This window comes from Lotus japonicus, chromosome 5, assembly GCF_012489685.1.
Source record: "Lotus japonicus ecotype B-129 chromosome 5, LjGifu_v1.2".
NCBI classification, from domain to species: Eukaryota; Viridiplantae; Streptophyta; class Magnoliopsida; order Fabales; family Fabaceae; genus Lotus; species Lotus japonicus.
Window position 1 is genome coordinate 54162802 of NC_080045.1, and position 72089 is coordinate 54234890.

A 72089-nucleotide genomic window follows, 5' to 3' on the forward strand; every position below is an offset into this window, starting at 1 on the left:
CTCTACCCTTAGGTACTATACCTTTCCTCAATGTTCATTCCCAGAACACTTAGTAATTGGGCTGATCAAAGCAATGTAATTAATGGGTCGGGCAACCCATGGTTCGATCGGACCAAAACCCAAGTTATAAATAATAGGCACCATCCAAGCGATGGGGGACCTATCATTTCACGCATTTTACTCATTTTGTTTGCTTTCGCTTGCTCTCTAAATTGGTTAGCCTTCGTCTGTGGTTCCATACCGGAACACTATCACTATGTTTGGTTGTGAAGAGAGAGATAGAGAAGAGAGAGTAGAGAAGAGAGAAGTTGAGTAGAGAGAAATAGGTGAGAGATAGAGTGGATTTATAAGTTGTTTGGTATGGTAGAGATAAAGAAGAGAGAGGTGAGAAATAATGAGGTGGAAGAGAGAGAAAAAACAACTTTTTGATTAAAATAATATTTTTTAAAACGAAAAAGTAAAGACTGAAAATGGGTCGGTTCTAAACCGCCACTAAATGCAAAGAAAAGAACAAAACAAGATAATAGCAGCGGTTCTAACCGCCACTAACTGCACACGAATCAGAAAAAAAAAAAAAAAAAAAGCTGCTGCACCTGAATCTCTTCGCAAAACGCGAAGAGATGAAAAAGTGGAATTTTCCCACTCTCTATCTCTCTCTCATCTACAGTAAATTACAACCAAACACACATACATACTCCATCTCTCTCCTATCTCTCTCCCTTCCCTCAATCTCTTCTCTATCTCATTGCAACCAAACATAGTGTATGTGTTGGAAGTCTTACGGCAAAAAACGCAGTGGAAAACGAATTTCCATTGTTCTTGCGTGATTTATGTTTCAAAGTTCATAAACTAATTCATAGAATTAATCAAAACCTTTTCAGTTGTGAGGGCAAGATGTAGTTTTAGCCTCGTATGCAGAAACTCACGTGATCGCTCCCAGCCTGTTGAAATTCGAGAGTTTATAAGTTATGGTGGAGGCAAGAATGTGCAAGTGTGTGGCTCCTTGTGCTATTTATAAAAAATATTACACAATCACACAGGGTATGTTTGTTTGTTGTTTTCAAAACAGTTTACAGACCAAAAAACTGTAATCAAACCGGCCCACATTCTCTCTCTCTCATGATTTACATTTCTATCATTCTCTCTCTTATTCTCTCACGCACCACACACATGTTGCACTAGATATGATACAATATTATGATATCACCCAATACCCGCGTCCACCCGAATTCCACCGTGTAAGCATAGGTCCCGTAACAGTTGAGTCAGTGACACACTATGGGGGAGCAAGAGACATCATTTGGGCGGTTGGAGAAAGAAGTTAATATGAACTCATATTTGAATAAACAACTAGGGCTCTCCTTCAGAGTCTATGTAACGATGAACCATAGGTGCATCACAACTATGAAGGTTAAACACTCATTTGAGTCCTCTCAGCGTGTTGTGAAGCTTAAATCCTTGGTTCCACCACCTAAAGTACAATGCGCCACGGTCGCTGGTCTGTCCCACTACGATACCGCCAACGTTGAAAATGAATCACCTTACTTATTTTTAATCGCGGGTCAAAAGAGTCAATGTCATCCCCCCATGTTCGTTGCCCTAACAACGAAGTGAGACACAATGCAAATGTAGGATTCATTGCATCATCAAAACCCATCGTCTTCTTCACGATATAAGTATCTCGTAGACCTGACGCTGATATTACTGTTACTTGATGAATGTCTTCTTGCGACACCATCCTCGTATTCTCCCAACAACGAAGGTTTTCCCAAGCAAAGGTGAGCTTCATTGATCATCAACAACCTCCACCTTATATGATATATAAGTTTGGATGAACCTATAATATTTGTATCACTCTAGTATTATTCTTTTGGATTAATGTTTCTTCAGCTCATTTTGCGATCATAGAGGAATTGCATTTGGAGTCTATGCAGATGGAGCAAAATAGTTAGAGGGTCAATCACTTCTTCTGGAAAAGGCACCAAATTACTGAAATTGTTTGCAGGAAAATATTTTGAAAACAATCTTTGGATACATATATTCCCTGACAAAAACAAAGCACTCATTGGAATGATGCATTTACTTTCGGGATAAAACAAGTCATTACCCCTGCAATAGTGATAATTTTATATTTTTTTAATTAACATGTAATGTATTTTTGTTAAAATTTATTTTACATGTTGTTAATTAATAATTTAAAATTTTAATTAAAACTAAAAGCTTTATCTCTCCTAAACCCAAACCCAAATATTCATCTTCGTCTTCATCTCCTCTCCTTCATCCCTCAAAATCCATTATCAAACCTAACCTTTAAAAAAATAAAAACTCATATAAAAATTCATCCTTCCTCAAAATAAGAAAACGCAGAAACCCCTATATCAAACTCCCCCCTCTCAAAATTTAAGCATGGTATCTCATAATCTTTGGCTGAGAATATAAGAAAGACGAAACTTTTTGATAGCTTTTATTTATATACACTTGCAAACTGTAATTATATCTCCAATTATAATTTAATTATAAAGGATATGCCTATAAACAATTTTACTGAAGAGAAAAACCATGTTTTTTAACGCTAAACATAATTATAATGTAAACAATATAAAAACCGAAGTAACTAATTAAAAAAATTAATAATTAAGTATAGTGATCTTCAAATCAAATTTCCTCCATTTTCTTCTCAACTAAATCATTGATAATATTGTAGTCTTCAAAATTCAGATCTTCTGGAAGAGTTTTATCTTTCATATAGTTGACTAGTTGAGCATATCCATGGTTAGCTCCTCCTTAATATTCCTTTGAAGTTGCTTGTTTAGAAGGTCTTGGGCTTTCGATATGGTTTGCATCAGGAAGCCAACATGGTTCAAGTTTTTACTTTCATCTATTGCTTTTGATACTTCTCAACCACATGCATAGCTTCTTGTGTATTTGGCCAAACCTCGGGTTGGAACTTGAAAAGACTAGGACTAGATATTATTGCACAAGCTCGTATTCCGCAAAGAATTGTGAGCTCAATTAACTTCCTTATGATACTCTTTTTTCTTTTATTGTATGTTGTTTTCCTTGTTGAATCATAAGAGATATAAGCAAGTTCCACCTTGTTCCTTGTCATAGCTGCAATGACAAAGAAAGTAATGTGAAATTGGAATAATTTATGCATTTTATTTATCCACGTTATCTCATTGTTATAAAGATCTATCACAAGTGCCTCAATTGAAATTAACCATAATCCTTATTTGGAAAAACATATTTTCATAAAACCAAATAGAAAATATATAGATGCATATATTATTCCTTATCTGACAATGTCTACATTTGAGTATATATTATTATAAAATACAATTAAAGTCGTATATAGTAAGTTTTTAAATTAGTGCATTGTCATTAATAGATATTTTTTGAAACAATGAACTTCAATATTAGTGTTATAAAATAATAAATATATATGGTGAGGACATTAATGATAGTTTACTAATCTAATTGTAATTTTATTATATTTTATTTATGATTTGGCACAAATACACTAAGTATATAGTTTACATATTTTTTTCCGAAAGCAAAATGATCTATTAGTATTGATAGAAAAATAAGAGAACAGCCCCTTCAAGAAAGAGGGGAAAACAGCCCACCCTAGCCTCATGAAAAACCGCAGAAGGAAGAAGAAAGCCCACAAGCCTTCCCACAAATAAAAGAGCCTCCATCTCTACCAAAAAAGAATACACAACACCTGACCAAACTGAAGGTATGAAAAACGGTAGAAAGGGGGGGTTTGAATAACGTTTTCAGTATAAAACTTCCACCTTAAAGATTTTGACAAATCTTTCGCGAACTTAAGTGCTAAAGATAGGAGATAGAAAAGCACACAAGGATTTTATCCTGGTTCACTTGATAAATCACTCAAGCTACTCCAGTCCACCCGTTAAGGTGATTTCTTCCTTCTTAGAATGAAGGCAATCCACTAATCAGGTAAGAGTTACAACTGCACTTGAAACCTACAAGTGACTAACAATTACACTGACTTAGCTCACACTAAGATTCACTCTCTTAGTCTTCTCTAGGATCCGATCAACCTTGATCTCCTAAAGGAACTAAACAAACTGTTTATCAAAGAATTGTTTACAAGAGATTTGCTTCTAAAAAGCTAATAGTAAACTCAATGAATTTCAGATGAAAGAAAGCTTAGAAGAATTTAAGTTTGTCTTGCGCGTATGTGAATGCTTCTAGCCGCTTCTTTCAGTCTTCAGCCTCTTTATATACTCCAAGGATTAGGGTTGAGCGTTGCATGGGAAATGCTACCGTTGGAGGGCAGTTCTGGAAAATCCAGCTTCTGCTGTGTCTGAGACTGTTAGGTAGGTCGTCAGGAAGGTACAGTTGCTTTTGTACTTGGATAGCGACTTGACCTTTAAACCTAGGAGACTTCTGATCAGGGGAATGCTTCATATTGGAACTTGTGAAGCCGGTTGATCAGAGTCAGAGGGAAAGCCCAGATCCTCTGACCATTGTTTCTTCTGATTCTGAACTCAGAGGGAAGAACATGGTCTTCAGAGTATCTTGCTTCTGGACATCAGAGTTTCCACTATTCAGCTTCTGGATCTTCAGAGTCTTCTACACCATCAGAATATCTGAGCCTTCAGTGTTTCTTGGTTATCAGACTTTCTGGATCTTCAGAGCTTCTAGTGACTGAGTCCACATCAGAGTTTGTATACCTTCAGAACTTCTGAAGCTTTTCCACTGTTCATACTGAACATGGTGAATGCGAAAGCGTTGCTTGGGTTGCTCTTTATACACAGTGCTTCTGATTTGTGTGAGATTGAGTTGAGGTCAGAGCCTGTAAATAGCACACTCAGAAAAACACGTTAGAGTACCACAATTGTTCATATCAAAAGGTTAACTTGTAATCATCAAAACATAGAGTTGTACTACTAGATCAAAACTTGATCTTACAATCTCCCCCTTTTTGATGATGACAAAACTAAGATTTTTGATGAACAATTCTTAAACATTAAACTGAATTCACTCAGAGTTTAGAGATATAGAATAAGACTTATCCTGATGTGAATAGTTTATCTTGCTCATTCTGAATTCAAGTCACTACTTGATTCTGAGCTTAGCTCCCCCTGAATCTAATACTTGATGAAAACGTTAGTAAAGTCTAGATTCTGAGCTAAATGATATAAGAGTTCAGAGTGAAAAATTTATGACATAGATGAAAATCGAGTAATCAGAGCGCATAAGTAATCAGAGTCACGGACAAGGTATCAGAGTCTTGGGTATCAGAGTCAACTAGAATCACTTCAGAAGAAGTGAAATGTATTCCTTGTATTTGCCCAGTGACACATCTATGGTCATGAAGGTGGAACTCTTAAATTCTCCAAAAGAAAAAAATAAATCACACTAACACATCTTACACATCAAAAACTGGGTTTACTCCCCCTTTTTGTCATAAGCAAAAAGCTTGGGGTGTGAAAAACTTAGCTTGAAGTACAAGGTACTCCCCCTTAGAGAAGGTCTAAGTTTAAAGAAAATGAAAATTATGCAAGAAACAGAGTTAGGCGAAATAAATAGAAGAGTTAATGCAAGAGAAGAACGTTTATCACCGGTCAAGGGAGTAAAGAGAAGGGTCAGTTACCAAGAACTTAACCTCGAGAAACCGTAGGAGCATTAACTTCCAGAGAGAAAGTGAAGCCTATATAAAGCGTTGGAGAGAAAGGTAAGCTTCACACCTCGAACAATTTGCAGTAAGAAAAAAATGGCATCATACATCGTAGCACTAGAAGAGCTGAGGAAGAAGGCCTTCGAGGAGGACTTGTTCCTGAACATCAGGCATCCAGAGGGTACAACGACCATCTCGGAGCTAACACGGACACTGCTGGAGGAGGACCTGCGTCCAGAGTTGGAGAGAGACCTGAGGGAATTTCTTGCCTTCGTTGAGGAGGTGCAAGAACTCAGCCGGCTTGAACTCAAGCTGCTGGAAGAAAAAGAGAGTTTGGAAGAGAAGCTCAAGACTTCAGAAGAGATTCTGGAGAGGGATGAGCTAAAGAACAGGCTCAGCAACATCCAGCATGCACTGGAGCGTCTGGAGAAGGATAGGTCAGAGCAGCGCCAGGAGTGCAGAAGAATGAGGAGAGATCCTCCATTCTAGACTTTAGGGAAAGAATGTATGATGTAAATATAAAGATATTATGAATAAAAAGATTTTTGCAAACATATGTGACACAAATATATATAGATATGCATAGATAATCACAAACGAACAAAGTAGAATAAATAAATAAAAAGAAACAGAAGTTAACAAAAATAAAACAACGTTAAAGAAAAAAAATGAAGAGATCCTAAAACTAAGGTTTATCAGTTCGACGCAGAAGTTCCATCATCATGTGCTTCATTTCAATTAGCATGGATTCATGAATGTCAAGACGCTGTTCCATGATGTCGAGTCTGGATGAGCTTGACTGAGTAGAACCGGAAGGAACATTCTGAGCAGCTTGAGGATCTGGAATGGAAGCAGAAGCAGCAGGAGTAAACACTACTGGTGCAAGTGCTTGGCATCTAAGGGCTTCAGCCTCAGCTTCAAGTCGTTCTGCCTCTAGTCTGGCTTGTTCAGCTTGAGCTGCTGCTTGACGTGCAGCTTCTTCTGCTTGAGCTTTCTTTCTCTTGGCTTCTTCAATAGCTTCAAGAAGCTTATTTCTCTGTTCTTGTTCATGAAGAGTCACCCTTCGAGCAAACCTTTGCTTGGCAGCCTCAATCCTCTGACTTCCCTCTGCATGCAGGAGCTGCATCATAATTGGAACTTGAGCCACTAGCCAAGTGCCCAGAGTGTTCCACTCATCAGCCACACGTTCAGCATTCTCACTTAGGTCAGTCTGACCGTGCACATTGCGTAGCCTCAAGGAGGCTTCATGATAGAAAATATTGATGCACTCAGAGAGAGATGTGGGTCGGAGGGGAGTATAAGGAATTATGGAGAGGTTGGTTTCAGGAGAGGCTGGGTGATTGCTGCTGTGAGCTTCAGAGGCACCTTGTGGAGAGCCAATGTTAAACATTTGAGCATTGGGTTCAGATGTTCCAAGGTGAGGTTCTGAAGTTTCAACCAGAGGATGAGGTGATCTAACCGAGGATTGGTTAGACACAGATTGTTCTGGTTCAGGTTCTGGTTGAATAGGCTCTTGTTGGTCAGGGGCAGGGTGAGCTTGTTGAGCCAAAGGGTCTGCCTCTTGTAAAGGATTGGTCAAGATAGGTTCATCTGGGTCAACTAGACGGTCAGGTCTAGGGCCAGGATATCTCCTAGGGCTTGGACAAGTGAGATAATACTCTTCTAAGGTAGACACCTTTTCTTTTCTGACCTCCATGAATTTTCTAATGGATTCAGAGTTATTGGAGGGAGAAGAGTCAGCAACATTGGTTGGGAAGGATACAGGTGTATAGGTTGTGGAAGAGTCTGTATCTGTAGTTCTGGGAGCCAGACGTTCTGATGCTCTTGGGACAGAGTGATCAGAGGTTCTGGGTCCAGGTTCTGTTTGGGTAGGCTCTGGTTGGTCATGAATGATGGGTTCAGAAGTCAATGGGTTGTATGGAATGGTAATGGGAGAGGTTGGTTCTTCTGACCTAGAGGGTTGGTTCTGGAGCAAATTCCAGAGAGGTGCTTCAGTAGGGGAAGGTTGAAAGAATGAAGACCTTGGGGAATGTGGTGGAGAGGTGGTTTGTGCAGCTGGTTGGGATTCAGGAATAGGAGTGAGGGGATTTGAAGAGTGTTTGAGCATGGCAGATATGGGGAGTGCATCAAATAAGTTCAAATCATCATCAGAAGCAATTGCAGACTTACTTGAAAGTGCTGATGATCTTGTCACTCTGGCAGGAGGTTCAGTCCTTCTGATCACTTCAGCAGCTGGTTCCACCCGAGTAGGCTTCACCACGATTCTGACCTGCTTCTTCTTCTTCTTAGGAGGACCATCCTCATTATCACCATCATCACCATCATCACCATCATCAGGCTTGCTGGTTTCATCTTGCTTTCTCTTGAGTTGACCAGCTTTCTTCTTTTTGATCAGAGGGACATCTGATTCCTCAGAGGATTCTTCTAGGACCATCTTCCTCTGAACTTTCTTCTTGGGAGGAGAAGGAAACTCTGGAGCTGGCGGCAGTCTGCTGAAGAAGTCGTCAGGATCAATTTCGAATCCTTGAGCCCTTAGGTCTTCAACATAGCACCTAATGGCGTCAGGATTGTCTGCCTGAGTCCACAGAGGGTAGTCATTCAGAGGCATCCTTCTGCTTCTGATCTCAGAAGATGTGTCTTCATGGGCAGGAGCAATCTTCTTCTTGATTAGGCCCATCTTCTTTAGAGAGTTTGCCGTGAAGACATCACTGACAATGGTGGTCAGATCCTCTGTGCATCCAGCATTTATCAGATCTTGAACGAGGCCACTCTCAATGAAGAGATCAGACAAGAGTCTCCCGAAGGGAATATACTTGATCGCTGACTTGATGGAGGCAGTGGTACGAGACTTCCGGATACATTCCTTCAAGTAGGAGAACAGGAAGTAGGGAAGGCAGATCTTCTTCTGGTCTTGGATGAAGAACAACATCACCTTCTGGTTGAAGTTGATGTAGTCTGGAGAACTGCCCTTTGGTCTCTGGTTTATGCAGTGGAGCAAAATTTTGTGCCAGATCCTGAGCTTGGGATGAAGGTCCATCACCTTGTAATTCGTCTTGCCCGGTTTGTAAGTGGTGTACAGGGCCTGGTTGATTGTATCCTTGGTGCTGGGTTTCAGCTTCGATTCCGTGAGTTGGAAACGATACCCAAAAGCAGTGTCTGCACCCAGCAAGTTTACGAAGGACTTCTCTGTGATGATGATCTTTCTTCCAAGAATGTAAGATACCACCTGAGTATCATCGCAGTCGGCGTGCTTCCAGAATTCCTTGATCAGTTTATCATACACCGGTCCTCGAAGTCTGTTGAAGTAATTTCCCCAACCTTGAACTTGGACTTCAGGACGAAGATCATACCCATTTGCAGCCAGGTTATCGAGGTCGAATCTCCATTCTGCCAGGACTTGAAGTTCCTCAGGAGCATATACGCAGTGAACGGCACAGCCCCGTTCTGCAATTGGAAGAATATGCTCTTGAGCTTGACCTTGATCTTGTGTCGGATTCTCAGGACCCCTTTGACCCGTTGCTAGACCAACTACCATGTGAGGGAACTGGGTTGCATATGCAGTAGTTCTTCTGGTTTGACTCACCATTTTTGAAGCGGTTGAAGGTTTAAGGTAGAAGACGAAGGTTGAAAGATGAAGAGAGATCGAGAGAGAAATCGAGGATAAGCGGTTTTGAAAATCAGAGAGAGAGTAAAAACCGGAAGTGAACGAGATCGTGTGTGTATAGTGGGTTTTAACAAATAACCGTTGTTGATTCAAAAAGCACTTTAAGATCAACGGTTGAAAATTAAAGATAGATAGTAACAGTAAGTACACAAATCACACACAGGAGAGAAGCACATCTACACGCAATCATAACAGACTGTCACACGGGCACAAGGAACTATGCATCAGAAATACTGACACACGTGTTGCTGTCTCAGCTTCAGAGTCAGTACCAGTGGGTACACACACTCTGATTGAGTTACCTTCTGGACTAGACATCTTCTGATCAAGAAGTATCATAGTCAGAGGTTCTGATCCATCTTCACTCTGGACAAAAGTCCATGTTTAGATTTTTCAGAATAAAATTAAATATATCCTCTGCTAAGGGCTTTGTAAAGATATCTGCCCATTGATGGTCAGTATCAACAAACTTCAGAAGAAGTACGCCCTTCTGTACATAATCTCTAATAAAGTGATACTTTACCTCAATGTGCTTTGCCCTTGAATGCAAGATAGGATTCTTACTCAATGAGATTGCAGCAGTGTTATCACAATAGAATGGGATATTGCTCTCAAGGATCTGATAATCCTCCAGCTGATGTTTCATCCAGAGCATCTGAGTGCTGCATATTGCTGCTGAGATATATTCTGCCTCTGCAGTTGATAGTGCAATGGTTGATTGCCTCTTGCTTGTCCATGAGACTAGATTGCTTCCCAGAAATTGACAATTTCCAGAAGTACTTTTTCTCTCTGTTCTATCTCCAGCATAATCAGCATCACAGTAACCTGAAAGCTTATACTCTGATGTTTTCTTATACATCAAGCCAAGGTTAGTGGTGCCTTTCAGATACCTTAGGATCCTCTTAACAGCAGTTAAGTGGGTTTCCCTTGGATCTGATTGGAAACGAGCACATAAATGAACACTAAATAGTATGTCTGGCCTAGATGCAGTTAATGAAGGTATGAAAAACGGTAGAAAGGGGGGGTTTGAATAACGTTTTCAGTATAAAACTTCCACCTTAAAGATTTTGACAAATCTTTCGAGAACTTAAGTGCTAAAGATAAGAGATAGAAAAGCACACAAGGATTTTATCCTGGTTCACTTGATAAATCACTCAAGCTACTCCAGTCCACCCGTTAAGGTGATTTCTTCCTTCTTAGAATGAAGGCAATCCACTAATCAGGTAAGAGTTACAACTGCACTTGAAACCTACAAGTGACTAACAATTACACTGACTTAGCTCACACTAAGATTCACTCTCTTAGTCTTCTCTAGGATCCGATCAACCTTGATCTCCTAAAGGAACTAAACAAACTGTTTATCAAAGAATTGTTTACAAGAGATTTGCTTCTAAAAAGCTAATAGTAAACTCAATGAATTTCAGATGAAAGAAAAGTTAGAAGATTTTGAATATGTCTTGCATGTGTGAATGCTTCTAGCCGTTTCTTTCAGTCTTCAGCCTCTTTATATACTCCAAGGATTAGGGTTGAGCGATGCATGGGAAATGCTACCGTTGGAGGGCAGTTCTGGAAAATCCAACTTCTGCTGTGGCTGAGAACGTGTAGGTCGTCAGGAAGATACAGTTGCTTTTGTACTTGGATAGCGACGCGACCTTTAAACCTAGGAGACTTCTGATCAGGGGAATGCTTCATTATGGAACTTGTGAAGCCGGTTGATCAGAGTCAGAGGGAAAGCCCAAATCCTCTGACCATTGTTTCTTCTGATTCTGAACTCAGAGGGAAGAACATGGTCTTCAGAGTATCTTGCTTCTGGACATCAGAGTTTCCACTATTCAGCTTCTGGATCTTCAGAGTCTTCTACACCATCAGAATGTCTGAGCCTTCAGTGTTTCTTGGTTATCAGACTTTCTGGATCTTCAGAGCTTCTAGTGACTGAGTCCTCATCAGAGTTTGTATAGCTTCAGAACTTCTGAAGCTTTTCCACTGTTCATACTGAACATGGTGAATGCGAAAGCGTTGCTTGGGTCACTCTTTATACACAGTGCTTCTGATTTGTGTGAGATTGAGTTGAGGTCAGAGCCTGTAAATAGCACACTCAGAAAAACACGTTAGAGTACCACAATTGTTCATATCAAAAGGTTAACTTGTAATCATCAAAACATAGAGTTGCACTACTAGATCAAAACTTGATCTTACAATCTCCCCCTTTTTGATGATGACAAAACTAAGATTTTTGATGAACAATTCTTAAACATTAAACTGAATTCACTCAGAGTTTAGAGATATAGAATAAGACTTATCCTGATGTGAATAGTTTATCTTGCTCATTCTAAATTCAAGTCACTGCTTGATTCTGAGCTTAGCTCCCCCTGAATCTAATACTTGATGAAAACGTTAGTAAAGTCTAGATTCTGAGCTAAATGATATAAGAGTTCAGAGTGAAAAACTTATGACATAGATGAGAATCGAATAATCAGAGCGCATAAGTAATCAGAGTCACGGACAAGGTATCAGAGTCTTGGGTATCAGAGTCAACTTAGAATCACTTCAGAAGAAGTGAAATGTATTCCTTGTATTTGCCCAGTGACACATCTATGGTCATGAAGGTGGAACTCTTAAATTCTCCAAAAGAAAAAATAAATCACACTAACACATCTTACACATCAAAAACTGGGTTTACTCCCCCTTTTTGTCATAAGAAAAAAGCTTGGGGTGTGAAAAACTTAGCTTGAAGTACAAGGTACTCCCCCTTAGAGAAGGTCTAAGTTTAAAGAAATAGAAAATTATGCAAGAATCAGAGTTAGGCGAAATAAATAGAAGAGTTAATGCAAGAGAAGAACATTTATCACCGGTCAAGGGAGTAAAGAGAAGGGTCAGTTACCAAGAACTTAACCTCGAGAAACTGTAGGAGCATTAACTTTCAGAGAGAAGGTGAAGCCTATATAAAGTGTTGGAGAGAAAGGTAAGCTTCACACTTCGAACAATTGTCAGTAAAGAAAATGGCATCATACATCGTAGCACTAGAAGAGCTGAGGAAGAAGGCCTTCGAGGAGGACTTGTTCCTGAACATCAGGCATCCAGAGGGTACGACGACCATCTCGGAGCTAACACGGACACTGCTGGAGGAGGACCTGCGTCCAGAGGTGAAGAGAGACCTGAGGGAATTTCTTGCCTTCGTGGAGGAGGTGCAAGAACTCAGCCGGCTTGAACTCAAGCTGCTGGAAGAAAAAGAGAGTTTGGAAGAGAAGCTCAAGACCGCAGAAGAGATTCTGGAGAGGGATGAGCTAAAGGACAGGCTCAGCAACATCCAGCATGCACTGGAGCGTCTGGAGAAGGATAGGTTAGAGCAGCGCCAGGAGTGCAGAAGAATGAGGAGAGATCCTCCATTCTAGACTTTAGGGAAAGAATGTATGATGTAAACATAAAGATATTATGAATAAAAAGATTTTGGCAAACATATGTGACACAAGTATATATAGATATGCATAGATAATCACAAACGAACAAAGTAGAATAAGTAAGTAAAAAGAAACAGAGTTTAACAAAAAATAAAACAACGTTAAAGAAAAAGAAAAACCAAGAGATCCTAAAAACTAAGGTTTATCAGTTCGTCGCAGAAGTTCCATCATCATGTGCTTCATCTCAATCAGCATGGATTCATGAATGTCAAGACGCTGTTCCATGATGTCGAGTCTGGATGAGCTTGACTGAGTAGAACTGGAAGGAACATTCTGAGCAGCTTGAGGATCTGGAATGGAAGCAGAAGCAGCAGGAGTAAACACTACTGGTGCAAGTGCTTGGCATCTAAGGGCTTCAGCCTCAGCTTCAAGTCGTTCTGCCTCTAGTCTGGCTTGTTCAGCTTGAGCTGCTGCTTGACGTGCAGCTTCTTCTGCTTGAGCTTTCTTTCTCTTGGCTTCTTCAATAGCTTCAAGAAGCTTATTTCTCTGTTCTTGTTCATGAAGAGCCACCCTTCGAGCAAACCTTTGCTTTGCAGCCTCAATGCTCTGACTTCCCTCTGCATGCAGGAGCTGCATCATAATTGGAACTTGAGCCACTAGCCAAGTGCCCAGAGTATTCCACTCATCAGCCACACGTTCAGCATTCTCACTGAGGTCAGTCTGACCGTGCACATTGCGTAGCCTCAAAGAGGCTTCATGATAGAAAATATTGATGCACTCAGAGAGAGATGTGGGTTGGAGGTGAGTATAGGGAATTATGGAGAGGTTGGTTTCAGGAGAGGCTGGGTGATTGCTGCTGTGGGCTTCAGAGGCACCTTGTGGAGAGCCAATGTTAAACATTTGAGCATTGGGTTCAGAGGTTCCAAGGTGAGGTTCTGAAGTTTCAACCAGAGGATGAGGGGATCTAACCGAGGATTGGTTAGACACAGATTGGTCTGGTTCAGGTTCTGGTTGAATAGGCTCTTGTTGGTCAGGGGCAGGGTGAGCTTGTTGAGCCAAAGGCTCTGCCTCTTGTAAAGGATTGGCCAAGATAGGTTCATCTGGGTCAACTAGACGTTCAGGTCTAGGGCCAGGATATCTCCTAGGGCTTGGACAAGTGAGGTAATACTCTTCTAAGGTAGACACCTTTTCTTTTCTGACCTCCATGAATTTTCTAATGGATTCAGAGTTATTGGAGGGAGAAGAATCAGCAACATGGGTTGGGAAGGATACAGGTGTATAGGCTGTGGAAGAGTCTGTATCAGTAGTTCTGGGAGCCAGACGTTCTGATGCTCTTGGGACAGAGTGATCAGAGGTTCTGGGTCCAGGTTGTGTGTGGGTAGGCTCTGGTTGTTCAAGTGGGTTGTATGGAATGGTAATGGGAGAGGTAGGTTCTTCTGACCTAGAGGGTTGGTTCTGAAGCAAATTCCAGAGAGGTGCTTCAGTAGGGGAAGGTTGAAAGAATGAAGATCTTGGGGAATGTGGTGGAGAGGTGGTTTGTGCAGCTGGTTGGGATTCAGGAATAGGAGTGAGGGGATTTGAAGAGTGTTTGAGCATGGCAGAAATGGGGAGTGCATCAAATAAATTCAAATCATCATCAGAAGCAAGTGCAGACTTACTTGAATGTGCTGATGATCTAGTCACTCTGGCAGGAGGTTCAGTCCTTCTGATTACTTCAGCAGCTGGTTCCACCCGAGTAGGCTTTACCACGATTCTGACCTGCTTCTTCTTCTTCTTGGGAGGACCATTCTCATTATCACTATCATCACCATCATCAGGCTTTCTCTTCTTCTTTTTGACCAGAGGGACATCTGATTCCTCAGAGGATTCTTCTAGGACCATCTTCCTCTGAACTTTCTTCTTGGGAGGAGAAGGAAACTCTGGAGCTGGCGGCAGTCTGCTGAAGAAGTCGTCAGGATCAATTTCGAATCCTTGAGCCCTTAGGTCTTCAACATAGCACCTAATGGCGTCAGGATTGTCTGCCTGAGTCCACAGAGGGTAGTCATTCAGAGGCATCCTTCTGCTTCTGATCTCAGAAGATGTGTCTTCATGGGCAGGAGCAATCTTCTTCTTGATGAGGCCCATCTTCTTTAGAGAGTTTGCCGTGAAGACATCACTGACAATGGTGCTCAGATCCTCTGTGCATCCAGCATTTATCAGATCTTGAACGAGGCCACTCTCAATGAAGAGATCAGACAAGAGTCTCCCGAAGGGAATATATTTGATCGCTGACTTGATGGAGGCAGTGGTACGAGACTTCCGGATACATTCCTTCAAGTAGGAGAACAGGAAGTAGGGAAGGCAGATCTTCTTCTGGTCTTGGATGAAGAACAACATCACCTTCTGGTTGAAGTTGATGTAGTCTGGAGAACTGCCCTTTGGTCTCTGGTTTATGCAGTGGAGCAGGATTTTGTGCCAGATCCTGTGCTTGGGATGAAGGTCCATCACCTTGTAATTCGTCTTGCCCGGTTTGTAATTTGTGTACAGGGCCTGGTTGATTGTATCTTTGGTGCTGGGTTTCAGCTTCGATTCCGTGAGTTGGAAACGATACCCATAAGCAGTGTCTGCACCCAGCAAGTTCACGAAGGACTTCTCCGTGATGATGATCTTTCTTCCAAGAATATGAGATACCACCTGAGTATCATCGCAGTCGGCGTGCTTCCAGAATTCCTTTATCAGTTTCTCATACACCGGTCCTCGAAGTCTGTTGAAGTAATTTCCCCAACCTTGAACTTGGACTTCAGGACGAAGATCATACCCATTTGTAGCCAGGTTGTCGAGGTCGAATCTCCATTCTGCCAGGACTTGAAGTTCCTCAGGAGCAAATACGCAGTGAACGGCACAGCCCCGTTCTGCAATTGGAAGAATCTGCTCTTGAGCTTGACCTTGATCTGGTGTCGGATTCTCAGGGCCCCTTTGACCCGTTGCTAGACCAACTACCATGTGAGGGAACTGGGTTGCATCTGCAGTAGTTCTTCTGGTTTGACTCACCATTTTTGAAGCGGTTGAAGGTTTGAGGTAGAAGATGAAGGTTGAAAGATGAAGAGAGATCGAGAGAGAAATCGAGAATAAGCGGTTTTGAAATTACAGAGAGAGAGAGAGTAAAAACCGGAAGTGAACGAGATCGTGTGTGTATAGTGGGTTTTAACAAATAACCGTTGTTGATTCAAAAAGCACTTTAAGATCAATGGTTGAAAATTAAAGATAGATAGTAACAATAAATACACAAATCACACACAGGAGAGAAGCACATCTACACGCAATCATAACAGACTGTCACACGGGCACAAGGAACTATGCATCAGAAATACTGACACACGTGTTGTTGTCTCAGCTTCAGAGTCAGTACCAGTGGGTACATACACTCTGATTGAGTTACCTTCTGGACTAGACATCTTCTGATCAAGAAGTATCGTAGTCAGAGGTTCTGATCCATCTTCACTCTGGACAAAAGTCCATGTTTAGATTTTTCAGAATAAAATTAAATCTATCCTCTGCTAAGGGCTTTGTAAAGATATCTGCCCATTGATGGTCAGTATCAACAAACTTCAGAAGAAGTACGCCCTTCTGTACATAATCTCTAATAAAGTGTTACTTTACCTCAATGTGCTTTGCCCTTGAATGCAAGATAGGATTCTTACTCAATGAGATTGCAGCAGTGTTATCACAATAGATTGGGATATTGCTCTCAAGGATCTGATAATCCTCCAGCTGATGTTTCATCCAGAGCATCTGAGTGCTGCATATTGCTGCTGAGATATATTCTGCCTCTGCAGTTGATAGTGCAATGGTTGATTGCCTCTTGCTTGCCCATGAGACTAGATTGCTTCCCAGAAATTGACAATTTCCAGAAGTACTTTTTCTCTCTGTTCTATCTCCAGCATAATCAGCATCACAATAACCTGAAAGCTTATACTCTGATGTTTTCTTATACATCAAGCCAAGGTTAGTGGTGCCTTTCAGATACCTTAGGATCCTCTTAACAGCAGTTAAGTGGGTTTCCCTTGGATCTGATTGGAAACGAGCACATAAATGAACACTAAATAGTATGTCTGGCCTAGATGCAGTTAAGTATAGAAGTGAACCTATCATGCCACGATAGAGCTTCTGACATACTTTACCACTTTTATCTTCTTTCTCCAGAATGCATGTAGGATGCATTGGAGTCTTGGCCACTGTAGATTCCAGCATATTGAACTTCTTCAGAAGTTCTTTAGTGTACTTGCTCTGATGGATATATGTTCCTTCTGGTGTTTAATCAACTTGGATTCCCAGAAAGTACTTTAATTCTCCCATCATACTCATCTCAAATTCAGCCTGCATCATCTCAGAAAATTCTTTGCATAGAGATTGATTAGCAGAACCAAATATAATATCATCAACATAAATTTGCACAATTAAGATATCATCTTTATAAGTCTTGCAAAAAAGAGTTGTATCTACTTTACCCCTTACAAACTCATTCTCCAGAAGGAATGAGCTAAGTCTCTCATACCATGCTCTGGGAGCTTGCTTCAGACCGTAGAGTGATTTCTTCAATTTGAACACATGGTCTGGTTTCTTCTCATCTTCAAAACCTGGGGGTTGATGAACATAGACTTCCTCTGAGATATAACCATTTAGGAAGGCACTCTTTACGTCCATCTGATGTAGAACTATGTTGTGATTTACTGAGAAAGAGATCAACAGTCTGATTGCCTCCAGTCTTGCTACTGGAGCAAATGTTTCAGTGTAGTCTATTCCTTCCTGCTGGCTGTAGCCTTGAGCAACTAGCCTTGCCTTGTTTCTGACTACATCTCCTTTCTCATTCAGCTTGTTTCTGAATACCCATTTCGTTCCAATAACATGGACACTCTCAGGCTTCTTCACTAAGCTCCAAACATCGTTCTTGGAGAATTGATTCAATTCTTCTTCCATGGCCAGAATCCAATCCTTGTCCTGAAGAGCTTCATCTATGGACTTGGGTTCAATTAAAGACACCAATCCTTTCAGACCGAGCAAGGTCTCTTCAGAGGGTCTGAAGGCAGATCTGGTTCTGACTGGTTCGTCTTTGTTGCCCAGAATCAATTCCCTAGGGTGAGCTGCAGTGATTCTGCTCTTCTTCAGAGTTTGTGAGTTAGAGGGACCAGCTTCTTCCTCTGGTTCATCTTCCTCTGGCTCAACTTCCTCTGGAGCTTTGCCTTTGTCAGAAACATTAATGCTTAAATCTGCAAACTTTTCAACTAGCTTTGACTGGTCAGAGTGTAAGGCCCAAGTTTTTTTAAGTTCATACTAAGTGAATAAACTTCTTATTCACGATTAGGGTTGATGTAATGTGAAGGGAAACCTGAACGAAAGTTTATTAAATGAAATATATTTATGAAGGAGGAAGTTCAGGAAAAGTTCAAGGATTGCATTATGATCGATAAAAGTTATAGCACGAACGTTTTACGCTTAAACCTAGGTCAGAAACCCTAGTATATAGCTAATTTTCACTTTTAGGCACGATGGCAGTTAATTCCAAAAATCTTCAGAGAAATGTTAGAACTTCTCTTTTTCCATATATCACCATCATTTCGAGGCGAAACTCTAGGATCTTTGAACGTCCGATTCCAATCATCGGAAGTTTGCCGAAACCGAATCCCTGGTATTTCAAAACCCTAGAATTTCTCGACAATGAAGACTTTATCTATTCAGAGCTTCAAATGAATATTCTACACGCGTACACCCATTTCTCTTGATGATTTCAATCTTTCTTCAGAAGGAAGTTTTCCATTCCGACATTCGAGGCAAAAAGCAACTTATCGGGTAAAATAGTTTTACACCGACTTTGCACCGACTTTGCATTAGTTGCCAAAAATACAAGGAGACATCTTCTTAGCTTAGGAATTCCTTTGCCAAAACCTATCTTAGAATTCATGGAGAATGACGCCGGAAAAATCGGATTCGCGAAACTTTCATTTTCCCGCGAATTTCCACCTTCTATATATAGCAAATAAAGGAAGAAAAAACACAATTTTCCTCCATTTTCTCTCCTCTAAACCGCGGCCAAGAACAAGGAAGAAGGAAGAAGAGTTTTTCTTCATCGTTTGCTTGATCGTTGATCCGTTAGTTGCTACTTCAAGGCTTCGAGGTATAGTCGCTAATCCTTACCTCTGATCGCTTTTTCCATAGCTTTTCTGTAGAGTTTTCTGAGTGGATAGTTTATGGGTTTTTGCAAAACTATCCTGAATCTTTCATTTCTGATTCTAAACCTCTTCTATGTATGCCCAAGATCACTTCTGCCGGATTAGATTTTCCGTTATGTCGCCGGAATTCCGCCGGAATCAATTTGAACCTAAAATACCCATTTTATGTAGTTTTTGAGTAAAGTTCCAACCTTTAGGCTGAAAACTATCGCCTTAGCTTAGTGCTAGTAGGATTAGTTGTCATAAACGTCGTTGGTGACGTCCCTGCAAAATTTTATTTTTGGGATTTCAGTTTTGAAAATCCTAAGTTAAAAATCATGACCAAAATACCCCTGCGACAGTTTTTGATCCGATAATTTTTCCGAGTTCAGAATACCCTTAGTTACGGCTTATGAAAGCATAGGAACCAAGTTTGATCGAAGAAAAATCGAACCCTACAATTACCTATAGTGGCCGAGAGCTATAAGGGGGGAGGAAGAAATTTCCTTTTTCCGAAAACTTGTCTTTCGCGCTAGATTATCGTACCTTAGAGTATAGATTACTTCGAGTAACCTTAGTAAGTATCGATAGCTTAGTTTTCGATAGATTCTTATAGTATTCTGTGATTTTGTTGTAAAGGTGCTTTTGAGGATTTCTCGGAGGACCAACACTTTGAGTGCGAGGAAGCACTAGTTGATCGTTCTGGAGAACTTTCAGGTGAGGGCTTCTCACTGAATCTCTAGTTAATGCTTAGGGTCGATGTTTCGACATTGTTTACTGTTTATGCACTGGGATTGTGTGTGATTGAAAATGTTTTCTGAGGCTTCGGCTGACAATGTAGATGATTCATCTACTGAATGTTTTTGAAGATTGACTTACATGCTATGTGCTATGTGGGTAATCTAGGATGTGTGGTGCATGCTTTATATGCTAAGTGCTAAGTGTTTATGATGCGATTTATTGATATATGACATGTTGTTGATTGTGATGATTTAAATATGCTTTACACTGAAAATCTGAGATTCTGAATGGTGAGAATAGCGGGCAGGTCATGCCGATTTTATTTTGAGAGTTTTGAGAAAGTTTGATAGGACGAACGAGGTTCGGGCCTTGTATAGGGTTTATGGATCGAGACATTCTCTAGAGTCATTTGGGGATTCGAAGATCCCGAGAACTTATAGGAATTGCGATAAGACTAAAAAGGATATTATTTTGAAAAGAAAATTCATAAGACATTAAACAACCTCTAAATCTTTAAGTAAGGGTAATAATCTCGAAAGGAGGCTTTGGATGAAAATCATAGTTTGGAAAACGAGAAGTGTCGTCGGATCCAAGTGTTGAGTCTGTTGTTGTTGTGCTGTTGGAGCAGCGTTGGTTGTTGTGCTGTTGGAGCAGCGATGTTGTTGGGCTATCCTGGGGATAAGTCCGGGGAACCGTTAGTTCCCGAGTATGTGATACTCTGGTGCTGTTGGAGCAGCGATGTGTGTTGTGAAGTGTGTCTTTTGTCGCAGAATCGACTTTGCCTTAGGGTAAGATTTTAGAGACTTTAACTTCCCTAGAACACGTGGCGACGTGTCGAGTGAGGTCGGAGACGTTGTTTTGACTAATCATTTTGCATACATGCAACATTAATGAGGTATTAACACAGGACGTACTCTGGACCTCGTCGGTTTCCAAAATGGTCATAAGACCCGGAATGCCGTGAAAGAGCGTTTGTAGACGTCTCTTGTAGCAGACCGAAATGGCAGGCCTACGGGTTTACTGCTGATCTGACTACCCAGTGGGAGTAAGAGACATCACGGGCCGAAATGGCACCACCGTGGCTGGTGAAGGGCTGATCCGATGATGTCCATCCGTTTCCGGATTGCATATTGGTTGACTGGGTTAACCTGCATACATATCACGCAACATGCATACTGACTTAGTTGATGAGTGTGGTTGCTATTTGATAAACTTACTTGGAACATGCTAATTGTTATTATTGTCATTATGATTCTGTGGAACATGCAACCCTAGGAATGATATCTCTAGTTATAAGCCTAAGTGGCTATCTATTATTTGTACCTATTGGGTTTATTATCTACATAGTTCTTTAGAGTTGACCCTCGCATCTTCTGTGTGTGTTTTGGCGGACAACGCCTTTTGTCAGATGAATATTGCGGACTGGTACACCATGGTCCACCCTTCGGGGGGGATTAGGTATGAGATGATAGATCAGGACGACCCCGGGTCGTGGGTGGTTGACCCCGCGAGCCACCGAGCGACGTATTCGGGGCGTATCATGGAGGATCACGTGGACAGTGGAGGACTCTTGAGGTCAGGAGTGTTGAGGCGATGCTCTGTCAGCTTCAACTTGCCACCGGGCGTTCACTGCGGACCAGGATTCGGAGGAGCACCGCCGCCACCGTCATCTTCAGAGGAGGAGGATCCCTCAGAGGAGATTCCAGTGGGAGTGCCTTCGGCAGGGTCTAGTGCACCCTCCGTTGCGATCATTGATGATCAGGGTTCGGGCCCTAAGCCCGTGAGTCCAGCATCGGAGCGCACTGCGGTTGCGAGGGGAGGACGGATAGGGTTAGTAGACTTGGTCGTTCTGGATTCTGATTCAGACGACGATCATGCTAGCACATAGTTTTGAGTGTTGGTATGAACTCCTCGAGTTAGGATTAGTGTAGGAGTAGAGTTTTAGCTCTGACAGTCTTACTTCATTTGTACTTAGGGGACAGGGTAGATCCGCCTATAGCTTTTGTGTGGTTTCCTTACGGGAATCACAGAGAGTTGGTTGGACTTAGGAGGTCTCATTTTCAGGCCATTGGGTCAGCTGATTCTCAGTTTTGAGGGATGGTGTTGCGGGCACTTCACCCTTTTCATTTGGTTTGTATATATTGCCTACGGGCGTTGTACTTTTCTTTCCGTCACTGGAGGTTACTCGTGACGAGGTTGTTACTTACAGCGGGGGCTGTTTATATATTGTATTTTAGTTCTATTGCTTTTCGCTTTTGGGTTTTATTTAATTCAGTCTTGTCTTAGTTATTATCGGAAAAAAAAATAATTCACGTTTTTCCGCATTAAGTTTATTTTGGTTACTAAAGTGACGCCACCGAAATCGGGGTGTTACACAGAGTCAAGCTTATCGTCAAATCTAACATGAATAGATTCTTCAATAGTCTTAGCATCAGTATTATAAAATCTAAAACCTTTAGATCTCTCAGAGTAACCGAGTAATAGACACTTAGAAGACTTAGCATCAAATTTATGCAATCTATCCTTAGTATTGAGAACATAACAAACACAGCCAAAAGGATGAAAATAAGAAATGTTGGGCTTTATGTTCTTCCACAATTCATAAGGAGTCTTATTCAGAATTGGTCTCACAGAGATTCTGTTCTGAATGTAACATGTTGTATTTACTGCCTCTGCCCAAAAGTGCTTAGCCATGCCAGTTTCTTGGAGCATGGTTCTAGCCATCTCCTGAAGAGTTCTGTTCTTCCTCTCAACAACACCATTTTGTTGAGGAGTTCTGGGACAAGAGAAATCATGTGCAATTCCATAGGAATCAAACAGACTCTCAAACTTGTCATTCTCAAACTCTCCACCATGGTCACTTCTGACACGCACAATCCTACAAGCCTTCTCGTTTTGCACTTGAGCAATGAAGGTAGAGAACACAGCATGAGACTCATCCTTGCGGGTTAGAAACTTTACCCATGTCCAGCGGCTATAGTCATCAACGATAACCATCCCATATCTCTTGCCACCTATAGACTCAGTTTTCACTGGTCCAAAAAGGTCGATATGCAGAAGTTCCAACGGCCTTGAGGTTGAGACAACATTCTTTGCCTTGAAAGGGACTTTTGTGAATTTTCCTTTCTGACATGCTTCACAAAGAGCGTCTGAAGCGAACTTCAGATTGGGTAAGCCCCTGACAAGGTTTAGCTTGCTCAGTTGATAAATCTTTCTCATACTGGCATGCCCTAACCGTCTATGCCATACCCACTGCTCTTCATTAACAGACAGAAGGCACTTCACATTCTCAGCCTCCAACTCAGATAATCTGATCTTATAAATGTTGTTCTTCCTCTTGCTGTTAAACAGAACAGAGCCATAGATTTGACTTACAGCCCGGCAGGACTTTTGATTGAATATAACATCATAACCCTTGTCAGCTAATTGACTTATAGACAATAAGTTATGTGTTAAGCCGTCTACCAATAACACATTATCAATGCATGGACTACTATCTACACAAATAGTACTAGTACCAACAATTTTACCCTTTTCATTTCCTCCAAAGCCAACTTCGCCTCCAGGCTTAAGTTTCAGCTCTCGGAACATACGCCTTTCTCCCGTCATGTGACGCGAGCATCCACTGTCCAGATACCATGATTGGTGTTTCAGTGGAGCTATCAAGGATATCTGCAACATAGATAATCTTGTCCTTAGGTACCCACTTTCTGGGTCCTCTCTTGTTAGTTACCCCAGAGGTTCTGATCACCTTGGGTGTCTCAACATGATATTTTAAAGGAATATTTGCATGATATTTAGTCATAGAGAAGGATCCCTTTTTAAGAGGGTTTTTATCAACTTTAGCAGGTACAGGATCAGGCAATATGGTACCAGAGGGAACAAAGCATTCATACAAGGATTTAGCTTTAGACACAGAGGGCTCATTTCTAATTGGTTTAGAATAGCCAATGCCATGCATTCCATTTCTGCTTACGCCATAGATCATTGAAGCCATTAAGCTTCTATCCACGCTTTTAGCTAGGAATCTTTGAAAAGACTTTTCATACTTAGATTCATTTCTACAATCAGAGGCATCACAGGCAACAATTTCTTCTAACTTAGCAATCTGGTTCTTAAGCACAGAGTTAGAATTTATCAAGGCATGATTATCATTTTTCAAATCAGAAATAATTTTCTCATGTTCAGAAGGAGTCTTGGAAACAGCAGATAAGTTCTTTTTAAGCTTCTTATGCTTAGACAATAAGGAGTTATACTTATCCATAATATCAGACAATGCATGTTTCAGTTCAGAGGTAGAGAAAGAAGCGAATACCTCATTTTCATCGTCTGAGTTAGGATTTCCTTCTGATTCTGAGTCAGAGTCAACAACTCCCTTTGACTCTGCTTCCTTGTCCTTGACAATAGCCATGAGTCCTTGGACTTCACCATCAGAGTCAACATCCTCTGACTCTGATTCATCAAATGTCACCATCAGACTCTTCTTTGTCTTGAAGTGCTTCTTTGGCTTCTTGTCCTTCTTCAATTTTGGACAGTCACTTTTGTAGTGCCCTGATTCTTTGCACTCAAAGCATGTGACTTCCTTAAGTGAGGACTTCTTCTGACCTGAGGATTCAGACTTTCCTCTTGCCTTTCCAGAGCCTTTGTATTTGCTCTGCCTGTGCTTCCAGATGCGATTGAGTCTCTTGGAGATCAGAGTCAGCTCATCTTCATCAGAATCTTCTGATGCTTCTTCAGATTCCTCTTCTTCAGCTTGAAGAGCTTTTGACTTCTCAACCTTAGCCTTTTCAGATTTAGATTTCAAGGCTATGGACTTTTTCCTTAGATCTTGCATCTCTGAGCGCTTCAGCTCATGGTATTTCAAAACGCTGATGAGTTCTTCTAAACTCATATTCTCAACATCTCTCGTGAGCTCTATTGAAGTCACCAAAGGCATCCAACTTTCAGGAAGACACCTGATGACCCTTATGACATGATCTTTTGTTGTGTAGCTCTTGTTGAGAGGTCGTATGCCAGCTACAAGCAACTGAAATCTGGAGAACATTTCTTCAATGGACTCATTTGGCTCCATGATGAAGGATTCATACTTTTGGATCAAAGACAATGCCTTTGATTCTTTGACTTTCTTGTTTCCTTCATGAGACATCTTCAGAGATTCGAAAATGCCTTTTGCAAACTCACGATCTGTAATCTTCTGGTACTCTTCATAGGAAATAGCACTTAGAAGAATTGCTCTTGCTTTGTGATGTTGTGAGTACAGCTTCTTTTGATCTGAAGTCATCTCTGACCTTGGGATCTTCTTGCCATCTGCATCAACTGGACGCTCGTAGCCATCCACAATAATATCCCAGAGATCTGCATCGAAACCCAGAAAGAAACTTTCCAGTCTATCTTTCCAATATTCGAACCTTTGACCGTCGAACATAGGAGGCTTTGCATTGTAACCATCTCTTTGAGTTTCACTGGTGGTGGCAGCCATTGTTTTTCACACCGGCCCGAATCACTGAACACTGTTAGGTGTGGTAATCAGAACTTGCGCTCTGATACCAATTGAAGGTATGAAAAACGGTAGAAAGGGGGGGTTTGAATAACGTTTTCAGTATAAAACTTCCACCTTAAAGATTTTGACAAATCTTTCGCGAACTTAAGTGCTAAAGATAGGAGATAGAAAAGCACACAAGGATTTTATCCTGGTTCACTTGATAAATCACTCAAGCTACTCCAGTCCACCCGTTAAGGTGATTTCTTCCTTCTTAGAATGAAGGCAATCCACTAATCAGGTAAGAGTTACAACTGCACTTGAAACCTACAAGTGACTAACAATTACACTGACTTAGCTCACACTAAGATTCACTCTCTTAGTCTTCTCTAGGATCCGATCAACCTTGATCTCCTAAAGGAACTAAACAAACTGTTTATCAAAGAATTGTTTACAAGAGATTTGCTTCTAAAAAGCTAATAGTAAACTCAATGAATTTCAGATGAAAGAAAACTTAGAAGATTTTGAATATGTCTTGCGTGTGTGAATGCTTCTAGCCGTTTCTTTCAGTCTTCAGCCTCTTTATATACTCCAAGGATTAGGGTTGAGCGATGCATGGGAAATGCTACCGTTGGAGGGCAGTTCTGGAAAATCCAGCTTCTGCTGTGGCTGAGAACGTTAGGTAGGTCGTCAGGAAGATACAGTTGCTTTTGTACTTGGATAGCGACGCGACCTTTAAACCTAGGAGACTTCTGATCAGGGGAATGCTTCATATTGGAACTTGTGAAGCCGGTTGATCAGAGTCAGAGGGAAAGCCCAGATCCTCTAACCATTGTTTCTTCTGATTCTGAACTCAGAGGGAAGAACATGGTCTTCAGAGTATCTTGCTTCTGGACATCAGAGTTTCCACTATTCAGCTTCTGGATCTTCAGAGTCTTCTACACCATCAGAATGTCTGAGCCTTCAGTGTTTCTTGGTTATCAGACTTTCTGGATCTTCAGAGCTTCTAGTGACTGAGTCCTCATCAGAGTTTGTATAGCTTCAGAACTTCTGAAGCTTTTCCACTGTTCATACTGAACATGGTGAATGCGAAAGCGTTGCTTGGGTCACTCTTTATACACAGTGCTTCTGATTTGTGTGAGATTGAGTTGAGGTCAGAGCCTGTAAATAGCACACTCAGAAAAACACGTTAGAGTACCACAATTGTTCATATCAAAAGGTTAACTTGTAATCATCAAAACATAGAGTTGCACTACTAGATCAAAACTTGATCTTACAGTTAAGTATAGAAGTGAACCTATCATGCCACGATAGAGCTTCTGACATACTTTACCACTTTTATCTTCTTTCTCCAGAATGCATGTAGGATGCATTGGAGTCTTGGCCACTGTAGATTCCAGCATATTGAACTTCTTCAGAAGTTCTTTAGTGTACTTGCTCTGATGGATATATGTTCCTTCTGGTGTTTGATCAACTTGGATTCCCAGAAAGTACTTTAATTCTCCCATCATACTCATCTCAAATTCAGCCTGCATCATCTCAGAAAATTCTTTGCATAGAGATTGATTAGCAGAACCAAATATAATATCATCAACATAAATTTGCACAATTAAGATATCATCTTTATAAGTCTTGCAAAAAAGAGTTGTATCTACTTTACCCCTTACAAACTCATTCTCCAGAAGGAATGAGCTAAGTCTCTCATACCATGCTCTGGGAGCTTGCTTCAGACCGTAGAGTGATTTCTTCAATTTGAACACATGGTCTGGTTTCTTCTCATCTTCAAAACCTGGGGGTTGATGAACATAGACTTCCTCTGAGATATAACCATTTAGGAAGGCACTCTTCACGTCCATCTGATGTAGAACTATGTTGTGATTTACTGAGAAAGAGATCAACAGTCTGATTGCCTCCAGTCTTGCTACTGGAGCAAATGTTTCAGTGTAGTCTATTCCTTCCTGCTGGCTGTAGCCTTGAGCAACTAGCCTTGCCTTGTTTCTGACTACATCTCTTTTCTCATTCAGCTTGTTTCTGAATACCAATTTCGTTCCAATAACATGGACACTCTCAGGCTTCTTCACTAAGCTCCAAACATCGTTCTTGGAGAATTGATTCAATTCTTCTTCCATGGCCAGAATCCAATCCTTGTCCTGAAGAGCTTCATCTATGGACTTGGGTTCAATTAAGGACACCAATCCTTTCAGACTGAGCAAGGTCTCTTCAGAGGGTATGAAGGCAGATCTGGTTCTGACTGGTTCGTCTTTGTTGCCCAGAATCAATTCCTTAGGGTGAGCTGCAGTGATTCTGCTCTTCTTCAGAGTTTGTGAGTTAGAGGGACCAGCTTCTTCCTCTGGTTCATCTTCCTCTGGCTCATCTTCCTCCTTTTCATTTCCTCCAAAGCCAACTTCGCCTCCAGGCTTAAGTTTCAGCTCTCGGAACATACGCCTTTCTCCCGTCATGTGACGCGAGCATCCACTGTCCAGATACCATGATTGGTGTTTCAGTGGAGCTATCAAGGATATCTGCAACATAGATAATCTTGTCCTTAGGTACCCACTTTCTGGGTCCTCTTTTGTTAGTTACCCCAGAGGTTCTGATCACCTTGGGTGTCTCAACATGATATTTTAAAGGAATATTTGCATGATATTTAGTCATAGAGAAGGATCCCTTTTTAAGAGGGTTTTTAGCAACTTTAGCAGGTACAGGATCAGGCAATATGGTACCAGAGGGAACAAAGCATTCATACAAGGATTTAGCTTTAGACACAGAGGGCTCATTTCTAATTGGTTTAGAATAGCCAATGCCATGCATTCCATTTCTGCTTACGCCATAGATCATTGAAGCCATTAAGCTTCTATCCACGCTTTTAGCTAGGAATCTTTGAAAAGACTTTTCATACTTAGATTCATTTCTACAATCAGAGGCATCACAGGCAACAATTTCTTCTAACTTAGCAATCTGGTTCTTAAGCACAGAGTTAGAATTGATCAAGGCATGATTATCATTTTTCAAATCAGAAATAATTTTCTCATGTTCAGAAGGAGTCTTGGAAACAGCAGATAAGTTCTTTTTAAGCTTCTTATGCTTAGACAATAAGGAGTTATACTTATCCATAATATCAGACAGTGCATGTTTCAGTTCAGAGGTAGAGAAAGAAGCGAATACCTCATTTTCATCGTCTGAGTTAAGATTTCCTTCTGATTCTGAGTCAGAGTCAACAGCTCCCTTTGACACTGCTTCCTTGTCCTTGATAATAGCCATGAGTCCTTGGACTTCACCATCAGAGTCAACATCCTCTGACTCTGATTCATCAAATGTCACCATCAGACTCTTCTTTGTCTTGAAGTGCTTCTTTGGCTTCTTGTCCTTCTTCAATTTTGGACAGTCACTTTTGTAGTGCCCTGATTCTTTGCACTCAAAGCATGTGACTTCCTTAAGTGAGGACTTCTTCTGACCTGAGGATTCAGACTTTCCTCTTGCCTTTCCAGAGCCTTTGTATTTGCTCTGCCTGTGCTTCCAGATGCGATTGAGTCTCTTGGAGATTAGAGTCAGCTCATCTTCATCAGAATCTTCTGATGCTTCTTCAGATTCCTCTTCTTCAGCTTGAAGAGCTTTTGACTTCTCAACCTTAGCCTTTTCAGATTTAGATTTCAAGGCTATGGACTTTTTCCTTAGATCTTGCATCTCTGAGCGCTTCAGCTCATGGCATTTCAAAATGCTGATGAGTTCTTCTAAACTCATATTCTCAACGTCTCTCGTGAGCTCTATTGAAGTCACCAAAGGCATCCAACTTTCAGGAAGACACCTGATGACCCTTATGACATGATCTTTTGTTGTGTAGCTCTTGTTGAGAGGTCGTATGCCAGCTACAAGCAACTGAAATCTGGAGAACATTTCTTCAATGGACTCATTTGGCTCCATGATGAAGGATTCATACTTTTGGATCAAAGCCAATGCCTTTGATTCTTTGACTTTCTTGTTTCCTTCATGAGACATCTTCAGAGATTCGAAAATGCCTTTTGCAAACTCACGATCTGTAATCTTCTGGTACTCTTCATAGGAAATAGCACTTAGAAGAATTGCTCTTGCTTTGTGATGTTGTGAGTACAGCTTCTTTTGATCTGAAGTCATCTCTGACCTTGGGATCTTCTTGCCATCTGCATCAACTGGACGCTCGTAGCCATCCACAATAATATCCCAGAGATCTGCATTGAAACCCAGAAAGAAACTTTCCAGTCTATCTTTCCAATATTCGAACCTTTGACCGTCGAACATAGGAGGCTTTGCATTGTAACCATCTCTTTGAGTTTCACTGGTGGTGGCAGCCATTGTTTTTCACACCGGCCCGGATCACTGAACACTGTTAGGTGTGGTAATCAGAACTTGCGCTCTGATACCAATTGAAGGTATGAAAAACGGTAGAAAGGGGGGGTTTGAATAACGTTTTCAGTATAAAACTTCCACCTTAAAGATTTTGACAAATCTTTCGCGAACTTAAGTGCTAAAGATAGGAGATAGAAAAGCACACAAGGATTTTATCCTGGTTCACTTGATAAATCACTCAAGCTACTCCAGTCCACCCGTTAAGGTGATTTCTTCCTTCTTAGAATGAAGGCAATCCACTAATCAGGTAAGAGTTACAACTGCACTTGAAACCTACAAGTGACTAACAATTACACTGACTTAGCTCACACTAAGATTCACTCTCTTAGTCTTCTCTAGGATCCGATCAACCTTGATCTCCTAAAGGAACTAAACAAACTGTTTATCAAAGAATTGTTTACAAGAGATTTGCTTCTAAAAAGCTAATAGTAAACTCAATGAATTTCAGATGAAAGAAAGCTTAGAAGAATTTAAGTTTGTCTTGCGCGTATGTGAATGCTTCTAGCCGCTTCTTTCAGTCTTCAGCCTCTTTATATACTCCAAGGATTTGGGTTGAGCGTTGCATGGGAAATGCTACCGTTGGAGGGCAGTTCTGGAAAATCCAGCTTCTGCTGTGTCTGAGACTGTTAGGTAGGTCGTCAGGAAGGTACAGTTGCTTTTGTACTTGGATAGCGACTTGACCTTTAAACCTAGGAGACTTCTGATCAGGGGAATGCTTCATATTGGAACTTGTGAAGCCGGTTGATCAGAGTCAGAGGGAAAGCCCAGATCCTCTGACCATTGTTTCTTCTGATTCTGAACTCAGAGGGAAGAACATGGTCTTCAGAGTATCTTGCTTCTGGACATCAGAGTTTCCACTATTCAGCTTCTGGATCTTCAGAGTCTTCTACACCATCAGAATATCTGAGCCTTCAGTGTTTCTTGGTTATCAGACTTTCTGGATCTTCAGAGCTTCTAGTGACTGAGTCCACATCAGAGTTTGTATACCTTCAGAACTTCTGAAGCTTTTCCACTGTTCATACTGAACATGGTGAATGCGAAAGCGTTGCTTGGGTTGCTCTTTATACACAGTGCTTCTGATTTGTGTGAGATTGAGTTGAGGTTAGAGCCTGTAAATAGCACACTCAGAAAAACACGTTAGAGTACCACAATTGTTCATATCAAAAGGTTAACTTGTAATCATCAAAACATAGAGTTGTACTACTAGATCAAAACTTGATCTTACACAAACATGTACAAAACACCCTTTACAAGCTTCAACACAGCACCAGCCTGAAAAAACAAAACCCCAAGACTAAAAAACCCCAAGACCCAAACAAAGCACTAGAACCTGCAACAACCCAGTAAAAGACCTCACCTCCAAAAATTCCAACCCTAAGAAGATCTACGCGCATAAATTTGAGCCGCAATCTGGCTCAAAGCAACCTCATCAGAGCAGTCATACACCAAACCCAAGTGTTTACCTATCAAAAGGGCACTCCTCGCCCTAGTCATAATGCCCCAAGGCTCTAAGAACTCTGCCGGTAAAAGCATCAATTGACGCTCTTCAGATCCAGAAGCATCTGGTGAAACCTAGCTCCGATTGCAAACTGGAAACCCCTTTCGGGCATGCAGTACAACTATTCTCAACAACCATCCTCTCAGAGTCACATAAAAACCTACCAACTGGATCACGCTTCTTCCTTCCCCCACATTTCACTTTTTTAGGTCTCCCCCCTAGACGAGGAACTTTCGCAATGAGATTTCTTCCTATTGCTTTCCTGGGACGCCCTCGCCTCCTATACAGCCCCAAATTGGAACTGACACCTGGAGAGGCTTCCAAGACAAGCTCCGCTCCATTGGATGAGGGAGAGGGGTCCTGCAAGCCTAAGAACTCAGAGCCATCCACTAACCCCGTTGAAACAACGCCCTAAAAGACCAAATCCTCGCAAGGAGACTGGGTAGGCACCTGTAGATAACCGAGGTATTTCCCCTTCTTCCTCCAACCTAAGTGGAGCCCTGATCTCCGGAAAAAGATCATATAATAGGTTATATGCACATAAAATGAAATTTAACTTTCTATATGTGTCAAATGGTTATAATCGATTTTTAGGTAGCGTTTGGTGACGGAACGAAACAGGACATAACAGAACGGAACGGGACAGAACAGGATGGAACAGGACAATAATGTTCTGTGTGTTGTGTTTGGTAACTCCAAGTCAATAGAACAGAACCATGGTTTTAACTACATATATAACCCTGCATGTTTAATATTTGATTGAGAAAAACAAATTGAACTCAATTGAACATTTTGCATAGAAACCGTTTGTTATTGCTTACTTAATGAAATAATCATTTATTTCTTTAAAATAATCACTTATATATTGTTTAAGTTGTTTCAGTATGTTATTGAAATCACTTTTTTATCTCCTATCATCTATCATCATAGATTTTCATTTTTTTTTTCATGATAAGCTAAAGTAACTGTTTCAAATAATTTGTTTTCAGCTTCACCTGAAACAAACACAAAAAGTGAGATTTTGATAAAAAAAAAATGATTTTTTTGATTAAAATGTGATTTTTCCAAAATAAGTTGAATCAAACGCACTCTAACGGACTCGTTTATCATTGCTTACAAAAACTGATTTTACTTTTGAAAAAATAATTGATTATATTTTAATTAAGTTGATTCGTGTTTGACTACTCTAATTAAAATCACTTTTTTATCTCTTCTCATCTATCGTCATAGATTTTTATGATAAGCTAAAGTAACTGTTTCAAATAATTTGTTTTCAGCTTCACCTGAAACAAACACAAAAAGTGAGATTTTGATTAAAAAAGTGATTTTTTGATTTTAAATGTGATTTTTTGATTTAAAAGTGATTTTTTCAAAATAAGTTGAATCAAACGCCCTCTAATTGACTCATTTATCATTGCTTACAAAAAGTGATTTTACGTTTGAAAAGTAATTGATTTTATTTTAAGTGATTTTTTTGAAAAAGTAGATTTTTTTTAACTTTGTCTACAAATATAATAAGTGTTTTCAATTTTAGAAATGATTTTAAACTGTTTAGATACATAAAATTTCAAATATAAATTAGGGGTATTTTTTAACTTGTAAAAGTTTTAAGAGAGTGTTCCGTTCTGTTCCCTTCTGTTCCACCCTTTTCCTGTGAACCAAAGTGTCCCGTTCCTGGAACCTTTTGTCCCGTTCCGTTCCATCTTAAAAACATGACAAACACAGAACGAAACCATGTGTCATGTTCTGTTCCCTTCCCACCTATCTACCAAACGCTACCTTAATATGGTCAAAAGATCGTGCATTTTACATTTATCATCTAATTCAATGCAATAAAAAGTGGGTTGAATTATGTCTTCTCTAAATATTTTCAAAAGATAGTAAGATAAAAAGATCTATATGAACCACAATTTAAGGTAACACGAAAGTCAGACAATGAGTGGATGTGAAATTTTTCAAATGCTCTTCAATGTGAAAAACTTCTTTCGAGAGTAAAAATTAAGAGTTTAATTTTTATGCACCGACGGTGTAAAGTTTTTTTACACCGTCAACCAATCAGATTTTAAGAATGTGAGAAAATCTCTCATTTTATTTAATTTCATTAATTGACGTGGCACATCCTTAAAATCTGATTGGTTGACGGTGTAAAAAAACTTTACACCGTCGGTGCATCAAACTTTTTCTCAAAAATTAATCAAAACATGTTTGATTAGATGCATAAATAAACTCAAGAAAATAAAAATAATGCATATGGCAGATCACACTACAAAATCATTCCAATCCACACAAACAACAATAGTTAGGTGTTGGAAATCTTGCGGGAAAAAACACACCAGAAAAGAGATTTCAATTGTTCTTGCCAAATTTATTTTTCAAAATCCATAAACTAATAATAATAATAATTTTGAAAAAACTGCAATAACGAAAATGCCCTTTGACCCACTCCTCCGTCCTTGTAGAAAACTCCAACAAGTCTGCCGGAGATGACAATCGTCCCTCTCTTAGTAACCATTGCCACCGCACCTCAAGATACAGGAAGCTGCGGCCGCTGGCAAGAACGACGTCGTCTTCGCTCGGAGGAAAGGTAGGTGTGTTGTCTCTGCTACAGATTGGGAAAAAATGAGGAACTAATTCAAATCTTTGTCTCCGATTCGCATTCTGAAACCCTACTACCCTCGTCATCCACGGAGATGAAAGTCAACATCCTGCGTATCCTTCTCATTTCTTCTTCATGTTTCTGTCTTTGCTTCATGCTTTTTCTCTCAGACTAAGTTTTTCTTGACAAAGCTCTCTGTTTGGACATCGTTGGATCTTCTCAAAAGAGTATGTTCTTCTCTCTTTCATCTTCAACATGAATTTTATTTATGTAATCCTCAGCTTGTTCCTATGCTGAGGTGTGAAATATGTTGCATTGCATTTTGAATTGCTCTGAATTTGTATTGTGTTCATGAATTTAAATTAGTTTTTTATTCAAATTTTTAGGGTTCCTAATTTCTGTCTGCTTTGAATGTAGATGGCATGCTGTTGCGTCGTGGACTTGGGATGCTCAGGATGAAACATGTGGGATTTGTAGGATGGCCTTTGATGGATGCTGTCCTGATTGTAAACTTCCTGGAGATGATTGCCCCCTCAGTAAGCTACTAATGATATTATATGGTGGACTTCCGTTGTTGTTATTATATTTGTGCCAAGTCGTTTTTGTTAAATTTCTTAGTTAATCTTAAATTCTTAATACTTTGGGAAATCTATGCTACCTCATGTAGTAGTAAGATCAATTGCACAGCAGATTAACACTTGTGCTGGGATGGAACCAAGTAGTTCCCAAATGAGGCGGTCGCCCCCTGAAGGGGATTTTTCTTAGTAGAATAGTATGCAATCTACTCCCTTAAAATCTTATATTGTCTCTATTGGTTAGTAAATTTTTCACCTGTTTTCTATTTTTTGTAGTTATGTCCCTGTCTCTGATTTAATTTATTCTCCTTGCTGCTTAAGTTAACTACATGGATATACACATAGACAGTGTTCCTACTGTAGGGACTTCAGGAAGCCTCAGCAAAAGTCATATTTTTAGTAGCTAGCTTAATACAATGTGGTCTAGACTCTAGAAGTAGCTTTCAAGCTTTATAAGTAAGTTGTTTGGTTTCTAACCTTATCTTCAAATCAAAGGGTTCCCCCATATCTCTTTTGGGGTGTCTACATGTAGGATAGGGAATCACTCTGTCCTTTTCTCACTGGGTAGAATGGTTGAGCTTAAAATGTGCTAGGATTTATAATTTTACTGAATGTAGATAGGGTTCACCTCTAAGCATTATATACTGTTAAACATTTATTACTGCTGCGAAGACTGCATACATGGTGACTATTTAAAAAGCTTTATGCCCAAGGAGTCTGAAGCAAACCAAAGAACTTAGAAATTTTCAAGAAAGCTGTAAGATGACATAATTATGAACTACAGAATCATGTTTGATGGATTAGACCTCACATGGTGTGCCTACCCCGCCAACCCACAAAACGTTGCATTAATGATTTAATGTAGGGATAATCTGTTTTTTTGTTTAACAAAATCAAGAATGAAATGAAAATGAATTGCTATTCAGTTGGTGATTGAATCAGTTACACTTGTTCTCTTATATACAAAGTAGTCAGTGAGCCGTAGAAATAACAACTCTGCTCATGACTTAACTAACAACTAACTTGTACTAACTGAAAAATTGAAACTCACTAACTATTTACATCCTTCATTACCCCCGGCAAGCTGGAGAATGGATGACCGACCGGTATTACCATCTTGGATTCAATGGAAGAGAAGGAAGATGGTGGAAGGGGTTTTTGTAAAGATATCTGCCAGTTGAAAAGAAGGAACTTTTGTTGAGGGTTCTCAATCAAGTAGTTTGATGAATAATCCCCTTTGATTTATAGAACTGAGTAAGGTTAAAATCCGGTCCATTATTAGTTCTAATGACTTTGATTGATGAATCAAATTGTGTTTGAATGAGGTTAAAGAAGCTGAGCAATAGAGGTCTAACATCTACAACTGATCTTGTTTTAAGAAGGAATAGCCAAGTGTATCTAGAAAAATCATCTACAATGGTAAGAAAATATCTATGACCATTTAGAGAATAAGGAGAATCTGGACCCCATATATCAACATGAATCAAGTCAACTTTATTAGAAACACTTGTGATTGAAGGAAAGGGCAATTTCCTTTACTTACCAATATGGCATAAATCACAAGTGTGTTTTTTACTAGTTACTACCATGAACAAAAGGAAATTGTTTGCTCAATGTATACAATCTATCAAAGGATGGATATCCAAGTCTTTCATGCCAAAGACTTGAAGTTGTATTGTAGAGATGGAAAGATATGTAGACTGTGTGTCTGTGTCTTGTGGTGTGAGCAAATGAGGTGGTTGAAATTTGGTTGTGATCAGGTAATATAGGCCCCTTCTAGCTTCAGTTGCACCAATCATGCAATTCAACTATCCTGCAACTCTGAAATTCTTAAGTGATCAGCCTGGGAAAATCTTTTTTTCAACTCCTTACATACATCAAAGGCTTTCTCCCTCCATAAGATAGACTGACCAATCTCTGCACTCATCGATCTATTTAACCCGTCAAGCATCATTGTGTTGCATCGCAACCAGTACTGATACGCTGGATGATCTGCTTCAGGCTCGGGTATGGCTCCATCAACGAAACCAAGTTTTTCTTGGTGAGGAGGCTCATTCGCATCGATCATGACCAGGTATGATAGTTGCTTTCTGATAAAGCTGGTGAGACTAACACTGTGGGTGAATTCTCATTGGGACGAATGTATAAGGGACAAGAAGAATCTTGTGCATCTTCAACTGAATAAGGGAAGGGAACAGCCAGAGCATCCATGGCTGTCAAAGGAATCAGCACCCGCAGCTGAGCTCTCAGATACTATAACAAAATCAAGAATGAAATGACAATGAATTGATATTCAGTTGATGATTGAATCAGTTACATAACTTGTTCACTCATATACAAAGTAGTTGTTAGTGCGGCATAAAACAGAAATAACAACTCTGCTCATGACTTAACTAACAACTAACTTGTACTAACTGAAAACTAACTATTTACATCCTTCATTATGGATGAAAATGAAATGTTTAACTGATCAAATTGAAGGATTCTGTGAATATTTTTTATCAGCAATTAGTCTAACTCATTTCTCTTCTTGTTGCAGTTTGGGGTGCATGCAATCACGCATTTCATTTGCACTGTATCCTGAAATGGGTGAATTCTCAGACATCACAAGCGCATTGCCCCATGTGCCGTCGGGAATGGCAGTTTAAAGGATGAGAACATTTTTTTCCAAAGGAAAAGTTGCAACTAGGAGCAATGCAAGTTGGTGCAGTTAATTGAAAGGTCTTCTTCCCAGATTTTTCCCTGAGTATAAGATGTATTGATTGCTTCTGAATTAGCTATTACGCTATCTATGTACTTGAATATTTAGAGTCCTTCTTTGAGTTTATCTTAAAACGCAAGCATTTGCTTATTAGTTATTACTCATACATAAGATTATCATATAGTTAATGAATAAGTACTTATCAATAAGGGTCTATCTGATAAATATTGTCAATAAATCTTAATTGTGCTAAGCATTTAACTAAATTACTTACTTACCCAAATGCACCCTTATTATTTTTGTAAGGAAGATATCGAATGGTTTAGATTCGTCATTGACTTTGTATCTTAAAGGCCTGTAATTTCTTTATTTATTTGTTCTCTTTAGACGCCTTAAGCCCGCTTTATCCATGAATAATGTTGTTCTTTCTTGTTTTCTCAAATCTAAGTATGCTGGTAGTGGTGTCTTTTCTTTTTTGGTTTAAGCATAAGATTCTCAATTATTCAGCTTAACTATGATAAAAGCAAATATCATCCCAAAAATACTATCGAACTTTTAACCTCAGGTTTAAACAATTACTTTCAAGTTTTAGCCACTGCAACCGGCATCCATTTAAGTTGGTAGTGGTGTCTTTACAAGTGTTAATCACTTAAGGTCGTTGATTATTATGGAAACTTTATTTTTTTTTTCTTATATACAGCGATAGTACATAAGTCATCCACAACAATCACGTGGCAGGTTTCTCTGAAAATCTTGTTTGTAACGTCAACAAATTATTTTTAGTATGACACGATCACATCTAAATGATGGTCATTTGTCATTTTCATAGATAACATTACATTTGTTAGGTTGTCAGCAAGGCTTCATTGATTGTCTTTATTAATATTATACAAAGTTATTGGTTCATTATCTTTAACTCTGATGAAGAAGATAAGAATGAACCTCCTCAAAAAGGCATTCAATTATACAAGAACCTTATCCCTGTGAAGTGTGAACAGATGCATGAAATCGGAAGGAAATACTTCACTTATTAACAAAAAGTTGTCCAAAATCAAAACAGAATAAACGAAAATGAAAGGAAATTTATTACTTCATAGTGAACACATTAATACAAAAATTGAAAAAAAAAAAAGTTGTGCTCTTCTATACCAAATCTAGACACTCTTACACACTCCTCTCACAGATGCCCAAAACAAAACACTCATTAGAACCAGCATATAATAAATACAATGGACAATGATTTACATAATTTTTTTTTTTTTTTGTGAGGTGGGGATAAAAATCAGTCTTGACCCTCAGCAACCAATTTTAGAGAAACACCAGTATCAGAACCAAAAGACAGAAACACCCTTGACGTTTATTCATTCTCCACCTGTCAACAAAAACAATCATTTTGTTAATAATAAAAAGAGGTCCACCACAAAAGTGAAGCAAACAAAAACCCAATTGATAACACTTTAATCTCAACTATTAGCACAAATACTAATAGTTGAGATTTTTTGGTGCAACTGAAGCATCAAAAAATCATTATGTTCCCCTCTAGATAGTGTTCTTTTGAATGAAGACATTGTGGATTGAATTTTTTTCTCAAAAATAGATAACATGAGCGGATTTCATTCTTTGAAGTTAGAACACATTGAGAGTAAAGAATGCTCAACTACAAAAGCTTAACTTAAAACTCCTTGGTCTCATCTATATAAAATAAAAGAGCTACTTACTGAAGCTATAAAGGTTGATCACTTGGTGATAGCGTAGATAGCATAGATAATTCCAGGTATATAACCTAAAATTGTCAGCAGCAAACAGATCCAGAACTCCACCTGCATCCAACAAATCATCAACCATGGGTTAAACTTAATTTGCAATTCGTCAAAACACAGCAATTAAGTAATTAACCAAAATAATTTTCTTTTTCAAAAAAGCTATGTTTGAAATTGAAAAAGAAGCATGTATGAACACAATACCTTGCATCCAAACCTAAGGAAAACTCCAAGAGGAGGTAGGATGATGGCAAGAATGATGTCTACGCATGTTGCTGTGCCCATTTTTTTTCTCTGGAGTTGTCTAATTAACTCTTTTTCCTTTCAAAGTTGCAAAAACAGGAACTTCTTGCTATGCAAAATGTAAATGAATGTTAACGTGTTATGTCAAAGGAGTGTAAGTGGTGGATGCTTATTTATAAGCCACATCTTAATTCCTGAGACCCACGCGGCATCTTTACATTGGAAACAACCACGCGCTTGCTTAACCTTGTAAATTCAGTGTTCGATTATAGTGCATTTAATTTTTTAACATAAAATATACTTACGTATTCTGCTAAAATATCACTTTTCTTATTTAATTTACTCAATTTTATATAAATAATTTCTCTCAAATCATATAGGTGGATCACCGGATGGAGATGTATACCCATTTTTTCTATATTTAGACTATGGAGTAATATTTAAATAACATTATAAAATAAGTACCTAATATTCAATGGAAACAAAATGAATGTATGTATATATGTATGTAACTTTTTTTTTAATTTTTTGGAAGATTGGGACGTAATGTCGGTATGGTTTGAAGTTGAAATTAAAAACATTAGGTTGCCACGTGTCAGCTAGAGCATTAATGGTGCCACGTGGTAGCTAGAGGAAGTAAGCAAAATGGACGGTTCGTAGGTTGCCGCGTGTAAAGAAGCAACGGCGGCGATGGAGGCATGTTTTGTGGGGTTTCTATCTGTCCCATGTTACGTGGAGTATCTCAATTCTCACAACCGACCCCCTCACGTGTGCCAGCTCCTTCACCTTTCTTTTTCTTTTTTTGGAATAATCTTTTTCATTATTCCTTTCTGTTATTTTTTCAATATCTTTCTTTTTCCAGCATGTCGACCAGAAATAGTATCAAATTATCTGTGAGAATCGCCAAAAGAGTAAATTAAAATAAGAAGCAATTATTATAGAGCACCATAGCCTTGCTTTTAAATTTTTTGTCCATTGTTTTTTTCCAATGGTACTTGGATTGATACTCAAAGTTGCTAAGCGGCACTTAGTAGGATTAAAATTTAAAATTCTTAAAATGATACTACACTAGTGTTTTTTTTTCCGTGCAATGTCTATTGTATTTGATATATCAATTAGTCATGAATGTGATTATGCGTGTTCGTTTGAATTTATTATGTTGCGGGACGAAGAGGTTGATGGTGGGGAGAAGGATTCTGAAACAAAACATACCATTGGATACCTTAAAGATGCTCATCATGTCTCTGAAACCAAAAGTAACCAAAACAATCAAAACATGAATCTTTCACTTCAATCCACAACACCAATTTTGTTTTAAAAAAAGATGGACCATGTCAAGGGGAAAAGTACAATAAAAACATTTCAAACAGTTCTACTTATGCTTAAATAATCTGACTTGATTAGTTAACATAGTAAAAGAAGCTTAATACAGAGATTAATCCACATGAAGCAGAAAAAGACATAAGAATGAGATAGAAGAGGAAATGCACCAAAATCATCGTAATATAGTAGTGTTACATCCAAAATCTTTGGTTGTAACACTACTATATGTCGTCAAGGGGTTTGTTAGAAGGACACAAAATTTATTTATAACAAATGAAATAATATGGTCATTATATGTATATTTACATAGAATTTTATGAATTGATTACCTGAAGCATTCTTCCAACGTTACTGCCACCATAGATTCTGTGAACTGTCAAATATCTTTGAGGATCATTGGGAGTGAAGTAAGGAGAGAAATGCAATCTGAAAGGCACTTCCTTCCCTGGTTCTTGCAAGCTGCACAACGACCTGATATCATGGTCCAAATAAATAATCCTCAAAAATTGAAAACAGATCCAATAAATGAATATTCTGCACTCCAGAAGATTTTCTTTTCCTCAATCCTTTTGCTTTTGATTAAGAAGAGAAAAGCAGGAATCCTTGAAGCATATGACGTCTTACAATTAGTTGAAGAACAAAATCAATTCATGAAGAAGATTGAAACAGAAACCCAAAATGAAGTCGTGAAGAACAAAAAACCCTCCTTCACCAATTTGAAAGGACTGTGGTGAAAGAATTGTATTTAGTGTATTTGTGAATCTTGGGGTGGAACCCTTGTGAAACAAAAAATCAAAAGCACATTTCAGTCAAGAGAAACAAAAAATGGTGCAATGCCCCACATGTGCACACCCCAACAAATTATCTATATATGTGAGAAAAAAACAAAATAATTCTCCCACCCAAAATAATTGTGGTTACTTCACCAATGAACTTATACTAACAATCAATTTGAATTGAACTTAAGGAAATATATAGAGCAAAGTAAGAAAAGTCACCCAATTGGCATACTAAAACATGATTATATGCAAAACTGATGAGTTTGAGGAAAACATGAACCAACCTTAAGAATGAGCTAAACATACTCATGAAGATTAAATATGAGCTCTTCATATGCTTTCATCAATTTGACTACCTGTGCATCATAAAAAAAATAAAATTAGTAAGTTGTGCATCATTCACATACAGTGCAAATAGTATGCTTATACACACAGCTCAAACATGATGAATAAAAAGGAGCAAAATTTGAGAAATGAATATAAATTCAGGCTATCATAAGTTTCGTGAATTTCTACAAATTATACCAAAATCTGGTTTAGAATGGCTTCACACGCATGGATTTCTACAAACTATACCAAAATCTGGTTTAAAAAAATACGAAAGCGAAAGGAGAACAATAGAAAAAACATTACATCAGAATCAAAACATTACGTCTTCAATAATAATTCGTTAAAGGGTCCCTTGCATATGCAAAAAAATTGAAAACTTTTGATCCGAAACACACAAAATATGTGAAATTTAAGAATCCAGGATTAAATTACGAACAAAGGATAAACTGAAATGACACAAACCATCAATCACAACATGAAAAACTCTACTTCACGTAACATCATCTTATGGCATACCTCTGTCCTGATCGCGACATGTGGCAGAGGTAGAAATAACAGCTATCAAATCTCTACGTGTCCATGGTAGCTTTGTGGACCCTCAGCACCAAATCAACTCCTTTTTCTTAGAATTAGCATTAAATTAATAATAAGATAAATTAAGATAAAATCAAGAAATAAACAACCTAAATCCTAATCAAATCTATACTTTAAAAAGGTACTAAATAAAGATAGATAAAAACTACCAAAATCTAGCAAATCACAATAAAAACTCATAAAATCCTAAATTAAATAAAAATATGAAAATTCAATAAAAAATACCATAAAAATTCATTTATACTCTAAAAATAACTCAAAAATAAAATAAAATATTTCACGAAATTAAAATTAAATAAATAATAAATAAAGATAGATAAAAACTACCAAAATCTAGCAAATCAAAATAAAAACTCATAAAATCATGCATTAATTAAAAATCCAAAAATTCAATAAAAATTAATTATTATGCTCTATAAATAAATGTAAAATAAAATAAAATATTTCCCGGAAGTAAAATTAAATAAATAATAAGATAAAATTAAGAAATAAACAACCTAAATCCTAATCAAATCTAAAATTTAAAAATGTACTAAATAAAGATAGATAAAAACTACCAAATCTAGCAAATCACAATAAAAACTCATAAAATCCTGAATTAATTAAAAAGTCGAAAATTCAAGAAAAATTAATTAATATAACTAAAAATAAATCTAAAATAAAATAAAATATTTTATGGAATTAAAATTAAATAAATAATAAGATAAATTAAGATAAAATTAAGAAATAAACAACCTAAATTCCAATCAAATCTAATATTAAAAAAGGTACTAAATAAAGATAGATAAAAACTAACAAAATCTAGCAAATCACAATAAAAACTCAAAAAATCCCGAATTAATAAAAAATTCGAAAATTCAATAAAAATTAATTAATATATTCTACAAATAAATTTAAAATAAATTAAAAGACCAAATCTTATCTTTTAAAATAATATCAGTCAATTATTTTAGAATATATAAAATTAAAAGATATATCAATTGAAAATTATATCTTCTAAAATAATATCAATCAATTAGTTTAGAATATATAAATTAAAACATATATCAATTGAAAATTCTACCCTCTAACAAATTGACACGTGGAATAATTTTTATGAGAATTACTCTGGTGCTGACACGTCACTAAGAATTAATCTACGAAATTAAAATTAAATAAATAATAAATAAAGATAGATAAAAACTACCAAAATCTAGCAAATCACAATAAAAACTCATAAAATCCTGCATTAATTAAAAATCCGAAAATTCAATAAAAATTAATTATTATGCTCTATAAATAAATGTAAAATAAAATAAAATAAAATATTTCCCAGAAGTAAAATTAAATAAATAATAAGATAAAATTAAGAAATAAACAACCTAAATCCTAATCAAATCTAAAATTTAAAAAGGTACTAAATAAAGATAGATAAAAACTACCAAATCTAGCAAATCACAATAAAAACTCATAAAATCCTGAATTAATTAAAAAACCGAAAATTCAAGAAAAATTAATTAATATAACTAAAAATAAATCTAAAATAAAATAAAATATTTTATGGAATTAAAATTAAATAAATAATAAGATAAATTAAGATAAAATTAAGAAATAAACAACCTAAATCCCAATCAAATCTAATATTAAAAAAGGTAATAAATAAAGATAGATAAAAACTAACAAAATCTAGCAAATCACAATAAAAACTCATAAAATCCCGAATTAATAAAAAATTCGAAAATTCAATAAAAATTAATTAATATATTCTAAAAATAAATTTAAACTAAATTAAAGGACCAAATCTTATCTTTTAAAATAATATCAGTAAATTATTTTAGAGTATATAAAATTAAAAGATATATCAATTGAAAATTATATCTTCTAAAATAATATCAATCAATTAATTTAGAATATAGAAATTAAAACATATATCAATTGAAAATTCTACCCTCTAACAAATTGACACGTGAAATAATTTTTATGAGAATTACTCTGGTGCTGACACGTCACTAAGAATTATTCTACGAAATTAAAATTAAATAAATAATAAATAAAGATAGATAAAAACTATCAAAATCTAGCAAATCACAATAAAAACTCATAAAATCCTGCATTAATTAAAAATCCGAAAATTCAATAAAAATTAATTATTATGCTCTATAAATAAATGTAAAATAAAATAAAATAAAATATTTCCCAGAAGTAAAATTAAATAAATAATAAGATAAAATTAAGAAATAAACAACCTAAATCCTAATCAAATCTAAAATTTAAAAAGGTACTAAATAAAGATAGATAAAAACTACCAAATCTAGCAAATCACAATAAAAACTCATAAAATCCTGAATTAATTAAAAAACCGAAAATTCAAGAAAAATTAATTAATATAACTAAAAATAAATATAAAATAAAATAAAATATTTTATGGAATTAAAATTAAATAAATAATAAGATAAATTAAGATAAATTAAGAAATAAACAACCTAAATCCCAATCAAATCTAATATTAAAAAAGTACTAAATAAAGATAGATAAAAACTAACAAAATCTAGCAAATCACAATAAAAACTCATAAAATCCCGAAATAATTAAAAATTCGAAAATTCAATAAAAATTAATTAATATATTCTAAAAATAAATTTAAACTAAATTAAAAGACCAAATCTTATCTTTTAAAATAATATCAGTAAATTATTTTAGAGTATATAAAATTAAAAGATATATCAATTGAAAATTATATCTTCTAAAATAATATCAATCAATTAATTTAGAATATATAAATTAAAACATATATCAATTGAAAATTCTACCCTCTAACAAATTGACACGTGGAATAATTTTTATGAGAATTACTCTGGTGCTGACACGTCACTAAGAATTAATCTGGTGCTGACACGTCACCATGAAAGTTCTTCTTTTCTAATATATATTGATTGATATTGATATTGATATTGATTGATATTGATTGATCGATATTGATATTGATAACTACAATATAATCATATAAAACATGGATATGCATCCTCTCCAGCCCAAAATTCTCTCCGGCCTCTACAGCTTATTTATAGCCATAGATCAAAATAATTAATGGTTGAGATGTGTTGAGGTGAAAAAAGTAATTTAAACACTAAATTTTTTTAAGGGTAGTATACACTGCTGGACCCTCCAACAGCTGGAGATTATCCAAATCGTATAAAACATCACAAACAAATTACAAAGCATGCACATTCATACTAATACAAGTAGTTAATATACGCAACCAAACAAAACCCATAAATTTCTGGTACTAATAGTGAATCAAACATGAGTGTTTATTTAAGCAGGCCTAGGTAATTAAAGCTGGGATCAGTTTAATTAGTCTTCATGGAAGCTTACGTCAAGGCTTCAATGACACTGAGAGGAGTGAGGACACCAAGACCATGGAAATAGGTTAGCTTCAGAACATAGCCGTCAACAAATAGTAAAATTAGAGAGAAACAGGAAGATGGTAGTGGTGGAGAAGGTTGCAACCAAGATAAAGGTGGAGTCAACAACGACAGGTGGGGTGAAGGAAACCAGTGGTGACCACAAATTAAAAAAGAGAAAATCGAACTAAAACTGAGAAAAAATCCACTTATTAGGTACACATCCAACTAATTAATGTGGAAGAAAATAAACCTATTTGGGAGAAACACCTACCTAGAAGAAGGAGAAGATTCCATGGATATAGAACTCCCAAAGGAGGAGGAGACACTCAAAGAGCGGTGGTAGCTGGTGCTCTTGTCTTCAAACCCTAACATCAACTTGACTTGGAAAGCTTTCCAACCTCAAGAGAAAAAGCCCATTATGCACAAATAATGAAATGATCACAATGTAACAAAACCACCTAGTTACTGTGGAATGTTGACCTTTGTGTGGATAGAAAATCTCTCCATTGAGAGGAGAAAACTCCTTAAGGGGTGGCCGATATGCCATTAGTGGAGTCTTCCTCTTACGGCTGTTGGAAGAGCTTATTTGAGTTTTTTTATAACATAAAAGCTCATGTAAGAGTTTATAGGAAACTTTATGTAAGTAGTTTATAAACTTACACACAAATTGATTTAAACTTATTTTCATAAGCTATTATGTAGCATATTTCTCAAATTATTTCAATAAATTTGTTAAATTACCTTAGGCGATAAATGCTTATTACCTCAAGTGTTTAGTTAAACTGCCCAAACGCACATATGTTTTGTCCGATCCGCTAAGGATTTTTGGTGAGACGTAATCAGTTAGAAGAGAAAAAAGGGTTAATTCATTTGGGTAGGAATACAGCTGCTGTTGAAATATAATTTTGGTTCTAGTGGTTTGGTACAAAAACTTTGTACTCTTTTTTTTGTCATCAAAGACCTTTTATACTTAAAGCCTTATTAGAAAAACAGTTGGATCGGGCCTATGGCGGTCCTAGGTTTAATTCATAGATTGGGCAGCCCATCGAAAGGTTAGAAAGATGGTCCAGAATTTATGAACTTCAAAACCTAATTTTATTGTAAGAAAAAATTTATTAAAAGGTAGAGCCAATAGGTTAAGGCTATGTTTGGCACGTTATTTCAGCTAGCTTATAGCTTATTTGACTAGCTTAAAGCTTATTTGACTAGCTATCTCTTTAAAATGTTTGGTAAATGAGCTTATTTCAGTAGTTCAAAGCTTATTGAATTTATTCTCTTTTTTATCCTTATCATTTTAATAAAATTCTATCATTGTCCATTTTATATTTATATAAACACTTGAATCTAATTATTTTTATTTTGAAATAATTTAAAGAGATTTTCTCAACTTTATCTATATACATATTTCATTTTCAAAAAGATTTTTTTGTTGTTAATTTAGAGAAATAGAAGCTTACTTTATTAGATTAAAATATATAGTTATTTGTTTCATTCTATTTAAATTAATAAAAAAATGAAAATAAATTAACAATTAATATTATATATTTTAGATGAAAAATAATTTGAACTAAATTAAAATATTTAAAGTGGTGGTTATTTTAATATCATATATGTATTGATGTGTAAATAAAATAATGTTAAATGTAAAAAGAATTATACAAGTTTGTCCTTATATGTCATTTTACAACTTCAGTTTGTTCAACAACTAGTTTTACCAAACACTTCTTTTCAATAAAGTTATTTTTCAGCTATCAACTTTCAGTTTTCAACTATCTTATCACCTTTTAGCTAGCTTATCAGTTTCCAGCTAGATTATCAGCTGAGCATGTCAAGCATAGCCCAACTCAATATAAGAAATTATGGATTTGCACCGTCTACATAAAGTCATGACTAATCTTGTCAACAATTTTATTTTTGTGCGTTATATTGTTACCGCAGTTGTGGTTTGAGTGTAGTGAAAGTCGAATATGTTCTGATTAAGAGTTGAAGAATATATTTATATTTATGTTTAAAAGTAAATACTATTAGAATTTTGGGTCACAAATGTAACTTTTAATTGTGTTAGGGCCATTATTTAATTAGCCAAAACTAAAGTGGTCTATTTAATATTGATCTTATGGCGAAGGGCATATGTGTTATGAAAAGGTATTGTGCAGATACCATAAGGCAATATTCTAATTTGATGAGGGGCCAAATTAGAAATATTGAAAACATAATTGTAACTGATGCAGTTACTTATAGGGTTATGGTCCCCAATTGTAGATACAACGTAACAACGTAAAAAGTTTCTCCTCATCCCCATCAGAGGAGAACATCAGGAAACCCTAAGGGTGATCTACAATTGGAAGATCACAACCCCAGATCCTTCAGCGATTCCCATGGCTCATTCAGGTACGCTTCCGCTCTAGATCTTCATCATGTTTTTCGGGTATGGGTTAATCAAGTGTGGTTTAGGATTATGCTCCTATTTTCTATATGGGTAGAAAAGCATGTGGTTAGGAACAAATCCTTATTTGTAAGAAACCTACAAGTGGTATCAGAGCCACCCATGCCTGATTCATGTATGATTTTGGTAATTTTTGAGATTAGGGTTCCAATTTTAGGTTCTTAATTCATGTTTTCTGTTTCGGTTTGTTTTATAAATTAGAAATCATGGATTTCTTTTTTCTGTTTCGGTTCCATACTTGATTTGATTTTGGTAATTTTTTTGTTATTAGGGTTTCAATTTCTGGTTTATTGGGTTTTTGAATAATTTATAAGTTTCGGTTCTTCGGATTTCATGTACTCGATTCAGTTTCGTTGAATGACTATGAATTATATGTGCAATTTAACATTCAGATTCATGCAACATGCGTGGTTATCAATACTTTGAGTATTTGTGTTTTCTTCAACAAAAAAAATTGTATATTTGCTGTTTTTGATATTCACGTTTCAAATATATATATAAAAGACGAAACTGTTGAATGAATGCATATGAGAATTCAATTTCGTTTCTTGTTTGCAATATGGATATATTGATTGTGAATCAATTTATGTTTGCTGGGTTCACGTGAATCATGAATTCACTTTTTCATATATGTAAGATTTTGAATCTGACATGTTAAAAGAGATTATATAATTGTGAACCATGCTTCTGTTTTGTTGATAATTCGGCTATGGGTATATGGAAAATTATTAGTGTGCGTTCAAATTTTGGCTATGGTTTGTATTTTTTATACAATTGTTTAATATTTTAAATGAGTCAATTAAAATAAGAAAGTCACAAAAGTGACCTCTTTTTATGGAGATTACTCATAAGAAATATTAAAAGTTTGTGTGTGTGTTTAGCCATGCGAGTATTAATGGACCCCAAAGGAAAAGTTAACGCTTGACCGGATTTCATACACATCTGTGATGATAAACATGTGATAATTTTAAGGGTTTACATGTGAATGATAAATCAATCCAAAGAATGATTTGTTATTTGACATGATTTATTATCAATGTTTGATCATTACAACAAGAGTACCACTAGCAATTTGTATTACTGTCAAAAGACATGATATTGATGGTGCACTAGGTATCTTGAGATGAGTTATGCCACTATTTGAACGTATTGATAATTCAATTTTTCTTAATGTGAGTATATTTATAGTATTTGTTTATGTTCTATTTTCAGCAACTATTGGTTCGATATCTGCTAATCTGAATTCGGTTCCGGTCCTTGATGGAACAAATTTTAAGGACTGGAAAGAGAACATGGAAATTGTTCTTGGCTGCATGGATCTTGACCTTGCACTAAGGGTGGAGAAACCCGCTTCTCCTACGGAATCTAGTACCTCTGAACAGAGGAAAGATTATGAGAAGTGGGATCGCTCCAATCGCATGAGTCTTATTATCATTAAGCGCGGCATTCCTGAGCTCTTTAGGGGTACTATCTCGGAAGAGATAAAAGGTGCCAAAGATTTCCTTGCTGAAATTGAAAAGCGCTTTGCAAAAAGCGATAAGGCGGAAACAAGTACTCTTCTTCAGAACTTGATTTCCATGAAATATCATGGCAAAGGAAATATAAGGGAATACATTATGGGCATGTCAAATATTGCTTCAAAACTTAAGGCGCTAAAGCTTGAGCTGTCGGATGACTTGCTCATTCATTTAGTATTGCTTTCTCTCCCTGCACAATTCAGTCAGTTTAAGATATCTTATAACTGTCAAAAGGAGAAATGGTCTCTTAACGAGCTCATTTCATTTTGTGTGCAAGAAGAGGAAAGGTTGAAGCAAGAAAGGAAAGAAAGTGTTCATTTTGTTAGCACCTCTAAAGACAAGGCCAAAAGAAAGAAAACTGTTGAGCCCAAGAATGAAGCTGCTGATGCTCCAGCACAAAAGAAACAGAAAGAGGATGATACCTGTTACTTTTGCAATGTGTCTGGGCATATGAAAAAGAAATGTACTAAATATCACGCTTGGCGTGCAAGGAAAGGTACATTTTTTGCTTTGGTCTGTTCTGAGGTCAATTTAGCTTCAGTACCTAGAAACACTTGGTGGTTAGACTCTGGTGCAACTACTAACATCAGTGTTTCAATGCAGGGTTGCCTAAGCTACCGGAAGCCAAATGATGTTGAAAGATACATCTATGTTGGAGATGGCAAGACGGTGGAGGTGGAAGCTATAGGGCATTTTAGATTATTATTGTGTACTGGATTTTATTTGGATTTGAAAGACACTTTTGTGGTACCGTCATTTAGACGGAATTTAATTTCAGTTTCTAATTTGGACAAATCAGGTTATTCATGTTCATTTGGAAACAGTAAAGCCGAGTTGTCTTTTAATTCAAATATTGTTGGAACCGGTTCACTTATTGGATATGATAATCTGTATTTGCTGAGCACTGTAGCCACCTATAGTGAATCCCTGAATGTGGAATCACGTGGCACTAAGCGTAAAATTGATAATAACAATTCAGGAGCATTATGGCACAAGTGCCTAGGTCACATCTCTAAAAATAGAGTTGAGCGGCTAGTGTCAGATGGAATTTTGGATTCCATTGACTTCACAAACTTTGATGTTTGTGTTGAATGCGTTAAAGGTAAACAGACCAAAACAAAAAAAATTTGGTGTATATAGAGCTACATGCGTCTTGGAATTGATACATACGGATATTTGTGGACCATTTCCAACACCTTCTTGGAATGGTCAACAATATTTTATATCATTCATAGATGATTATTCGAGATATGCATACTTATTTCTTATACATGAAAAGTCTCAATCATTGGATGTGTTCAAATCATTTAAGGCTGAAGTTGAGAACCAACTCAACAAAAGAATTAAGAGTATCAAATCTGACCGTGGTGGTGAATATTACGGTAGATATGATGGTTCAGGTGAACAACATCCAGGGCCTTTTGCCAAATACCTAGAGGAATGTGGAATCGTCCCACAGTACACCATGCCAGGGTCACCTAGCATGAATGGTGTGGCAGAAAGACGAAACCGGACTCTTAAGGATATGGCAAGGAGTATGATTTGTCATTCTACTTTGCCAGAGTCACTCTGGGGAGAGGCACTAAAGACTGCAACTTACATTCTAAATAGAGTGCCAACTAAAGCAGCTGCCAAAACACCTTATGAGCTTTGGACTGGGCGAAAGCCTAGTTTGAAACATTTTCATGTATGGGGATGTCCAGCTGAGGCAAGGCCTTATAGGCCAAATGAAAAGAAATTGGAATCCCGAACAGTGAGCAGCTACTTTATTGGTTATTCTGAAAGATCCAGGGGCTATAAATTTTATGATCCCAAATTAAAGATAATTTTTTAGATGGGTGCAGCCATGTTCTTTGAGGAAATTGAGTTTGGAGGGGAGAACAAGATTAGGGACTTTGCTTTAGAGGAAGAGTCGGTAACAATTCCAAAACTGATTCATACAGTTGCTTCTGATGAAGCAAGTACAGAACCTCTACAAGACATTGTTGTTGAATCTCCTCCTGCTCAAGATGATATGGTGGTTCATGAAGAACAAACTCAAGATCCTCAAGAACAAGTGTTACAAGAACCAATACCTTTGCAGAGATCCACTAGAGAAAAGAGAAATGCTATTCCAGATGATTACATAGTCTTTCTCCAAGAACATGAGGAAAATAATGGTATGATGGAAGCTGATCCAATCAACTTCCAGCAAGCCATGCAGGATTCCAACTCTGAAAAGTGGATTGAAGCAATGAAGGAAGAGTATAAGTCCATGCAAGACAATAAGGTTTGGGAACTTGTCCCATTACCGGAAGGTGTGAAACCCATTGGTTGCAAATGGATATTTAAGACCAAGCGGGATTCTAATGGTAATGTGGAGAGGTATAAGGCTCGTCTTGTGGCTAAGGGTTATACTCAAAAGGAAGGGATTGACTTTAAAGAGACTTTCTCTCCGGTTTTATCGAAAGACTCTTTTAGGACAATCATGGCTCTTGTTGCACATTATGATTTGGAACTCCATCAAATGGATGTCAAGACAGCGTTTCTCAATGGAAACATTGATGAGACGATCTGTATGGTACAACCAGAAAACTTTGTGTCAGGAGACCCAAAGAATACAGTTTGCAAATTGACAAAATCCATTTATGGACTAAAGCAGGAATCTCGTCAGTGGTACCATAAATTTCATGAAGTAATTCTCTCATTCGGTTTTGAGGTGAATGTTGTTGAAGATTGTGTGTATCACAAATACAGTGGGAGCAAATATATTTTCCTGGTTCTGTATGTTGATGACATACTGCTTACCACTAATGATATAGGCATGTTGCACGAAACCAAGAGATTTCTATCAAGAAAATTTGAAATGAAAGATCTTGGTGAAGCTTCCTTTGTATTAGGAATTCAGATACACCGAGACCGATCTCGGGGTATTCTGGGATTGTCACAAAGGAGCTATATCGAAAAGGTACTTAAAAGGTTTGGCATGCAGAATTGTACATCAGGGGATACTCCAGTTGCTAAGGGAGACAAATTTAGTCTCAATCAATGCCCAAAAGGAAACTTAGAAATTCAAGAGATGCAAAAGATTCCTTATGCATCAGCTGTAGGGAGTCTTATGTATGCCCAAGTTTGTACGCTTCCAGATATAGCGTTCATAGTTGGGATGTTAGGCAGATATTTGAGCAATCCAGGAATGGATCATTGGAAAGCAGCCAAAAGGGTTATGAGGTATTTACAGAGAACAAAAGATTATATGCTCACATATAGGAGGTCAGACCAATTGGAGATCATTGGATATTCTGACTCTGATTTTGCTGGATGCCAAGATAGTAAGAGATCCACTTCATACTATATCTACATGTTGGCTGGTGGTGCAGTTTCTTGGCGTAGTGCCAAGCAAACTCTCATAGCTTCATCCACCATGGTAGCAGAATTTGTAGCATGTTTTGAGGCATCTAACCATGGGATTTGGCTGAGGAATCTTGTCACTGGGCTGCGAATTGTGGAAGGAATTGAAAGACCGCTTAAGTTATACTGTGACAATAAATCAACCGTCTTATTTTTCAACAATAATAGGAGCTCGACCAAGTCAAAACATATTGACATCAAGTTCCTAGTTGTTAAGGAAAGGGTACAAAGTGGACAGATTTCTATAGAACACATAGGGACAAACTCCATGATAGCGGATCCTCTTACGAAAGGTCTTCCGCCTAAGGTCTTTCATGAGCACACTGCTCACATGGGTGTTTTGCAGTGTGAGGAATGCTTAGTTTAGTGGGAGTTACTCATATATAAATTTTGTGTTCTATATTTGGTATTATGCATGCATACTTTAGTATTTGGATATTTTTTTTTATGGTTAATTATAAAGTTTGATATTCTGTTATTTATGCTTTGTACAATAAGGTTATTGAATAATCTCACTAAAGTAAAGTAGGACCAGTTGAAAATTGACAAGTACAGGCCACCTTCTTGTGATTTTCATGCTGCACATTTCATAATGAATCTATGTCATTTAGTTATGTCAGTACTAGTAATCATTGATGAGTTTAGTTATGATTGATATAACGAAAATCACTTTGGTTCTATGTACTGACATGGCTAATGGACGAGATTATTTGGATATGCTTAAGGTATATAATGGCATTTTTGAGCTCATAAAGTCTAACACATGTGTAGAGTTACATATGTGACCGGTGGGAGATTGTTAGAATTTTGGGTCACAAATGTAACTTTTAATTGTGTTAGGGCCATTATTTAATTAGTCAAAACTAAAGTGGTCTATTTAATATTGATCTTACGGCGAAGGGCATATGTGTTATGAAAAGGTATTGTGCAGATATCATAAGGCAATATTCTAATTTGATGAGGGGCCAAATTAGAAATATTGAAAACATAATTGTAACTGATGCAGTTACTTATAGGGTTATGGTCCCCAATTGTAGATACAACGTAACAACGTAAAAAGTTTCTCCTCATCCCCATCAGAGGAGAACATCAGGAAACCCTAAGGGTGATCTACAATTGGAAGATCACAACCCCAGATCCTTCAACGATTCTCATGGCTCATTCAGGTACGCTTCCGCTCTAGATCTTCATCATGTTTTTCGGGTATGGGTTAATCAAGTGTGGTTTAGGATTATGCTCCTATTTTCTATATGGGTAGAAAAGCATGTGGTTAGGAACAAATCCTTATTTGTAAGAAACCTACAAATACAAACAAAAAAAATTAGATTTTTCAGGTCCAATATATGAGATTTTTTGGGTGGAACAAAATGATTCTTTTAGGGTCCAACATGATTTATTTTGTTTATCCGACCTTGCTTTTATGTAGTGGCATTGCTAGCAGATCGTATCCCCTATATGATGAGGTGACAGGCTTGGATAACCACCACTGTCTACTTGGCTTGGCTGTTCAATGTTCATATCAAATTTCAATTTTGATCAATCCATAACACACTCATTATCGATTTCTTCATGTTGATGCTTGCTTTCCAGTTGTCTTGGCAGAGGATCTGTTGTATGATCTAAGCTAAACTTTTAACTAACCCCAAATCTCAAAGCATCATGGGCAGGAGCAGGATAATATAATACTATGATCAGAGTAAGTTGGAACAAATCACATCCTTACACGTTTTGACAATTTTGTAGTATATATGGTTCTTCTGCAGCTGCATATGTTCCTCTCTCTAATATCTCTGATGCTTGCTAGCTTAGTGTGTTTTCTGAACCTCATAGAGTCATAGTCATGTGTACAACCAGACAAGCTGATACAACCATTGTAAAGAATAATAATCTAAGAATTGGTGCTGCTTCTATATACTCAGACATTCTTAGGTAATTTAATTTGATTTAGATGCAGAGCTGAATCTGTCTCATATAAATCAGCGCAATTTATTTATCCTAAATATGGTATTAGCTCTGTCTTTTTTTGTGTGTGGTTCTTATAGATAAATCCTCAACACGTGACATTTGATCAACATATGCGTTTGTCGATCGTTGAAAACGACCACTAAACGCAAAGTTGATAGAGTGAAATTCTCCATCAAACTAGAATAAGTAAGAACAAAATAAAATGAGAGTTGTTCTGTGCTAAAGTTCACTATATCTAAGAGAATATTCTAATACTCCCTCCGTTCCTTATTAATTGTCAACTTTGAAGAAACTTTTTTGTTCCTATATATCTGTCCACTTAGAGTTTCAAGACAACATTAATTGATGTTTTTCCAAGAAATGTCCTTACAAAAACAATAAATGAAGAAAGATAAAATACATTCTAAAGGGTGATATAGGAAAACAAATATTATTTTTATGAAAATCAACACAATTAATTGATTTCCTTAATTTGTGTGAACCTTCTCTTCCTGGACAGATAAATAGGAACGGAGGGAGTAAATCCTAACAAAGCACAAAAAGGAAAGATGATGATAAAAGTGTACTATTTCATTAATTAGTCAAAAAGCCTCTTAGTATAATGGAGGACCCCCCCTTCTAGTGGGTGGAGCCATGATCTAGAAGGTTTGGGGAATTAAGTCTCTCATTCAAGGCCCCATTCCCAATACAAATGATTAAAACAAACCCAGATATTGACCAAAAAAAAAAAACAAACCCAGACCCAACGTATGGGCGGGTGATTCTCCTATATCATAATCGGGCCGCCCTATAATGGCAGCCAAGTAGGTGTGAAGAGCTCGCCTTGATGGTTCCAGAACCTTTAATCTTGCACCTTGTTGATATTTGTGGCGGGTCCTAGGCTTGTAAAGGACTCACCCAGCTCAAGAGCTAAAGCTTAATTTTCTAGGTACCCTCTCATTAGTAGGAAAACCATAATTTCTACTAAAACTAAGGGAAACAACACTTAGAATGAAGGAGGGTCATACATGTACATATGACACAATCTTATTTCATTGGCAATTCTATGCAAACATAAGACATCATAATATAAATATGCGTTAATGCTCTTTCTCTTGGGTCTATTTAGTATAGATTAGTCAGCTGATCATTGTTCATGCTATTAGAAATGTAAAAAAAAAAAAAAAAAACTCAAGCGAGGTTTTTCAACTTCCACTTAAATTTTGTGGCGATTACAATAACTTTTTCAAATTACTATGATATTTTTAAAAATACTATTTAGATTGTCATGGTTTTCTAATCGCCACAATCTACATAAGTCTGATAGATGTCATCAAACTTGTATGTCCCAACCAATCATTATCTGAATCAATTATGTTCCAACCATAAACATTCACATAATAACATCTTAGTGGAGTTAGCTTAATTAATAACAATTTCCCCCCGCACAAAACTTCTTCAAATTAACCTCATACTTAGGGAGCGTTCGGTGGAGAGTTTGAAAATAGATTCTCAAGAATGCTATATTCACGAGCATAATTTATTTCTGGGTAAATTGTATGATTTTATTTAGTATGTGTTACATACATTCTCATGAATATTTTCAATGTTATCTAATTAAAAATTAAAAATAGAAAAACATGTGATAAAATATGGTAGAAATGAAAAGTTGTCTTAAAAAATAATTTCCATTCTCATGGGAATAAAAGATTCCTATAATTTTTCTTAGGAATATATAGAATTAAACATGACAAAATATGTGTATTCAACTTTTCTGGGTATCCAACATACTCAAGCTGCATTTTCGAAGATTTTACCAAATTTGAGAGTGTAACAATGTCAACCTCACTTTTTCGGAATGTCTTGAGATCTCTTCTATCCAAAATCCCTTTAGATACTAAATATTCTCTATTACGTAATAAAACTATAATTTTAATGTTATTATGATAGCAGACATAGATAAGACTTTTGTTGTTGTTTTTGTTGTAAAGCAGTTATTATGGAAAGTCAATGTTGATTTTTTATTAGAATGATTCATTCGTACTTTCATTTTTCTCTCATCTCATTTCTAAACATCTTTATTTTTATCTTTCTCTTATTTTTCTATCACATCACATATCATTTTATTCATTTCTCTCATTTCATTTCTTATTCATGTTTCAACAATATTAAATTGTTAAGAGCACCATTATTGTATTACTGACATATAGTCTAGTTGTTGTTTACACTACACAAGTACCTTGCTTCTCTATATTGGTCCTCCAGCTAGCGCATGCAATATTTAAGAATTAGTCATGAGAAAATTCGTGCATCTTAGATGGGTCTGGTGATCATGTGCAGTACGTCTGAAAAGAGCAGACAATATTGCCTGCAGAAATGGTTAGCAGCCTGAACATGATTTATTCAGGTCCAATTTATTATACCACTGCCAAGATATATGTAACAAGCATGCCAAATGACGAACACAGGAAAAAAAAATGCATTATCCAAGTCAGAAAACCATGTTGACAAAAAATCAAATAGAAATATATTTTTGTTTTAAGATATGTTTTCACTTATTTAGAAAACTGTAGTTATCTCCTCTAATAAATAAATTTTTTTTTTGAATTCGAGCTTATGCATGTCTTCACCCATAGTCGTCGAACTTACTTACCACATTAGACCAACACATTATTGTTAGTAAATAAAAACATTCAAGTGAAACTTTTTGTCTTCTGGAAAATTTTAATAGTACATATGACTTAATTTCATTTGTATACATCTATTCGTATTTAATTTAAAAGAAAAAATCATTATTGCATGTCTACATAATTGATGATGATATGTTAAATTTTGGAACAGTAGAGAAGATACGTCCCTGGGTACGGCCTCTTCATATAGGTAACCATTTATTAACATTATCCTCTGTTTCACTTCATATCCTGCATAAAGGATATTTAATTTCTTAATGATTTCCAATTTCCAACGAGAGCATCTAATGAGTTTTGCAGGTGATTTTCGAAAAAAAGAAAACTAATCAATGATTTAGTCCTAATATATAAATGAATTTAATATGTGCACTGTTAATGTAAACTTTGTTTACACAGTCACTTAATTGAATTCCGCCACATTAGTAAATATATTTTTGTTTTAATTAAAATTTAAGGTAAAAGTTATTATTCCACCTATGTGGCTTGTTGTGATTGATTGTCAGTGTAAAACTGTTTTACATAAACAGTGCATATCCATTAAACTTAATATAATTAATTATTTTTGGTTTATTTTAATGCATGTGAAAATATTTCTATTTAATTAATCATCTGATTAATAACATCACATATCTGAAGTTGTTGTTTGAGTAAAGTGATATGACTTGGCAAAAAATTACTATTAACTGAAATTTGATCACCTGACAAAATTTTTACTCAAGAAATCGAATTCGAACAACCCGTTGTCACCAATTAGTCAGTGGCGGGTCTTGGTGTTTTGATGTTTTTCACTTGATAGAACTGACTATCTTGACCTGAACCGATCGATTGACATCTCTTCCCTCAAACTCATCTAAATGGTTCACAACTTCACATTACCTCCACTACTAACTTTGGTGTCTGCCTCCTCCCTCAAACTTTTCGCTCCTCTTTGACAACCATAAATCTGAATGAGTCCTTAAAGACTAGTGAAGTTTTGTCTAGGATTTCCTTCATTCAGATGAGTGAGATATATTCAAGTAGAGTTTCATTCTATCTCACCGTCATGCACTGATAAAGTGGAGCCAACTTCGTTGTGCAGTCTTTAGCATCTATTCTTCCTTTCTTTTTTCTTTTTATCTTGTTGTAACTTTTACCACGGGTTGAAATACCCCTTGTACTTCTATGATTATAATTTTACTTATCCAAAAAAACAACCTATATGAACTCACCCGACAAAATTGTATCCGTGCAAACCGAATCCAAACAACCCATAGCCACTAACCGGACGGGTCTTGTGTTTGGATATTTTTCACCTAATAAAACTAATTATTTTAGTCCGAGTGTGACCAATGAACAACCCTAGCTAAGTGATATTTTAATATATGTCCTAACTGGACTTAATGCTCTACAGACCCAATAAAACCGACTTTCTCCAAGTAATCATTGATTCCATCGTAACTTATATCAAAATATTATTAAATCACCTTAAATAATTACAATTTCATCCAATATTTACCTCGATGAATTTAAACAATTTAGACTGTTGCAATATAGTTTTTCCTGGAGGAAAGCTTAACTTTATATATTCCTTTTTGGTAAAGGAACTTTATATCTTGTACGAACTTTATATCTTCATATAAGATATGGTTTAGCTATTTTTGGGGCGGTCATAAATTAATAATTTCGGATCCTGATCAGAGTTTAAGGCTGTTTCTTCGCCTATATATAGTCTTGGATAATATTTTAGAGTATTATTACTAAGAAAGTTTGGGTGTTAGAACTTAGAATATGTACGTATGATGGTACTTCTAGTCCTGTCTGGTGTAAAGTGATCAAGCTATATATGATATGAAGTATAATGAAAGAATGGAATAAACGAACGATCACTTAAATTAAGTGACAAATACTTGATTTTGCTTAATATAAGTAAAGTTTTGGGATTCGAGTTTTGTAAATGATCATGTAATAAGAAAGTTAGTTAATCCTATTATAATATGAATGTTTCTCATTCGAATAGAATTACTATTTCGCATAGAATTGTCTATAACGCTAAAATAAAGAGGATAAAACATACACTCTCTCATTATTATATTATAAGAAAAAAAATAAGTTTTTAAATTCATTTAATAAATGATGTATCTAGTGATTGAAATTATATAAGGGTATATATGTTAAATTCTTTATCGTGATTGGGATTCTGTTCCCAAAGTTGTAACGTGGCAAACTTTGCAGAGCAATTTGCACATTCCTGTGTTAGATTTTTGAAAGCCAGAGGAGCTTGATGAATAAAATGCAACCGCACACAAATGCAATCACCTGTGCCGTCTTCTCTGCAGTCTGCGCGCAGAGATTAAACACATGGCGGCGTTGCAGAACCTGCACATTTAATGATCGAATGCATTAAGTATATAAGCTACAGATTCAGTGACAGTTGCAGAGGGGGACCATTTTACTCCTTCCGGTCCTATTTATAAGCATGAAAGAGAAGAAAAATCTTGGTCCTTTTTATAAGAACCAAATGAAAGTTTGAGCTATATTAATTAATTTTTTCCAATGATGCCCTTATTAATTCTAACTTGTAAAATGTGTCTCATTAATTATTCACTCTCTTTTCCACTTTTCAACACTAATAATAAAGGGTAATTTTGGAAGTTCATTTTAATTTAAGACAAATTTAATGCATTTTATCTAGTTTAACTACATTTCTTGATCGACAACACACACAAAAAGTCACATATGATATATGTGACTATAGGAGTAACAAATACTCATATTTGTCTCGTGAATTTCATCCATCCACACATGAATTCCACATATGTTTCATCAACGTTTTATTTGTTCAGATGAATTTCATTGTTGTTTAATCAGAGAACCAGAAAAATATTACACACATAGTTTTCATTCTCAATTGATTATGTACTCTTCAAAGCAAACATTTAAATTGTAAAAATATATATATATATATATATATATATTATATATATATACGTTTCCCATAAATATATATATAGATTGGTCGATCGACACATATAAAATATTACTTTTCTGTGATTGGAACATGCATGCACCAGAAAAAGATAGGAGGAGGTCCACATGAATGGAGTAAACCAGGTTAGTAGACATTGCTCATTTCCCATGTCTGGGTCCACCACCAACACCAGGAGCGCGCCTCTCTAGTTCTCAAAGGCCAATTTTAACAATTTAATTGGATCTCCAGTATTGAAAGATAGAAAAAGGATTGAATGAAGTAGGTTAAAAGTTCACTAAAAAGTGGTGTATGTTAGGTGGTACCTTAACTTTCATACACTATAAATTTTACTATTTTACTATCAAATTATGTCTATATCTATCATAAAAAAATATGATTCACAAGTTAAAAGAGATTTCATGTAAATTAATTTTAATACATAAAAATAATGCTGCAAATAACATGTACTGAATATTATAAATTATAAAAATATAATTCATAAATGAACCATTTGCACCATTCTAATGTAAAAAAGCCAATAAAATTATGAGATTGAAGAAGATGTGCTTTTACTTTTTGAAGATTGTTTATACAAACAAACGTGGACATAAATATAAGGTGGAGTATAAGGTGCAATATGCATTAGGTATTGCATCGGTGCCGTACCTTTGAGAGCCAATAGCATTACAACACCTGTCACTGAGGCTAATGGGTAACTGGGTTATCTGGTAAAATAGTTTTTAATTATACTTAAAATAAAATATGTAAATGACACAAAAGCCCTCTGAGCCATCATTCTTCCTCTGCTACTTTCTTCTTTCTCCCTCCAGGCCCATCTCCGCCGGCTCATCTCCCCCGGAATTTGCGTCGCCCACTCAGAAGGCATCGTTGTCCTCTTGTCCAGCGTTTCCATCTTGCCTTGTCGTTGTTCTTCGTTTTTGCATCCGCCACCATCTCGCAATGTCCAGGGCCGGAGCACCCTCGCTGTGGAACCTCCCTCTATCGCGATCTCTTTCCTCGCCGCGACCTCTTCGCACTTCACCGCCATCGAATCACCAGGAAGTGGCATGACCAGGGGGCTCACCTCCATCTTTCTCCCTCTCAAGATCCCTCTCCAACTCTCGAGATCTGTACTCCATTTTCTCTGAATGTAAACGAATGGGACTCTGCATGTGGAGCTGGAGACCAGATTGGTGAAGGACACGTGGTGGTTGGTCAGAGACGGCGGCGGCAGCATGAAGCAGCGACGCAGAAGGGACAAGAAAGCGAGAGAGAAGTGATAATACTAAAGGTTTGGGACAGATCGTAGAGAGTGCGGTGACTGGCGTCGGCGTCGACTGTTGCCGGCGATGTCATCGGTATATCATGACTGCAGCAGCTCTATCTGGGTTTTTGGGATGCGTATGGTGGGTGAGGGAGACCGGAGATGGAGGTGGGGAGGGGGAAGAGGGGTGTGCGGTGGAGGACAAAGGTGGAAGAGGGGAAGAATAGAAGGATAATTTTGTAATATGACTTTTTTGTTTTTTTCTCAGCAGGTTACTTTACCTGTTATAATAGGTAAAATTTGCTCTTGTAGGGTGCAAGACCTAGTGTACACTTGCACCCTAACAACCACCTAAATATAAGCAAGGCAAACATGTCTACCACACTCTGCTAGGACAAGGGACATAACGTAAGGGTCAGTGTATTCGCGCAGGACAAGTAGTAGAAGTCACAATGATCGGCTACTCGACTTGGTCGAGACTTCATCACGAGGAACGAAATATTACACGAACCCACCTTGAGACACAAGAGAACCCTCGCAATAGCAAGGGTGACCATAACCCAAGGGTAGGATTACATCCATCACTAATCTTCACCCTCCATCTTGCCGGACTTGGGAAGCTAGCACGTATTCCACCTAAGGGACCACCGCATGTAGAGAAAGTTGCATTCACGTACGAAGAGATACAGGGCCTCGACCCTTGGGATCCCTTGACCTCAAAGTCCCAACAAAAGGTTGATGCGCATTGACATAACAATGATCCGCTCGCCAAGTAGCTCCCAACCGACCGCTTGGGATCTTGAAAGATCATAACGACCATAATAAAGGACCCTGAGTCAAGGTTAGAGTAGAATGTACGTTAACACTAATCCTATTTAAAGAGGACATAGTAGTAGAGAAGGCAAGTTTTTTAGTTTGTTATCCTTAAAGTTCCCTCGTTTTCTCCTTGGCTAACTTGGACGCCAGGGTGTCCTTGCAAGTAGAACCAATGGGGAGTCCAACCACCAGCAAAAATCTGCGATCCGTCCCCATAAAAGTTCACCATTCTTGACACAGCTTGAGTTATTGATTGGACTTGTTCTGATCATTAATTAACTAAGTTACAAAATGAACTTGATCAAGTACTTCACGTATCAAACTTAAATAAATTAAGAACAAATGATTCAACTCATTCACATGACATTTTCTATTCACTTTCTTTGTAACTTTTTTTTTTTTTTGAACTACTTTCTTTGTAACTTTGCATACATACTTAAATATTTTATTATCAAGTAGCACTTAAATTATTATTATTTTGCTCAATCATGATGACGACAAATATAAGGAACTGTTCATAACAAAAGAGTGGTATTATCAAGTTTAAAATAATCTTAAAATGTTAAAAATATATCAAGTTTAATTAATAATTATCATTAGTTAATTCATTATTTAGAAAAACGGAGCAATACTATTTGCTGTCTTTTTAAAAAGACAGGCGGACATCCAATCCCTTGCAGATTATCTCGTTGACCCATAAATAATCTGTTCTCTAATACAGATCTCGATTAATTCCCACTTTTTTGGCACTCATCTCTGCTTAACTGCTTTCTTTATTTTCTTAAATTTTTAAATCCTAATTAATTTTAACTGTTTAGTTGGTCCCTATCCTCTCTATGGCTCTATGTAATTTGTTCAAAGTTGATGATCAATCTAATATTATAATCTAATAAAAATACTAATAAATGCATATTCTACCTTTTAAGAAATGCATTAGGAAAATGGCAATAATAACCTTTTCTGGTGACATTATATTTGCTTCAAAGAAGGGCAAGAGGGACACTCTACCTAGTGACAATTAATTAAGGGGCCCACAAGCAAAAATAAGTATAATATCTATGATTAGCAATATGTTAGATTCTACCTGATGACAAGAGACCCCTTAGATTTCTAAAGAAGAAAACTGCAATTAATTAAAGCAGTTGCCTTTAATCCTTTTAGATTTCAAATGATTAATCCAAAATCTTTCTTAAAACAAATCAAAATCCTGCAAAAGGAAAAGCAAAGATAATCAGACGGGTAATGATATATACACACCTCTTTTTTTATACACTTTATTTCCACCTATTTTTATTTCTATCTCTCTCCTCTTATCATCTATCACATCTTATACTTTCCCACTCTTACTTTTTCTTTTCTTCCTATCTCTCTCTTCCTCCACCTCATTCCACCTTAAAATGGGGTGTGAATAAATAATTATTGATAATCAGACAGAGGACACCACTCCTCTTCTCTCGCATGATTGCAATTTCATGTTACCGAATGTGAATTAATTAACCCAAAGTCTCTCCTACAATAAAGGGAAGAAGATTGCTCCTATAGTCAATTAAGAAATTCTAAAAAAATGATCCGAATTGATCAAGTCAATGACTTAATTAATCTCTTAAGTCTTAACCCTCAATTAACAAACCAGAAATTTGATGGTTGTTTTTTAAGATTATCTACCTACAAGAGTGTCACTGTCCAAACAAGTTATAATGATGCGGATATGATTTTGTTGCGTTGCATTATGGATACACTCACATACCCAATTTGCTAGGATAATATATACAAAAGAGTGACACAAGATACATGGTGCTCTTCTTCAATGTACACAGAATAGAGACACAAACACACTCTCTCTCATCTTATTATTGCCACATACTATGGCAAACCTACCCTCCAATTTGGGGCACACAAAATTATTGTGCGGCATACATGATTTCACACCTACAAACACCTATAATTTGTGACACTTTTTTACCGTCATAAATTGCAAAGAAAGATTTTTTCAATTCGACACGTGAAATTAGCTAAACATTTTATCATAAAAAAATTGGTTTCTACTTCCTCCCGGATTGATACCTATTATTCAAATATGTGAGGGTAATGAGTTTTTTCGTTCGGAAATATTATCGGGACAGAATGGAAGAAGGGGGAGATTCTCAAACAAGGAAAAAGATTCAATGACTTTGAAAGAATTGAATGAGGAGTCATATGAGGTAAAAATTTCATGTACAATTTTGTAATTGCAGTAGCTAGATATTACTTTTATGTCAACTTTTCCACTATGACCCCTAAAATATCAAACTCTGTCGTACGTTAAAGTTGTCAAAACCCACCATAAACCTTTCATCGTTTGGACTTCACCCTTAAGTTGAAGGTCATGCCATCCTAGATGGAATGAGAATTTTATCAACGTCCATGAATGATAAATATAATAATAGATATAAAAATGTAGAATCGAAAAAAGTTGGGTGCTTTCATATAGTTTTGGATCGGCTAGGTTCGCGAGTTGAAGATAAGCATACTCGAACCGTTGATACCGCCGCAAGGTAAATTGCCGCTCTTAGGCCCGAACTAATTCTTTCATAAATGCCAACGATAAAAAATAACCCTCGAACGAAGCTTACAACTCTCATTGTTTTGTGCTCTTCAAAATACAACTCATCTTAAAATCTCAAAAGGTGCTGAGTTCGAATCTCATTCCTCTGCAGTTCATGACGGTTAAAAACCTACACAAACAAACTAGATGAGTTCATGGTGTCAGTGAGAAAATGGTGTAGACCAATCACAATCACAAGCCTAGGTCAAAAGCCCCAAACAAAAGAGAAGCGTGTGATTCACTCGCATAAGAGGAAGGTGACAACTGACAACCGCACCATTTCAGAAACTAAACCATGAAGACATGTTATGACTAACCATGGTTTAGTTTTCTACAAAACTAGAAACCCCTGAGTTTCTCTCCCACTATCTCTGTTCCTGTCCCTTTTGTCTGTGCGTGCGTTTTGGCATTGGTTCGCTGCAATTTCTGCAAGCCTTTCGCCGCCTTCTACGTCCATTTGGGTCTGAAATTTTGTGTCTTTCTCTTTCTCTTTCTCCAAGATACACTCTCTCTGAAGCCTAAAAAGATTGCTTTTTGATAACTTCTCTGGTGGTAGGTGAATTTGGGAATGATCACTCCCACTCAAGTTCCAGTTTCCTTGCATTTGGATTAGGAAAAGCCTTCTGGGTCTGAAAGAGCTTCCTGAAATTTTGCATCTTTTTTGGTGCCCATTTGAGAAGTGGTCACTGGGTTTCAACCTGTGTAGTTATTGCAGCTACATGTGTTTTTCCCTTGATCTCAGCCGAGAATTAGTGTCACTATTGTCAATGGAACCAGTTTTAGAAATAAGATCGAATCTTTAAAAGGTTTCCCCTTACTTTACTTGGCAAGGTTTGTGGATTATTTATAGAATTTGTTTGACTAATGCTGTTTTGTTTATTTAATTTTGTGTTGCTGTGTTGTTGTTTCTCCTTGACAAAGACTAGTTGTATTATTAAAATATAAGGATTTTTATTTTGCAAATTGTTTCTGCAGTGTGATGTAAGCTTGTTTCTTCTCCTTTTAAATTCAATAGAGATTGATTGTGTAGTGTGGCTTACGTCAGGTTTCTATTCTTCTTCCATGTCCTCAAACTTTCTCAGAAGAGCATGTTTGAAAGCAGCAACATTTGGAGGCTAAGTGCCTTGGTTTGATTTGAGGCATTTCTGAGTTATTTTTGGTTCTGTTGGTGGATTGATTGATTGATTCATCATGCCTCTATATGAGTTATTCCGGCTGGCTAGAGATAAGCTTGATAAAGAGATCAACAACACACGTGTAGCTGAACAACCATCCTCGTAAGTTCATTAGCATTAATGGTTGGAGACTTAGTTCGAAAACCACGGTGAAACCGAAATCATGGTGGACAGGACGATGGAAGCAATTTCCCTTAGCTTTTGCTTCTGTCCACTGTGATTTTGGCTTAAGCAGGTTTTTGAATGAGTTTCCAAACATGGAGTATGTGACCTCTTTACTTGTGTTTGATTTGCATTCTGTTTGTTTATGAGTTTTGGGTTTGAATGTGTAGGCCTGAGGATGATTTTTTTGAGCTGGTTTGGGAGGGTGGTCAAATTTCTAGCCAGGGACAGTCCAGTAGATCTAGAAGGAGCCCATCTTCCAGGAGTTTGCCATCTCATTGCATACCATCTCACAGTCCCAAAGGTCGAGAAAAAGATGCAGGTATAGGATATGGTAACAACACAAAGATGGGAAAGTTTGGGGATTTAGACCCTGAATTGAATGAGATTCCAATGTCAGTGTCGTCGCGTGAAGTGGGTTTGAATCAAGATGAAGAATTGATGCCTTGGTTGGATTATTCAATGGATGGCTCTTTGCAACATGAATATGGTTCTGATTTCTTACATGAATTATCTGGGGTCACGGAACATGACCTCACCGCCTCCAATAATTATACTCTATTGGATAAAAGAAGTACTGGAAATCAGGTATTTAGGGAACCTTATAAAAATGCTGCGGAATCAGGGAATGTTTCTAAGGGTTCTTCAGCTGAACAGGTTGAGAATGCTAGACCTAAAGCTAACACCACCCAGTTATACCCTCCATCATTAGTAGCATCCAGAGCATCAGAAATAACTGAAAATAACAACACAAGTAACATGAGCCAGAATGTGCCTTATGGTGAAATTGCTCAGATTCCATCTTCCTCAAGTGATTTTTCTAGCTTGAAGGTGCAGAGACAAGATCATGTAATGCCTCCAAACAATGGTTCCGCGGTAATGAATTTCTCCCATTTTGCAAGGCCTGCTGCTATCGTTAGAGCCAATCTTCAGAACATTAGCTTGAAGTCCGGTTCATCTTCAGCGAGATCAGACAGTGTGGGAGTTAAGAATAAAGGTGCTGCTTCAACTAGCTTCAATCCTCCTGAATCAACTCTCGTTGATTCAAATGGCGAATGTCCAAAGGAATTAACCATGCACAGCCAGAAGGTTGTTGCACAATCCAAGGCTGATTTGAAACCTTTGCTGCCAAAATCTCTTGAACAGAATGCTGTAGTTTCTAAACAGACAGAACCTGCTTGCAAAGAGAGTGCTGTTAAGACTGATCAAACTTCCAAACAAGTTATTGCTGAAAATGGTGCTAAAGGACCGACGGCTGCTGAAAGAAGTGCGGAGCCAGCAGTAGCCTCTTCCTCTGTTTGCTCTGGCAATGGTATAGACAGATGTTCAAATGATCCAAATCAAAATTTGAAGCGGAAAAGTAGAGACACTGAGGACTCAGAGTATCATAGTGAAGTAAGTTAATATCATAGGTTTAAACTGTATCTTTACATTTTTAATTATTTTCCTATTTATTTCATTGTTTCCCTCTATCAACCAAGAAAGCATTTTACTTGAAGGATGCTGAAGAAGAATCAGTGGGTGTTAAAAAGGCATCTGCTGGACGAGGTACCGGTTCCAAGAGAAGCCGTGCAGCTGAAGTGCATAATCTATCTGAAAGGGTGAGCAAGGCCATCTGCTATTTGTTGTGTTAATTATCGAACACATTTCGCTCGTGTTTATGCTGTTTCTGATTTATCTAACATTAATTTTTGCATACAGAGACGAAGAGACAGGATCAACGAGAAGATGCGTGCATTGCAAGAACTCATACCAAATTGCAATAAGGTTGGTTTCTCCTGGTTTTGCTCTTGTTAAGTAAACCGTACACCTAAAGAACTTAGTTGTTGAATTTGTTGGTTATCACGAAGTATATGAACTTAGATAGTTATTGATGCTCGTTCTTGGGGAATATGGAAAAATTATCTGGTAATTGGAAGTTACAGCTTAGAGCAATAGATGTCAAACGTCAAGTTAAGCTTTTATTTGCAGGGTTTCAATCCTGTGAAACTTTGTCTTTCATCAAGTATATTTGTAGTAATAATATCAACATAAACTATTAAAATAATTTTTGTGTGTTCATACTCATCAATTTTGGTTTTTCTGACTTTGTATATACAAGGTGGATAAAGCTTCTATGCTGGATGAGGCAATTGAGTATCTTAAAACACTTCAGCTCCAAGTTCAAGTAATCTCTCCCCTCCTCTACTAATATTTTAGTTTTAAGTTTTCTTATTGTAAATGGTCTAGTTATAGCATGAGATTGATGCCTATCTTCTTATGCAGATGATGTCAATGGGAGCTGGTTTTTATATGCATCCAATGATGTTACCTGGAGGAATGCAGCACATGCATACACCGCATATGGCTCCATTTTCACCTATGGGTGTTGGCATGCACATGGGGTTGGGTATGGGTTTTGGGATGGGAATGCCTGACATGAATGGTGGATCTTCTAGATTCCCAATGATTCAGGTCCCCCAAATGCACGGAACTCATGTCCCTGTTGCGCATATGTCTGGACCAACTGCTTTACATGGGATGGCCAGATCAAATTCTCCAGGGTTTGGGCTTCCAGGTCAGGGACTTCCCATGCAAATGCCACATGCTCCCGGATTTCCTTTTCAAGGAGGGCCACTTATGAACTCATCAGCTCCGGTTCTGCATGCATGTGGGCCAGCAGGACTTGTTGGAACCGGGGATTCAGCTTCAGCATCTGGCTTAAAGGATCCAATGCCAAATGTCGACTCACAAGTTAAGCAAAGCACCGGCAGCCGTGACACAACAAGTCAGATGCCTCACCAGGTCTGTTTACTGACATATTTCTGAACTTATATGAATATATATCTTAGGATAAAGGTTCAACGTTGATACTTGATAGTTGAGTGTTGATTTATTATACCCTGACCTAGTTATTCAGTTGTATATATAACTGCCAACATTGTTAACTTATGATGCATCTTCTGCTTAGTCTTATTCATTTTCTGTCATTGCTCTCCATTTCTTCCCTTGTGAATTGTGTTACCAGTCATTCTAGGTCACCTGAAATAACCATTCTTAATTACTGATTTGTTCCAGTTATTTAATTTATTATAGATATCACTTTTGAAAAATGTATATCAGAGGTCACATAATTTTGTGAATATCCTTCAGATTGTGGATTGTCTGTTTGTTACTTATAACTGCTAAAACTCATTTTTTAGGGAAATGGTATCTGACAGAACAACTTTTTAAGTATAGATTTTATGGTACAGGACACTTTTTTTTTATACAGAAGGCAAAATCTAAATCAAAAGTGTTTATATGGTTTTATAGCATAAACATTGATGCATCCGTGTCCTGATCTATAATTTCCTTCTAGTCTTATGCTTGATATTTGTGTTCTTTTTTTCGTTGTACTAGTGCGAAACAGCAACTGTTGGATTTGAACAGTCAGCTTTGGTGCACAATAGTGGTCAGGCCTCTTTGGCTAATGACAGTGGCGCTGTTAATGGCAAACAAGGTAAATTTGTGATTGGTAAACCTTCTGATTATGTACCACTAAATGCATGTATTCAAACTCACCTTTTACTTTGTTTTTTAAGCATAAAGGAGTTTCATAATGGAACCAACAACTTACTGTTGAGTTGTATCTGCAGGTTATGATTGACACTCATCATTGACTGTGCCTATCAGGAGAATCCAGCTTTCCAGAAATGTGAGTCCAAAATCTCTTGTTTCTCATCATGGCAAGTTCAATGCAGATCACTACAGAGGATATTTCAGAGTCATTGAGGATGAAACCATTAGAATCCCTAATTTATGGAGTTAGAAAATTGCACAGATTTTGGGACACGTCACTCCTTTGTACATCCACTTAGCAAACTGTTCAATCAATTATCACAAAAAATTTATATATCTTAAAAAAATATGCATTTAAAATATTTCATTCAGATCTTCCACAGTGATTCTTTGTATCAATGAAATAATATATATATTTTTTCCTTGGCAATTTACTCTCTCTCTCTCTCTCTTAGCCCTTCAAAATTAGAGAAAAAATGTCGTGACATATACTTGAAAAGGGTTACTCTTGGAGCACTAAAATGTAGATAACTAATCTAGAGGGATGTCACATTTGTTCATGACATCTTAGTATTCCTGGACTACTTCAAAAGGAAGTAAGAATTTCTTGGAAATATTATCTGTGTGGAGGTTGGTTTCACATATTACCATACCAGTTAGGCAGTTTCCATTTGAGTCTTACTTATGTCAAAAAACTCTCACTGTGAGAGTTGGCCGCAACAGGATGTGGAAGTTCCCGTCTTGAACATAATTGTCTCTTGTGAAAGATACTTGTGCACAAATAAAAAATACCTGTACAAACGTTTCATATTGCCCCCATTTAGTATAAAAGCCTAGATTTCACATAATTACTAGGGTGTAAGAAAAGTCCATAGACATATTATTCTTGCAGAACTCAAAGATACTGGTCGGTGGCGGAGCAGGTGCTCTAAGTTGTTAGGGTACAGGTGAATGCCTGCAAAAGACACTTTAGTGCTCAAGTCAGACCAGAAAGTGTTTAGAATATAGGAAGAGCAATAGAGAACATAGAGTCTACCTTATTTATTCTTGGAAAGACTATAGTTATATCTGTTGGCTCGTCATCATCTCTTCAGTTGCTAGGTGATAACTGCATGCCTACGTGACATAACTCATTGGCCACATGACATAACAACTTAACCATAGTTCTAAGAACTTAACTAAAGTAGTCTAGTTAGCTGGTTAGGTTAATGGAAACATGGTATTCCTCCTGTCTGGTCTGAAGCTAACCCATTATGTTTGTGCCTTAATATTCTGGACCGGCGTAATGGCTCTGGGTGAGTTGGTCGGATCTCAGTCCAGAAGAAGACACGAGGTTAGAATCTCTCGGTTTTGATAGATCATGATTATCAATGGCTGAGTAGCATCTAGTCAGACAACCTTGTGTCGACGTCAGTTTTCTCTGGTATATTCCTGTCTCTCTTTCACCTATTTCTGTATAAAAAGGGAAGAGAGTCCGATAGCATTACATGATTGGCAATAATTTCTTAGGTTGGTGAATTAACCTTAAATAGTCAATTATCTTAGTGAAGAGAATCTTGTTGTGTTTAGAGGAAGCTCCTATAGTTACTAAGCACAATTGACACATATGGATGGAAACAATTTGTGTAGTAAACAATCAATACTAGATCATCACGAGGTCATCTTACAGAACTTACAAACCAGTCATTTTAACACATGGAAGTTAAAATGGCTTCCATTGTTTACTCACGACAATCATGAATACAATGCATATATCCAAAAGAATCAAGCAGAATAAAACAATCAAATTTTACAGTACTGCCTAAAGCATGGCCTAGATCCTCTAAGCATGGCCTAGATCATCTTCTATATACACTGCACTCTGCACACCTCCTTGCATTCAAACAAATTCAAAACAAAATAATAATGAATAGAAGAAACCAACTTGTACGCTATAAATGCTATGCACACCAACAATGAAAAAGGAAGCAAACATGTAAATTCTGCATCTGTCCCATTATTTGACTTGAATGTCTCCCTTGGCCTCCGGGGATAGGTTCTTGGAGGATGGAGATTTCCCAGTGATAGCTTTCTTTGCTTTTGCTAGTGACTGTTTCACCTTTGATATAATGTTGTTTGATTGCTTTTGAGCTGGCTTGGCTGGAGTTTCTTTTGGAAGGTCTTTGGATGTTTTTGTTACATCACTTTCCTTGGTGTCTTGAACCTCAGTTTTTACAGGCTCCTCAACTTGTTCTTTCTCTGTATTATCCACTCCAGTTTCAATAGATTCCTCATCTTTAAACTTTGATGCCAATGTTTCTCTAACAGGTTCACTTATGGCAGTGGAGAT

General features: G+C 37.1%; 5 protein-coding genes and 1 long non-coding RNA gene across 10 annotated transcripts in view; 4 read left to right on the forward strand and 2 right to left on the reverse strand.

The window, feature by feature from the left end:
• The first annotated feature begins 33869 nt into the window (after positions 1 to 33869).
• Positions 33870 to 37051, forward strand: LOC130717841 (anaphase-promoting complex subunit 11). The gene is made up of 3 exons (XM_057568216.1): positions 33870 to 33892; positions 34012 to 34130; positions 36709 to 37051. The coding sequence occupies exons 1-3, from the start codon at positions 33885 to 33887 to the stop codon at positions 36822 to 36824; spliced, it is 243 nt and encodes an 80-aa protein (XP_057424199.1). The 5' UTR covers positions 33870 to 33884; the 3' UTR covers positions 36825 to 37051.
• An 881-nt stretch (positions 37052 to 37932) lies between these two features.
• On the reverse strand, positions 37933 to 39029 carry LOC130717842 (hydrophobic protein RCI2A). The gene is made up of 3 exons (XM_057568218.1): positions 38835 to 39029; positions 38589 to 38690; positions 37933 to 38242 (listed from the first exon to the last, which is right to left on the reverse strand). Exons 1-2 carry the CDS (start codon positions 38913 to 38915, stop codon positions 38607 to 38609), a joined length of 165 nt encoding a protein of 54 aa, XP_057424201.1. The 5' UTR covers positions 38916 to 39029; the 3' UTR covers positions 37933 to 38242; positions 38589 to 38606.
• Positions 39030 to 48440: 9411 nt separating this feature from the next.
• On the forward strand, positions 48441 to 49540 carry LOC130719797 (uncharacterized). The gene is made up of 3 exons (XM_057570404.1): positions 48441 to 48444; positions 48944 to 49282; positions 49452 to 49540. The coding sequence occupies exons 1-3, from the start codon at positions 48441 to 48443 to the stop codon at positions 49538 to 49540; spliced, it is 432 nt and encodes a 143-aa protein (XP_057426387.1).
• A 60-nt stretch (positions 49541 to 49600) lies between these two features.
• On the forward strand, positions 49601 to 50149 carry LOC130719049 (uncharacterized). The gene is made up of 2 exons (XR_009012897.1): positions 49601 to 49744; positions 49852 to 50149. It is a non-coding gene; the product is annotated as an uncharacterized LOC130719049 (long non-coding RNA).
• A 15028-nt stretch (positions 50150 to 65177) lies between these two features.
• Positions 65178 to 70214, forward strand: LOC130717580 (transcription factor PIF3-like). Of its 5 annotated transcripts, XM_057567851.1 has the most exons (10): positions 65179 to 65344; positions 65440 to 65714; positions 65929 to 66160; positions 66391 to 67615; positions 67702 to 67821; positions 67922 to 67987; positions 68322 to 68387; positions 68486 to 69004; positions 69602 to 69701; positions 69838 to 70214. In XM_057567851.1, the coding sequence occupies exons 3-10, from the start codon at positions 66075 to 66077 to the stop codon at positions 69846 to 69848; spliced, it is 2193 nt and encodes a 730-aa protein (XP_057423834.1). In that variant the 5' UTR covers positions 65179 to 65344; positions 65440 to 65714; positions 65929 to 66074; the 3' UTR covers positions 69849 to 70214. The 5 variants fall into 5 exon arrangements, with proteins under 5 accessions (XP_057423833.1, XP_057423836.1, XP_057423835.1 ...); XM_057567850.1 differs by having other exon boundaries at positions 65178 to 65714; XM_057567853.1 differs by having other exon boundaries at positions 65178 to 65714; positions 65966 to 66160.
• A 1166-nt stretch (positions 70215 to 71380) lies between these two features.
• Positions 71381 to 72089, reverse strand: part of LOC130717579 (uncharacterized) — a 4877-nt gene continuing 4168 nt past the window's right edge. The window contains exon 2 of the mRNA XM_057567849.1: positions 71381 to 72089. This exon is cut by the window's right edge and continues 2373 nt beyond it. Within this exon, the coding sequence (XP_057423832.1) occupies positions 71757 to 72089 (333 nt within the window). The 3' untranslated portion in view covers positions 71381 to 71756.

Excerpts from the sequence above, each read along its gene's own strand:
- LOC130717841 (XM_057568216.1), top strand. Across the intron at positions 34,131-36,708 it reads TGGAGATGATTGCCCCCTCA|TTTGGGGTGCATGCAATCAC; the intron begins GTAAGCTACTAA and ends TTCTTGTTGCAG.
- LOC130717842 (XM_057568218.1), bottom strand. The coding sequence starts at position 38,915 with ATGGGCACAGCAACATGCGTAGACATCATTCTTGCCATCATCCTACCT. Across the intron at positions 38,691-38,834 it reads TCCTTAGGTTTGGATGCAAG|GTGGAGTTCTGGATCTGTTT; the intron begins GTATTGTGTTCA and ends TGTTGGATGCAG.
- LOC130719797 (XM_057570404.1), top strand. Across the intron at positions 49,283-49,451 it reads AAGCGATAAGGCGGAAACAA|TCAGTTTAAGATATCTTATA; the intron begins GTACTCTTCTTC and ends TGCACAATTCAG.
- LOC130717580 (XM_057567850.1), top strand. The coding sequence starts at position 66,075 with ATGCCTCTATATGAGTTATTCCGGCTGGCTAGAGATAAGCTTGATAAA. Across the intron at positions 67,988-68,321 it reads TCATACCAAATTGCAATAAG|GTGGATAAAGCTTCTATGCT; the intron begins GTTGGTTTCTCC and ends TGTATATACAAG. Across the intron at positions 69,005-69,601 it reads CAAGTCAGATGCCTCACCAG|TGCGAAACAGCAACTGTTGG; the intron begins GTCTGTTTACTG and ends TCGTTGTACTAG.